At 33.1% G+C, this 72089-nt stretch overlaps 1 protein-coding gene, 1 long non-coding RNA gene and 2 other non-coding genes across 9 annotated transcripts; all 4 read left to right on the forward strand.

The window, feature by feature from the left end:
• Window positions 1-10235: 10235 nt before the first annotated feature.
• LOC112728194 (protein ACTIVITY OF BC1 COMPLEX KINASE 3, chloroplastic) lies at window positions 10236-15070 on the forward strand. Its single transcript, XM_025778239.3, has 8 exons — window positions 10236-10852; window positions 10953-11180; window positions 11677-12012; window positions 12305-12860; window positions 13079-13265; window positions 13482-13848; window positions 14204-14347; window positions 14819-15070. The coding sequence occupies exons 1-7, from the start codon at window positions 10451-10453 to the stop codon at window positions 14321-14323; spliced, it is 2196 nt and encodes a 731-aa protein (XP_025634024.1). The 5' UTR covers window positions 10236-10450; the 3' UTR covers window positions 14324-14347; window positions 14819-15070.
• Window positions 15071-28132: 13062 nt separating this feature from the next.
• TRNAI-AAU (transfer RNA isoleucine (anticodon AAU)) lies at window positions 28133-28206 on the forward strand. Its single transcript has one exon. It is a non-coding gene; the product is annotated as a tRNA-Ile (tRNA).
• A 1338-nt stretch (window positions 28207-29544) lies between these two features.
• LOC112728195 (uncharacterized) lies at window positions 29545-31266 on the forward strand. The gene is made up of 2 exons (XR_011868896.1): window positions 29545-29869; window positions 30462-31266. It is a non-coding gene; the product is annotated as an uncharacterized protein (transcript).
• A 9320-nt stretch (window positions 31267-40586) lies between these two features.
• On the forward strand, window positions 40587-45999 carry LOC112728196 (uncharacterized). Of its 6 annotated transcripts, XR_011868897.1 has the most exons (9): window positions 40587-41186; window positions 41337-41483; window positions 41559-41647; window positions 43181-43289; window positions 43770-43874; window positions 44882-44960; window positions 45046-45118; window positions 45213-45336; window positions 45695-45999. It is a non-coding gene; the product is annotated as an uncharacterized lncRNA (long non-coding RNA). The 6 variants fall into 6 exon arrangements; XR_003166191.3 differs by lacking the exon at window positions 41559-41647 and having other exon boundaries at window positions 40588-41186; window positions 43139-43289; window positions 44820-44960; XR_003166190.2 differs by lacking the exon at window positions 41559-41647 and having other exon boundaries at window positions 40590-41186; window positions 43139-43289.
• The last annotated feature ends 26090 nt before the right edge of the window (window positions 46000-72089 follow it).

The following is a 72089-nucleotide window of genomic DNA, read 5'->3' on the forward strand; positions in this document are numbered from 1 at the left end:
CGGCGCTCTCACCGCCGTCACCATGTACCTTGTCGGTTGTCGATGACCTTCTCCGACGACAGTAGTGGCGGAGCAGGTTGGTGATCTTACTGTCTCTACTTCGTTCTGTATTTTGTTTGTCTTTCTCTATAATTGATAAAGTTTTTCATTTTTTTTAAAAATATATGAATATTTTATTGTTGTTGTTGTTAAGTCTATGATGACAAACATGCTAGCCTTTTTTCTCCTCTTCCCTATTCTTTACTTGTTTTGCACATGAGACAAAATGAAATAATCTCCTACAACTTTAGCTTCTACTGAAACAGAGTTTGAAACTCTAAATTTTAAGCCAACTTGATTTAACTCCCTTCTCAAGTTCAAGTAGAACCATCAGTTGTTGTTGTTGTTGTTGTTGTTGTTGTTGTTGTTGTTCCTTCTCAAGTTCAAGTAGAACCATCAGTTGTTGTTGTTGTTGTTGTTGTTGTTGTTGTTGTTGGTGGTGGTGGTGGTGGATATTGAGGCCGAGCTTCTCTATTTCTCTCTTTTTCTTTGTTCTTTTTTAATTTCAAAATTTTTTGTTAGAGGTAATTTGGTCTAAAAATTTAAGATTTAGATAAAAAGAATGATTTTAAAATAAGATGAAATCTTAGGTAGTGTTTGGTGGAGAGACAGAGACGGAAAGACTGAGACTGAGAGACAGAGACTAAGAGACAGAGACTAAGAGACAGGGATTGAAATAAATCTCAGTATTTTGTTTGGTGCAAAATGGGAAACAGGAATTGAAACAAGAATGAAACTCTAATTTAATTTGCACAAAGGGTAAAATTGAAATTAATTAATTGAAATGAAAGTATTTTAGGTATAAAATATTATTAAAGTTTCAATCTCCATCTCTAAAAATTTCAGTCCCCTATATCCCTACTTTTTGGAGGTACTGAAATACTGAAATTTTAGAGACAGAGACAGAAATTTTAGTACCAATCTCTGAACTAACAAACACGATACTGAGTCTCAGTCTCTGTCTCAGTACCTCAAAACAAACGCTACCTTAAAGACAAATTTGAATTAAAAAAAAGATTGAGAACGAATTTCAATTTAAACTTTAAAAACCAAAATCGTACTTAATCTTTCTTAAACAAAAATTTATTAATTTAATGTTTTAATATCTTTGTTACATTTTATTAATTACAATTAAATTAAATATAATATAGAACACATGCATATTTTTAACCAAGCCCTCAATACTATATCACTTTCAGTATCTTAATTACTAATTTAATCTATACAGCGCTAAAATTTAGAAATTAACAATGTTTTTTCAAATATAATTTAGACGGAAGAATAAACATTAATTCTAATAAACTTTTTTTTTAATATTTTTTTTTATTTTTTTTCTCACGGTATTTTTAGTCTTACAAATTAATAATTAATTTGTCACAGATCTAAACTCCATTAAAAATAGTTGGTTAATAGATTAATACATACAAAAAACAAAAATTTAAATTCTCAATACTTATTAAGTGAATAAATGAGTTAACTACTTAACCAACTCAAATTAGTTAAATATTTCTTCTATTTATTTTTTGTATTTTGCCTTCATCTTCGCTTTTCTAAGTTAGTCCATTTCTATATGTTCTTGAGTTGGAGACCTAAAACAATGTATTGGAAGAAGCAGCCGATTTCTTGAAATGAAACTAGTCAAATCAAAGATACTAAATAGTATGTTTATCGAAAAAAAAAATACTAAATAGTAAAATGATTTTTTTTATTTTACAGTATTTTTTAGTCTGACATACTAAGATTTAATTTGCCGTAGATTATTTAATTAAACGAGTGAGTTAACTATTCAACCAATTTAAATTAGTTTAAAATGATTTAATATATATATATATATATATATATATATAACACCTTCAATGTTCCTTATTTTTGGTGCAGCCACTTAGTAATGCCACTGAGCCAAGGCTCTTCGGCGGAGCATTGGGTTTTATTTATTGGTTTATGAACGATTGGGTTTCTTCATTGAAGTAACCATCTAGCTTTGGATATTTGGGCTTATGAACATTAACCCAATATAAATTCCAAGAATAGGAAGCCTATAAAAAATATAATACCTATAAATTAGGATCCTTCTACCTCCACAAGTCCACATGTATGTGTAACTGTGTAGTGTGTATGACCAAAAAAAAAAAAGAAAGAAAGAAATAAGAGAGAGAAATAGGATATAAGTATATAACCTTGTGTGAAATGAAACGTAAATTAAATCTATTTATGATTTCAATGGTAGAAGGGATTGTACAAAGAGAAATTCTTTTGGGCTAACAATTTTTAGTATTTTTAGTAATTATTTGACTAATATAAATATTAAATTATTTTTAATAAATAAATTTTATTAATTTATGTGTATAAATTTTTAAATAATTTGAATATAAATTGTATTAATTTATATGTCCTAAATTTTAATAAATATAAGTATAAACTATATATTTTTTATGTATAAAATTTTTGTAAATATAGATATAAATTATTACTAATCAAATACTAATAAAAAAATAATAATATTTACTGATCATATAATATTATTTTTGTACAAAACTAAATAAATACCAATCTCATATCAAGCTCAGACTATACACAGACAATTCATAAACTAAAAAAAGTACATGACTTTTGTCTATTTCTTAAAATATATATCTTTTTTATATTAATGTATTGCACATGAAAGAGCCTAGCAGCGGAAACGACAACAATGTCCAACACAAGAACAATATGGAAGCACTCACAACACAATATGGCAGCAACTATAACAAGCAAATATAGCAAGTAAAGCAATAACAAGAACACACCGAGATTTTAACGTGGAAAACCCCCTCAAGGTAAGAGGTAAAAACCACGAGTCGTCCAGACCAATGAAATAGCTCCACTATAATCAAATGAGGTACAAGAGAGTCTCAAACAAAGCACAAAAATGTGCATATAACCAGCCAAAACATCAAAGCACCAAAGCTCACAAATGAAAAGCAAGAAGATGAAATATACCCAAAAAACAGAGCTGCTGTCGAAGCCAATTTCTCCCTCTGTAGACCTCCAATTAAAATCTCCACCGTCCAGAATGAAGAACAAGATGTGAAGAATCTACAGTTCAAATTTCACGTCGATCCAACGGTGAAAGAATGAGAAACTGCCGTTCCAAAATTGCTGCTCTGTGTAAAAACGGGAAACCTAATTTCTCTCTTGCGAAGCCAATTTCTCTCACTGCAAATCTCCAATCAACATCTCCACCGACCAGAATGAAGAACAAGATGATAAGAACATGCAGTTTAAATTTCAAGCCGATCCAACGGTGAACAACTGAGAAACTGATATTTGAAATTTACTGCTTTGGGCAAAAACGGGAATTTTGTTTTTCCCCTTCTCTCTCACTTGGTGGCTACTCTCACTCACTCTCAATGACCCCAAAAATCTGAACTAGGGTTGTGGCACAATGGGTGCAAGAGACACCCTCAAAATGTTGGGCTTGGGCCTCACAAAGGAGAGAAAAACCCAACAAATCTCCCCCTTCTCGACTAGGTGGAGGCTCTCGCCATTCCGGCGATCAAACAACATGTTTCAAACTTTTCTCTTGACAATGCTTTTGTCATCATATCAGCACCATTGTCATCAGTGTGAACTTTCTCAAGTTCCAACAACTTTGAATCTAACACATCCCGTATCCAGTGATACCTAACATCAATGTGTTTAGATCTTGGATGAAAAGTAGAATTCTTGGCAAGATGAATAGCACTTTGGCTATCACACAACAACACATAACGGTCTTGCTTGAAACCAAGTGCTGCAAGAAACTTCTTCATCCACAACAACTCTTTACATGCTTCAGTTGCTGCAATAAACTCTGCCTCTGTGGTAGAAAGTGCAACACACTTTTGTAGCCTTGACTGCCATGAAATAGCTCCCCCTGCAAACTTGACCAAATAACCTGAAGTAGACTTTCGAGAATCAATATCTCCTGCCATGTCTGCATCAGTAAAGCCAACTAGCAAAGGTTTCTCACCACCAAAACTCAAACTCAAGTTAGTTGTACCTTTGAGATATCTCATAATCCATTTAACAGCATTCCAATGTTCTTTACCTGGATTAGAGAGAAAACGACTCACAGTACCAACTGCATGAGCAATGTCTGGTCTAGTACACACCATAGCATACATCAAGCTTCCAACAGCTGAGGCATAAGGAATTTCATCCATTGCTTGTTTCTCCTCATCAGTGGTTGGACACTGCTTGGTACTTAACTTAAAATGAGGAGCAAAAGAACTAGCAACACATTTGGCATCATTCATGCCAAACCTTTGAAGCACCTTCTTTATGTACTTCTCCTGTGACAAATAAAGCTTCTTGGAATCTCTATAACGAGTAATAGTCATGCCCAAAATTTGTTTGGCAGGACCCAAGTCCTTCATAGCAAAGAACTTACTCAACTGTTTCTTCAACTCATTAATCCTCAAAGCATTCTTGCCCACAATCAAAATATCATCCACATAAAGCAAAAGAATGATAAAATCATCATCAGAAAATTTTTGCACAAATACACAATGATCTGAAGTTGTCTTACGGTAACCATGCTTCCCCATAACAGATTCAAACTTCTTGTACCACTGTCTTGGAGCTTGCTTCAACCCATAAAGACTCTTCTTAAGCTTGCACACAAAATCTTCCTTTCCTTTAACAACAAAGCCCTCCGGTTGCTCCATGTAGATCTCCTTGTCTAAATCACCATGAAGAAAAGCTGTCTTCACATCCATTTGCTCAATCTCCAAATCAAGAGACGCTGCTAATCCAAGCACAGCACGAATGGATGACATCCTCACAACAGGAGAAAAGATCTCCTCATAATCAACACCTTTTCTCTGGCTAAAGCCTCTAACAACCAATCTAGCCTTATACCGAGGCTTAGAATTGTGTTCTTCATTCTTGATTCTGAATACCCATTTGTTCTTCAAAACTCGCATACCCTTCGATAGCTTCACCAACTCATAGGTATCATTCTCAAGCAAGGACTTCATTTCTTCTTGCATAGCTTCAAGCCATTGAGCTTTGCTTTCATCTTCAACAGCCTCTCCAAAGCATTCAGGTTCTCCCCCATCAGTCAACAAAACAAACTCATGTGGAGAATACCTTGACGAAGGCTTTCTCTCTCTTGTAGACCTTCTAAGTGCATTTGCAGGAATTTCTAAAGCTGGTTCTTCATCTTGATCATCATCACCAACTTCATCAAGTATTGGATCAACTGTTCCATCTTCACCTGCACTTGTATCATGCTCATTATTTTGAGCTTCAACTCTACCATCTTCTACCATAGGCATAGAGGGAGTAATATCCAAGTCAGAAAAATCATCACTAGGCTGAACCATTGGCTTTTCCGCATTATCAACATCCTTCAATGTTTGGTCTTCAACAAAGACAACATCTCTACTCCGAATCACCTTCTTGTTAACAGGATCATAAAACCTGTAACCAAACTCATCCATGCCATAGCCAATAAAAATACATTGCCAAGTCTTTACATCAAGCTTAGATCTCTCATCTTTAGGAATATGAACAAAAGCTTTACATCCAAAGACTCTTAAATGATCATAAAAAACATCTTTACCTGACCATACCTTCTCTGGCACTTCAAATTGCAAGGGAACACATGGTGTTCGGTTCAAGACATGAACAACAGTGCTCAAAGCTTCACCCCAAAAGGATTTTGCCAATCCAGACTGTGACAATAAGCACCTAACTCTTTCAACCAATGTTCTGTTCATCCTTTCAGCCAAGCCATTCAACTGAGGAGTCTTCGGAGGAGTCTTCTGATGTCTTATACCATGCTCTTTACAATAAGCATCAAATGGACCTGAGTACTCACCACCATTGTCAGTACGAATGCATTTCAACTTCTTCCCAGTTTCTCTTTCAACAGAAGCTTGAAATTGCTTGAACACATTCAAAACTTGATCTTTGGTCTTCAAAGTGTAAACCCATAATTTCCTAGAATGATCATCAATAAAGGTTACAAAATAGATAGACCCTCCAAGTGTTCTTGTCTTCATCGGCCCACATACATCAGAATGCACCAAGTCAAGTATCTCTGACTTCCTTGAAGGTGGGTGGCTCTTGAAAGAAACCCTGTTCTGTTTCCCAGCAAAGCAATGGTTGCACTTTTGCAAAGCAACCTTACAACCAGATAAAAGATTCCTCTTGGATAACATATTCATGCCCTTCTCACTCATATGACATAATCTCTTATGCCATAAATCAGTTTCATCAACAAACTCAGCAGCATTAACAACATCTTTCACAATCTTTGCTTGAGTTAAATAAAGAGTAGAGTGTCGAGTACCTCTAGCAACAACCATGGAACCCTTGGTGAGCTTCCAACTATCACGAGAGAATGAGCTATCCAAGTCTTCATCACACAACTTACCAACAGAAAGTAAGTTCAACCGAATATCTGGAACATGCTTCACACGCTTCAAAGTCAACTTGGTACCGTTGGAGGTTTCCAAGCAAACCTGTCCAACACCGACACATTTTGCAACACCTTGATGAGCCATTTTTACATCACCAAAATCACCAGGAGTATAGGACGTAAACAAATCCCTCCTAGATGTAACATGAATAGAAGCACCGCTATCAATCACCCAACTAGTGCTATTATCAACAAGGTTAACAGATTCAAACTCTTCAACAACAAGAAAATCATCATGAGTTACATTAACCTTGTCTTCCTTGCTACCATCATCTTTATTTGTGCTCTTATCTTTACTTGCCTTGGCTTTCTCCTTCTTTAGCTGCCAACAAAATTTCTTCACATGTCCCTTTTGACCACAATGATGACACTCAATATTCTTATACTTTCCTCGAGACTTGCTTCTACTTTGATCTCTACCTTTAGGACCTCGACTTTTGCTTCTCCCCCTAGACTCAGAAAGAAGAACATCTGAATGTGTAGTCGATGTACCTTGTGACTTTCTTCTCATCTCTTCATTCAAAACACTGCTCTTGGCAAGATCCATAGAGATTACACCATCAGGAGCAGAATTGGACAATGACATTCTGAGAATTTCCCACGAGTCTGGTAAGGAGCCAAGAAGTAACAATCCTTGAACCTCTTCATCAAACTTGATACCCATGGAAGATAACTGATTCATAATTCCTTGGAAATTATTCAAGTGATCTGTCATTGATGTCCCATCTGTATACTTCAAAGCCAACAACTGCTTAATCAAAAACATCTTGTTATTCCCAGTTTTTCGAGCATACAACTGTTCAAGCTTAATCCAAAGAGTCCGAGCATGTGTCTCTCCAATAATATGGTTCAACACATTATCGTCAACCCACTGCCTAATATATCCACAGACTTGTCTATGCAACAAAGTCCAATCATCATCAGATTTATCATTAGGCTTCTCTGTACCAAAAACTGGTTGATAAAAATTCTTGACATAAAACAAATCTTCCATTTTTGACTTCCACAAATCATAATTAGGACCATTAAGAGTGATCATCCTACTAGTATTAGTATTAGCTTCCATTGTTCACAGAATCACAAGCCCAGAAAAATACCAACAAGCTCTGATGCCAGTATGAAAGAGCCTAGCAGCGGAAACGACAACAATGTCCAACACAAGAACAATATGGAAGCACTCACAACACAATATGGCAGCAACTATAACAAGCAAATATAGCAAGTAAAGCAATAACAAGAACACACCGAGATTTTAACGTGGAAAACCCCCTCAAGGTAAGAGGTAAAAACCACGAGTCGTCCAGACCAATGAAATAGCTCCACTATAATCAAATGAGGTACAAGAGAGTCTCAAACAAAGCACAAAAATGTGCATATAACCAGCCAAAACATCAAAGCACCAAAGCTCACAAATGAAAAGCAAGAAGATGAAATATACCCAAAAAACAGAGCTGCTGTCGAAGCCAATTTCTCCCTCTGTAGACCTCCAATTAAAATCTCCACCGTCCAGAATGAAGAACAAGATGTGAAGAATCTACAGTTCAAATTTCACGTCGATCCAACGGTGAAAGAATGAGAAACTGCCGTTCCAAAATTGCTGCTCTGTGTAAAAACGGGAAACCTAATTTCTCTCTTGCGAAGCCAATTTCTCTCACTGCAAATCTCCAATCAACATCTCCACCGACCAGAATGAAGAACAAGATGATAAGAACATGCAGTTTAAATTTCAAGCCGATCCAACGGTGAACAACTGAGAAACTGATATTTGAAATTTACTGCTTTGGGCAAAAACGGGAATTTTGTTTTTCCCCTTCTCTCTCACTTGGTGGCTACTCTCACTCACTCTCAATGACCCCAAAAATCTGAACTAGGGTTGTGGCACAATGGGTGCAAGAGACACCCTCAAAATGTTGGGCTTGGGCCTCACAAAGGAGAGAAAAACCCAACAGCACATGGTGCTAATGTTTTTGGGCAAACAAAGTCCATTAGTATGTGATGAAATAAGTACTGTGCTAACCGGAAATAGGCTTCAATTGATTGGGCACCAAACTTGGACTCAAAAGTCTCAAATTAGTGGTCACTTTCCCCTTTCCAATTTTAGTTCACTTTCATTTTTCTTTCAATATAATGCTTCCTTGTTGGAACATGAAAACCATTAGAATGCTTTTAGTTTATGTTTTTATGTCTAAAATTTTCTAATGAAAAATATAATTTTAAAAAAATTAGTTGATATTAACTAAAAAAAATTCCCTAGTCAACCTCGTATATTTAAGATAGTAAAATCAATATCACATCAATAAATTAAATAATTTAACAAGTTTAATTTTATATTTAGTTTTTAGTATTAATGTTGTAAAAAAAGTAATTAAAATAAAAAATAAATGAGTCCTAAATAAGCTGTGAAACACATGATGAGAATTGAGATGAAAATAGGGGAGTGAAACGCATGACAATTCTCTACTAATTAACATGCATTACAACATAGGTTTAGTTATTTCATTAGGCATGTGTGTTCCTAGTGTAATTGAAGTTTGACGCCTTAAAAAACTACAAAATACAGAATCTAAAACATTTTGTTTTTCTTATAATATCCAAATGAGAGGTAGTTGATGTTGATCCTTGGCAACATTACAACCCACAAGTGTACACGACTCTAACTATTTGTCGGCCACGGAACAAGAACGTTAGTTGCATGCCATAAATTTTCTGAAAACCAAAAAAAAAAAAAAGACAAAAATCCAGAGCTTCCTTGAAATATCTTTGAAACTCAAACTGCCGTAGTGCTGGCAAATATGTAAAAAAAAAAAAGGTTTTTTTTTTTTCTATACATTTTTTAATGTTAATTTAAGCAATTAAACTAAAAGTTCTACTATTTGAAAAGCAAAGAATGAGATAGAAAAGATAATAAATATTATTTATGTATTTTTAGTGAATTAAATTATTAATTTAATGATACTAAATACTTGTACAAAAGATAATAAATAGGATTTAAATGTTCCTTACTCATCGTATGTACATAAGGAGTAGCTAGCTTAAGCTGAAAGTAATTAAAATTAGTGCTACAAAGCAGATATTATGTAAATAAATGGTGATTTTATTGAAAAATGAAAATATATGAGGTTCACATAGACTATAGCACTTAATCATTATTATTGGGATTCAAATATGGACTTACTTTACTGGAAATAATGTTTGTCATTTTTCTTTCCTTTAAGGCATATTTACCCCACAACTACAATATATATATAAATTTGTTATTTGTAAAAGAAAAATTAAGCTTTTATTTGTCTTGAATAATTTAAATAGGTGTCATTGGTAAGACTCATTCTAAATATATGAATATCCGATATTTTATATATTGAACTAATGAATTTAGAGCTTTTAAATTAACAAAATAATAAAATAAAAAATTAATCACTATTGAATTATAAATATTTTTTTCTGTTTATTAAGTACCAATAATTTTATTTTTGTCTTCTCATAAAATAATAACTCATATTTAAATATTTTTTATTAGATAAAAAGTACTGCACTCCTTTTAAATTTAAAATTTATCATGTTTTATTTTTTATTTTTAATAGTAAATTAATTAAAAAAATACAGCACTTCTCATTTTTTCTTAAATATATCAGCATTTCGTTTAAAATAATTTTAGACTTCTTTTTATTATCCAAGGCGTTGTGGAAAAAATAATTGTTGGTAACTGGTAAGAGCTCTTCTAAAAGTCATTACATAGTAATTTTTTTTTATTTTGTTTTCAATTAATGTATTACAAAAATATCTTAGAAAAACTCTTAACATGTAAATCTGACTTGCTATTTTACACGTTGGAGTTCTTATTAGTATTATTTAATATTAATAACAATAATTTGTCAGTTGGTAATTCCCATTTGCTCAAACATTCAATTTGGGTCAATTTGGCTTTTTTTCCTGTGTAGGAAAGAACCCACTATCCAACTATCCATGGCTACAGTTTCAGCACCTTTGGTTTCTTCTCCCAAACCCTCTTCTTCTTCTTCTTCTTCTTCTTCTTCTTACCATGCTTCCATTTCCTTCTCAAAATTCACCACAAAAACAAACTCTTTCAGACCCAAAAGAACCATAACCAGAACCAGAAGCTTAACATGGCTGAATCCACAACAACCACGTGCTGCACTCGTGGAAGCAACACCACCACCACCACCACCACCAACCTCAGCTGCGCCACCACCACGGCCACCACAACCATCAGTGAAGGTTCTTGCACTCCCTGCTGACCGTGCTGATGACCTTCAAGCCGAAGCAAGAGCCATGGCACGTGCTTCCAATGCCACTCTATACACCCCTGAACTCATTGCCTCCAGATACAAATCACGACCCTTCAAGGTTCCAAAGTTTGAATCTTTTTGGCAATATAAATTCTGGGTATGGCTTGATTTTGTGAATTGATTGGCAATTTAACCCCTTTTCTTGGTTGTTGGTGTAGGTGGTGGGAAGGACCTTTCAGATTCTGAGTGCTTTGGGTACTTTTGCGTTGAAGCTTTTCATTGACCAAAGGAATGGGACGCTTGATCAGAATAAGAGGATTCGTGCAATTGAGCTTAGGACCATATTCACTAGATTGGGACCTACTTTTGTGAAATTGGGTCAGGGATTGTCTACTAGACCTGATTTGTGTCCACCTGAGTATTTGGAAGAGCTCTCTGAACTTCAAGTATTGTATTTCTATTCTCCTCTTTCGAAATTTCATTCTTTTTTTAAACATATGTTTCAATTGCAAATCTCTTTGAGACTATTCTGTTATGTAAAGAATGTTTCCTGCTATGCTGCAATAATATGAATATGAGTACAAAAAGTTAGTCACAAATTTAAGTAGTTTAAGGTAGTTGCATTTGATGCAGATATGCATACAATATGCATACATTATAGGTTTCTAGGGATTTATGGAGTTAGCAATGTAATTGATGAGAATTTTGATTTGGTTGAGTGTCTGATGTCAAATATGCTGCATATGTATTATGAAGCTCTTTAGCACATAATTTGGATGAATGTGCTCTTATAAGACATTAAAAATATGCAATGAAATTTCTTCACTAATTTTGATTAGTCTATTATGTTTCTATTATGAAAGGAGGAGTGTGTGAAGTGTGAACTGTGAGTTATGAAATAGTGGTACTTAGGTTGTATCGGTCATTTTTGTTATTGATCAGGATGGTTTGCCGACATTTCCTGATGTGGATGCCTTTGCATGCATTGAGGAAGAATTAGGACTATCCCTCGAATCTATCTACTCGACTATATCTCCATCACCCATAGCAGCAGCCAGTTTAGGCCAAGTTTACAAGGCTCGGCTGAAGTACTCTGGGAAACTTGTTGCCGTAAAGGTGCAACGCCCTGGTATAGAGGAAGCTATTGGATTGGATTTCTACCTTATAAGAGGCCTAGGGTTTCTTATAAATAAATATGTGGATGTAATAACCACCAATGTTGTTGCACTTATTGACGAATTTGCACGGAGGGTATTTCAAGAGCTTAACTATGTGCAGGTTAGTTTTTCTGTCAAATATCTAAATTTGTATTCTAGTTGTAGCTAAGCACACATCTATTATCAATTTAAGCATCTTGGTTTTCCTTTTTCGAAGAAAGGCTAAACAAAAGTAAGTGGTGGACTATTTGCCTAATGCACAAGCAGAAGGTAAGAATGTATGACTGAGCCTTCTTTCTTTGTAAGATCTTAATCTGGTGTGTGCCTCAATCATCGATGGATTAAGAAGACATATTTGTAATCCAAGTCTTTTTTGTTTAGGATTGAGTGTTAATTTTGACAGGTTCCTGCAGGAGGGACAAAATGCAAGGAGGTTCAAAAAATTGTATGCCGACAAGCAGGATATTTTCGTCCCCGATGTTTTCTGGGACTACACAAGTGCTAAAGTACTAACAATGGAATGGGTTGATGGAGTCAAACTCAACGAGCAAGAAGCAATTGAGAAACAAGGATTAAAGGTCTTGGATTTGGTGAACGCCGGCATTCAGTGCAGCCTTAGACAACTACTTGAGTATGGATATTTCCATGCAGATCCTCATCCTGGGAATCTCTTGGCAACACCCGAGGGAAAGCTTGCTTTTCTAGATTTCGGGATGATGAGCGAGACACCAGAAGAAGCAAGATTTGCCATAATTGGTCATGTTGTTCACTTGGTTAACCGGGACTATGAGGCTATGGCTCGTGATTATTATGCTCTTGATTTCTTGTCAAGTGATGTCGATGTGTCTCCAATTGTACCGGCACTTCGCGACTTTTTCGATGATGCACTTAATTATACCGTGAGCGAGCTTAACTTCAAAACACTAGTGGATGGTCTGGGAAATGTTTTGTATCAATATCCATTTAATGGTAAGATCATTTATGCCTTTCAAGTTTCAATGTCTTATCATTTAACTACAAATGTTAAACATGAAAGGTTTAATCATTTATTTGGCAACTTCCATTTTCAATCTTGGAGGAGTGATATAGTTGTGGACTTATATGAAAACCAGCTGTTTGTTCCTGTCTTCTTGCAAGTCTAATCAGTTGCTTTTGTTTAATGTTTTCTTGGTCCCTTCCATTGACAGTGCCGGCATACTATGCATTAATATTGAGGTCTCTCACTGTCTTAGAAGGTTTAGCCCTTTATGCTGATCCGAATTTTAAGGTGCTTGCTGCTTCATACCCATATTTTGCTAAGAGGCTCCTAACGGACCCAAATCCCTATCTAAGAGATGCTCTTATTGAGTTGCTGTTCAAGGATGCAAAATTCAGGTTTGTAGTCTCCACTATTTTGATCTATCACTAGTTGAATATGGTCTTATATCCAATCATATATTGCCACAATCAACAAAAGTAACTGTTATTAAATAATAAACGGTTAGAATAATATAGCCATGTATTTTTCTGTCTTTAATTTCTGTCTCCTATATTAGTATAATATTGTTTTATTATGTATGCTGGAATATTCATTGATCTAGTCTAGTGCAGATGGAATAGACTTGAAAACCTGCTAGCTCAAGGGAAGAAGGACCGAGATTTCTCAGCGAAAGAGGCTCTACAACCTGTTCTGAAGGTATTATTAAGTCCAGATGGTGAAGAGCTAAGGACTCTAGTAATCAAAGAGGCTGTTCGCGTATCCGAAGCTTTTACTATTGGCACTATTTCCTCAACATACCAGGCTCTTCCTGACTTTATGAGGAACCTTGTTTTCAATGCTAATGCCAATGGACCCCTTGCAATGTCAGAAACTGAATTGCAAAGTATGATAGAGCTAAGGGATCAAGTGATTAGGGTATGGGGACTTCTGAGAACCTCTAATGATTTCGAACCAACACTTTTGCTACCAATACTACAGGTAAGATCTCAAGCTTGCCTCATCATCGTATTTCGGATACTATTTTTCTTTTCTTTTTTTCTGTTTTTTGGACTTGTGTCTTTTGGTATCTATACCAGCTTTTATGTCATTATGATCGTTTACAATAAGTTTGGAGGAGCAATCCTTTTTTTCTTTTGGTAGAGTATTCTTATTTCATCGTTCTGTGAGACTCGAAGTAAGTTAGAGGAACATTACTAATATATTCAATGAAATGGATATATAGAAATAGAAAAATTTTGAAATTTACTTAGTACTTGTTCGAGTGATTTGTTCAATTGGATTTTCAATCAGTTTTTGGCTTTCATAGTAACTTTCTACATTAATATATGAACAGGTCCTTCAGCAACCTGAGGCTCGCAGACTTGGGGGGCGTGTCGTGGGTGGTATCACTCAACGCCTTGCAGCACGCTTTCTCCAGCAAGTACTCCGAGTGCAAACATCATCGTCGTCGTAGATTTCGCATCACCGGAAAGTCTAGGTGAATGACTTTTCATCCTGCTCTAGGCTATTCAAGAGTTTGTACTGATATGATCTTATTAATTAGTATTGATTTGGCTCTTGTCGAATGCAAGTTGCACTTTAGAGAGTAAAGTTTAGTGTTCGAATCGTTGATGAGAAAATCAATGGTTTTAGATTTGATTAGAAACTACATTAATAACGTGGAAATTTACATATTGTTGTCTTTATATGAAGTTGATAGTTGGAAACCGTTAAATGACAGGTTAGTCAAACATATCAAATCTTTTAATAGTTCTCAACTATCAACTTTCTACAAAGACAACTGCATGCATGTGAGTCTCCACCCATTAATAATTGTCCGTATAATCTGCGACTGTTGATTATCTCGTGAACGATTCATATCATGCATTTAGGAGCCAGATTGCGAACCGGTCTATGATATTTTGTTGTAGCTTTTGCTAATATTTTTGTTGTCTCTTTATTTGGTCAGGTTATTGTGGACAGGGAACATAGAAGTTCATTCCTAACACTAAGGGGGAAAAAACAAAGAAAAGAAAGGAAAAAAAGAAAGAAGAAAGTAAGAAGTTGATTCTTGTCAAAATTGTTTGATTTTGTTGTTTGTTAATTATATCCTGGTCCAAAAAGGTGTATATATTACTCATCATTATTGATGTTGCATCATCTTGATCGGCATCAACAAATAATTATAATAATAATATGATAATAGAAATTCGCAAGAAAATTGCTCTTTGGTCCCTTCTTTTTTTAAAGAAAAAATATGTTGTTTTTAAGTTTTATTTTCACTTGGACCCCTTTGCTGTTATAAGAATAACTATGATTTAATGCTGCCATTATGTATTCAAATTTCAAAGTATGGAGGCTTTAGCAGTACTGGCACGGTGGCATTTGACTTGGATTCAAATAATTTATGTAATTGTGACCATTTGAAATATCTATTAAATCTAAGATTAGAGATGGAAAGATCAAAATTGTGTGAACACAATTTAATGTCAAAAAAATTATACAACAATTTGCACAGGTAACATATTTTTAGTCAAGTAGCAAATCATTTTCACCTTTTTTTTATGTTAGTTATTTGTTGGTTAAAATTGCTAGTCATATAGCATGACTCAATTATGCAATAGAACAAGTATTTAAATCAATATGTATTTTTAACACTAAAAATGTAAGTACTAATACTGTGTTTGGAAGGGAGACTAAAAACTGAAAGATTGAGACTAAATTAAGTCTTTGTATTGAGTTTAGTGTAAAATAAATTAAACTGAGTTGTCTCAGTATTATGTTTAATTTAAGATAAATATGAAAATTGAAGGGTAAATTTAGAATTTGAAAAGTTAAATAAAGGTATTTTTGAAAAGAAATGTTATTAAAATTTCAATTTCTGTTCTAAAAAATTTTAATTCCTTGCGTCTCCAAAAAATTTTAAAGAAATGTTATTAAACACAATACTGAGTCTTAGTTTCTGTTTCAGTGGAGTCTTTAAAAACAAACACTACTTAAGTGTGCAATGTCTTATGTCTAAGTGTGCAAACTTGAAGCAATGAAGTATGGCCATGTCATTTTCACTAAAGATTATGATGATCACACTCCAATCTTCTATTTCCACTATCCAAATCAATAGATGCATGACAGTAATATCTAATTGGAGAAAACTTAGCTTGTACATAGTTTAATCTTAAAAACTTAAAAAGCATAGTAAAAGTATGTGGGAGAGTTGAGAAGTATCTTTCAATATGATTGTACAAGAACTTCAACAACTACACTCCAAGGAAGAAGGAGACAATGGATGAATCTCTCTCATATATTAACACATATAAAGAAGAGAAGGTTCTTCCATGGGAAATTGCCAAAACATGTGTCTTCACCCTTCAGCATTCTGCATTTCAGCAAGGCAGCAACACATGTATAAGTAGTGCCTTATGACGTATATTTGCGTAGTCCTTGTTGTACAACATTGTGACAACTCAAAATGCTGTGTGCTTTATGACTAGGCAATGAGTGAGTTGAAAAAAAATAATAATAAGAGGCACCAAATCGGCTATAAAAAAAAAAAAAAAAAAAACTATATATGCTGCATGCACACAAAAAATTAGTTATAAAAATTATTCATTATGTATTTATGTAATACATGTGTTGTTTAATTTATTTTTAATGTGTATTTTATTTTTTAACTATTGCGGATGATTGTTCACGAGCAGTTTGGATATATTTGTTGAAAAAAAAGGCCGAGGTATAAATCACATTGAAAATTTTTTTCACTTTGGTTGAATGCCAATATAACAAGTATGTTAAAATAGTGCAATCTGATAATGGAACGGAATTCATGTATTTAAAACAATACTTCCTACAACAAGGCATTGTTCACCAATCGTCATGTGTTAATACACCGCAACAAAATGGACGAGTGGAGCACAAACATCGACATATTCTCAATGTTGCTAGATCATTATGTTTTTAAGGCAATCTTCCTATTCAGTTTTGGGGAGAATGTGTCTTAACTGCTGGCTATTTAATTAATCGTATGTCATCCTCAATACTGAAGGACAAGACTCCGTATGAGGTTTTTCATGGAACAATTTCAAGTGATGAGCACTTGCGGATTTTTGGCTCTTTGTGTTATGCTCAAAATCGGAATAGACGAGGGGACAAATTTGTCAACCGTAGTCGAAAATGTGTGTTTGTCAAGTATCCTTTTGGGCAAAAACTATTTGACTTGGAAAAAGAAGTTTTCTTTGTCTCTCGTGACGTCTATTTTGTTGAAGATATGTTTCTTTTTAAAGCGAGTAAATTACCAATTCTGCCCTCGAATTACCAGAACGCTGACAAAAATAACCTCCACTTTTATTAACGACAAAAATATACTTAAAATATTGAAAAACGCTACAAAAATACCCGACCGTAAATAAAAATCTATTCCGTTAACAGAATTGGTTGAACTGTCAAATGGATTCCATTACAACTCTTCCTCTACTTTTTCTTCATTCTCCCTCACTCCCTCCCTCCTCAATGCAACTACAACACAAATAAACATCATCTGCTGTCACTCTTTTTCTCCCTCAAACCTCCCAGAAGCTGCTGCAAGCTGCAACCACAACAACAACATATCTCAGTCACTCCGAAATTGCAACAACGACAACAACATCATCTTCCTAGCTGAAGTTCCTGCAACAACAACATTTTCCTCATTATTTCTCTCCTAAAATACGATGTCGTCTCTTCTTCCACGGTTTCTCTCCCTCAAGTACGACAATGGTCTTGCTCTGTCATCTTGCTCATCCACTTCTCCTTCTTCGATTCTTCTCTCTCGCCGCCTCTCTCTTTCTCTCTCCTTGTTGTTATTATGCTTCTCTCTCTCCTCAACGACGGCACCTGTGGTGATATTGTCCTCTCCTCCCGTCCTCCCTCACTCCCTAAAGCAATTACAACAACAATAAGCAACATCTCAGTGACTCCCTCCCTCTTCCAAAACTCTCAGAATAGACCTTACGCCTCACCCTCTTCATCTCAGCCACAGTCATAATCAGCCATAATTAGTAATAATCCTCCATAATCAGTAATTCTACAATTTTTCATTATATATTTTTTAATAATCTAATAAAAATAGAATCCAAAGAGAAAGAATAAAAAAGAGAGAAGCGGAAGAGATAGCTCCTCACTGTCCTAGAGAGAGAGGGACTATCCACTGCTGGCTTACTGCGAGAGAGGAGAGTAAGGCGCTGCAAGACAAGTTTCTGACAGCAATGGAGGGGCGGGAGCAATGCAAGCAGTGACAGCGATGGCGAATCTGAGAGGAAAGATCGAGAGATCTGCTGAGAGAGTGAAGAGGGCAAGGAACTGTGAGATCCTCTTCTGACGACAACGGAGGGGCAGCGAGTAAGCAACAGTGGCAACAACGAGGTTCTGTCGTTGAAGACAAAGAGACAACGGCGTGAGTTGATGAGAAATTGTTCTGTGTATTGGAGAAGTGAAAGTGAGAAGAAGGGAGAAGAAAAAAATGAGCGGGGAGTGGGGTGTGAGAGTGTGAGATAGAGAAGATAGGAAGGTAGCAGCCATAGATTCAGAGTGAGAGTGAAGAGGGTGAGGTGTAAGGTCTTTCTGGGAGGTTTGGGGAGGGAGAGAGTGAGGGAGAATAAAGGAGAAGCAGAAGAAGGAGTGTAACGGAATCCGTTTGACAACTCAGCTAACTCTATTAACGGAATAGATTTTTATTTACGGTCGGATATTTTTGTAGCATTTTTCAATATTTTAGGTGTATTTTTGTCGTTAACAAAAGTGGAGGTTATTTTTGTCAGCGTTTTGATAATTTGAAGACGGACTTGGTAATTTACTCTTTTAAAGCGGATCAGGCTTTGGAACCAAGGATTGAAGATATTGGATCTCCTGTGACAGAAACAATTGTTGAAGAAGACACACACAATGGGCCAAGTTCAGCACCCACATTTGAGCCTAGTACTCCACACTTAAATGACTATGCCGGAGATTCCCTCATTGAAGCACCTATTAACAAACAAAGGGAACATGAACTCAATGAAGAGATTGAAGAGTACATCGCTGACGATGCATTGGAACCAAGTGCAGCAGAAACAACGCCGACTTCCAATCTACCACTAGTCACGATGGACATTCCACTTGATCGGGGTCACCGCATGAAGACACCCTCAGTCAGGTTGCGCGATTTTGTCTCTGCTGCCACGATACCAATAAGTCTTACCGACCAACCTCCCTCTCCATCAAAATCCTCAGCTGTGTCCTATCCTATACAAAATTTTGTGAATTATAATTTTTTTTCAAACAACACCGCAGTTTTCTTGCTTCTCTCCAAATAGAACAAGAGCCTCTATTTTTCTCTCAAACAGTTAGAGATAAGCGTTGGCGCAAAGCGATGTCCCAAGAAATTCGTGCGCTTCAACTCAAATACACTTGAAAACTCACAACTCTTTCCCCAGGAAAAAAGCACATGGGTGTAAGTGGGTTTACAAAATTAAATACAATTCTAACGGGACAATAGAGAGGTTCAAAGTAAGATTGGTAATTTTGGGAAATAATCAAGTGAAAGGCTTGGATTACAATGAAACGTTTTTTCCAGTGGTAAAAATAACAACAATTCGCACAACACTCGCACTGGCAGCAGCCCAGGATTGGGAACTCCACCAGATGGATGTCCACAATGCATTTCTTCATGGAGAATTTGATAAGGACGTTTACATGAAGCTTCCCCCTGATTTTCAAGTGCCTCAACAAGGACTGGTCTGTAAACTTCAAAAATCTCTCTATGGACTGCGAGAAACTTTTTATATTATTTTTGACAGTCTAGAAAAAATCTTTTATAAAAGGCAGGCCAACTTAGACACATAATAGCATTGGAGTTTCTCACAGCATGCAAGAAGCAGGATCCTGTATCAGCATAAATGACTCCCTAATCTCATATTAATACACTACACTTAAATCAGTACCATTTTAAAATTAATTTCTGCATTCAATCACCGAGTCTAGTACTCTAGTTCTCCAACTTCTGTTTTTTTTTTAATTGAACACCTCTAATGGGCTGTACTATTCCCATTAAAAACATAGATTGGGCTTTTCATCACTGATATATTGTTTCAAAAAACCTTACCCAAAAAAATAGTTTCAAAAAAAATACGGAATGATGAAAAGAAGGTCCATAAGGTTGTAGTTTGATTACGGCTTTTTTGGGTTGTAGTTTGATTACGGCTTTAAAATAATAAAGACCAAAATAAAAAACAAATAATAATGATATATGACCCAAAAATAAAGAATAATAAAGACATAAAATATAAAAATAACAAAAAAAAAACCCATAAATATAAAGACATACATATACATAGATGCAGTCACATAGATACACAATAATGTAGTCTGTTTGCTTTGGTTGTTAAAATTATTTAAAGGGAGATAAACACATTTGTTATTATCCTTAATAAAGCGAGAGTTGTTGGTATTGAAGGCAATGAGTGTTTTAATCATTTTGAAGGGACAAAATTATAATAAAAAATTACGCCTCAGGTCTAATATTTGTATCTCAACTTTTGGATAAGATTATATATATATATATATATATACAAGTAACTTGGATGAACTATTTACAATACCATATTACAATTTTGATAGAAATTTAGGGTACGTTGGTAAGCAAGATATTTTTTTATGAGAAAATATAAGAAATCAATTCTTTATTAGTCAACTTCAATCAATTTTCTCCTTCTTTCCTAAATTTCTTTAAATCGTTGTTTTAGAAAAAAGATTCCAAAAGCATTGCTCATTCCATAAAGGAAATATTTCTTTAATTTGGACCATAACCATTGACGAAAATCGATAGATAATATTCTTACATTATATAATTGGTATTATAAATTCTAAAACATTGACGACGGTCGGTGGATCATTTAGTCATTTTTATTTTAGTAACGTACTCACTTTGACAATGCCATATTCATAAATCATAATCGAACTACTAATATGAAATTCATCTTAGTATCAATATCTAACTTCTTTTTGTTAGGAAATTTTATGTCGTCTACTCTATTTTGGGGACTATATACATATTTATAAATTAAGTATATCTCACTGTTAGTTCAGGTAATAAAAAGAACAAACTAAAATTATTTGTTGATTTGAGTCTAATAAAAATATTTTATTTTATTTATATTTTTAGAATTTGATGAGAACTAATAGTTAAGTATAAATAATTGAGTTTTAGAATTTTAGTATTCAGCATACCAAAATTACACCTAAAGTAAGAATTAAGTAGATTTTAGTTGAAAAAGAATAAAGAACCACAATGATAAAATTTTTTTAATTATATTTATAAATTTAAATACACTTCTATTTTTATATATCTTTTTTATCGATTTAATATAGATGGTTATAGAATTGGGGAATCCAAAAATTTCAATACTTTTTATTTGACTAATATTATTTTTCTCTTTTTCTTTTCTTTATCATTTAAAACATTTTCCTTAAAATTTAAGATTTATAATTTAACTATTTAGATCTAATAAATAAAAAAATAGATAAAAATACACATAAAAGTGTTTAAAATGGACAAAAATACACAAAAAAAATTATAAATATTAAAATACACTTGAAAGATTATTTTTAATATAAAAAATATCGTACCATTAATTGATTTGTAAGACTTAGAGTATATTTTTTCCATCAAAATTAATTTGATATTTGTAAATTTTAATATGTATTTTTGTCTAACTTCAAAATTATTCACGTATATTTTTATCCATTTATTCTAAATCGAATAATTATTCAAACATGAAAATTCTCAATCCAAATATATGCAATCCAAAGATTCAGAAAGAGCACCCCCCAGATTTTGACCAACAACTAATTAGAAGAAGGAATGATGAAGTGAATGTAGCAACGTATAAGCACCTTCAAATCTTCACATTCATCTTCAGCATAGGATAGTAGAAGATTTGGCGGCTACACATGTTCCAATGGGGAATGTGCCACGTGTCCTCTGTGGCCGGTAATGACGGTTGGGTCACTCGGTTATGCTCCTTAATTAAGGAACACGGAGGCCATGCTCCCATGTATCTTTGTCTCCTGTCCCTAACTTAAATTCTTCGTGGGTCCCATTGCCTCCCTTCAATATCATGCATGTGCCTCTTCCTCCATTCTCATTTAATTTTTCCTCTTCTCTTAATACATATCATTATCATTTATTCACACACCACTCCACTTATTATTCTTTCCAAATTCTTCACTGGAAATTTGTAAACAGGATATATGTGTTGGTAGTTTTGCACCAAAAATAAACAAAAATCATACTAAAAATTAGTTATTAAATTAACTATTATATATTTTTATATAAATATATATTATTTAATTTATTTTATATATATATATATTTATTTTTAATATATATTTTATATAAATAATTAATTTAATAATTAAATTAATTTTTTATATATATTTAATATGATTGAAAATAAAATAAAAGTTGAGTTGCACATTTAGTAAAGTTAATTAATAGGTTAATTAATTAATTTATTGTCCTTGAATTCACCACTTATATAACTGATTTTCTACTCTCCCCTTCTATAAAGGCTTTGACCCACTTTAACTGCTCTGCAAGTTAAATTCCGATTTTAACCTTGCAATTAACATTTTATACCATACTCTTTATTTATTATCTAATGATGTAAAAATAAATTTATAATATTATAACCATATCATTTTTTTCTTAACCACTCATTTTTTCTTGTGTTAGTCATCCACTTCGACACTTCCACAATTTGTTTCTCATTTTTACGAAGTTATATATCTTTAATATATTTTTTTTGTTGAGTTATTATAAATTTTATATAATTTTTTTATTTGTTTTATATTAATAATTTTGAATAATAAAAATTAAATTTTAGAGTTTTTATTTTATCAGTAACAGAAATTCTAATATTATATTATGAAATTATTTAATTCAAAAATTTAAACAAATAAAAATATATATAAATAATTATATCTCTAAAAATTAATAAAATACAAGAAGACCGCACCTGGATTACCTAGGTTTCTTTGAAATAAAATAAAAAATACATTTTGGAAATTAAAAAAAAAAGATTATATCATCAAAAACATATTTAAATACATCAATATATATATATATATATAGGCCGGATATAGAAATCTACTTAAGCCTTAGCTTATTAGAGAAACACTTGTATGAAAAAATGGGAAGTATGTAATTGATTACTAATGTTTCTTTCTCTTGGCGGTAATTTGTTTTAGAATTATTCATCTTTGCCAAGATGATTTAAAATTGTTATAGTTGTTAGGCATTTAGTGTACGCGCATGTATCATCAAAGTCAAATAATAACTCTAATGAAGAAAAAGACAAATACTACTATACTAATAATGAACACTGATTTTGTTAGCTATAAAAGACATTGCTAGTTGTTCTCCTCGAAAATCCTTTCCTTAATTACTTGGAATATGTTTTGCTTGCCAAATTGCATGTGTGTCCCCTTTTCTACTTTTTCGGTAAAATAATGAAAGTTTGAGATATCAAAACATTGTCTCGTTTTAAATTAACTTATGTTGAACAAGTAGTACGTTTATTTTTATTTATTTATTTATTTTTGGGTGGACAAGTAGTACGTTAATTATTACTTCACTTGTCAAATTGTTATTATTCCCTACCGATTTTTTAGGACATAAGTATTTTTGTCAATCTGAAATATTTTTACGGGATGCTACACATCCATGTAATCATGTAACCAAGTTGGTCCAACACAAAAAAAACTCAATACCATTAAATGAAACGTGAAATACACGCACCCAATACACACGAAATCGCCCAACGCTTCTTCTCCCCCACGCTTCTTCTTCTTCTTCTCACGCTCGTTTACGCACGGAGCGTCTTCTTCTTCTTCGCATTCCTCCTTTTTCACGTTCCTTCTTCTTCACGTGTTTTCTTCTTATCGTCATTCTTTTATTATTGTTGTTGCTGTATTTTTTTGTCTTTTCCCCCTTCTCTCTGGTGAAGAAGCAGTAGAAGGTGAGGAAGAAGAGTTTTGAATAGTGCAGAATGAACTGAACACAGTACTCATGGTGAACCGAAAATAATACAATTGTATAGTATTGAGTGAACGAAACATAATCCATTATATAAAATCAAATTCAAACAGCTTTTCTGCAAAATGAACCGAACACAGTACTCATGGTGAACCGAAAACAATACAACTGTATAGTACTGAGTGAACGAAACATAATCTATTATATAAAATCAAATTCAAATAACTCTGCGTACAATTTACATATTATCAATTCAATTCAATTCAATTCAATTCAGTACACCTCCGTCCATTTAATTCAATTCAAATTAGCAATTGCATTCCATTTAATTCGATTCAAAATTGAATAATCCAAACTTTGTCAATTTGATTCGTTTCAGAAGAGTAATCCAAATCGCTCTCCTGTTTACCAAAAAATTATGAACCCCTAAACACTGAACCATAAACCCTAAACACTAAAATCAGAATCCTGAACACTAAACCCTAAACCCATAAACCCTAAATCCCTAAAACCCTAAAACCTAAACCCTAAATCCTACACCCTAAAACCTAAACCCTAAACCCTAAACCCTGAACCCGAATCCTGAACTCTGAACTCTGAACCCTGAACGCTAAACTCTAAACCCTAAATCCTGAACCCGAACCCTGAACACTGAACCCTAAATGCTAAACCCTAAACCCTACCGTAAACCCTAAACCCCTAAAACCCTGAACCATGAACCCTAAATTCTAGACCCCTAAACCTTAAACCCCTCGACCATGAACACAGTGAACCGAAATTAATACACGGGGCGAACCGAAAGTTTGAAACACACTAAACCCCTGTACACTGAACCCTGAACCTTGAACCCATAAATCATAAACCCTAAAATCCTAAACCCTGAAATCCTATCGTCAGTCTTTTGTTGTTGTTGTTGTTGTTGTATTTTTTTGTCTTTTTCTCCTTCTCTCTCTGGTGAAGAAGCAGTAGAAGGTGAGGAAGAAGAGTTTTGAATAGTGTAGAATGAACCAAACACAGTACTCATGGTGAACCGAAATTTTAGTTATGGTGAACCGAAATCTTAATTACAGTGAAACAATTATATAGTACTTAGGGAAGAAAATAGAACATATTGGTCTAATTTTTGTTAGACTCCTTTCTGCGGACCAAACCGAAAACATGAAAGTGATGAACCACCTCTTTAGTACTTACCGAACCGAAAAGTTACTCACATTTACTCAGAGTTACTCACAATTACTGGCACTCACAATTACTCACAGTTACATATTATCAATTCAATTGAATTCAATTCAGATGTAGATCACCTCAGTCCATTCAATTCACTTCAAATAAAATTAGAAATTTCATTCCATTAAATTCGATTCAGAATTCAATAATTCAAACCTCATCAAATTGATGCGTTTGAGAAGAATAATCAAAATTGCACTCATTCAACTAATTTAAAGTTGATTAATTCATTGTTTTAATTCAAAAGTGCATATCGAAGAAGAAAACGAAGAAGAAGATGAACGACGAAGATAATTGCATTGAATCAATCCAGATCCATAATGCAGAGAAGAAAAACGCGAAAGAGGAGAACAACGAATTTAATTAGGTTGAAGAAGAAGAGTATGAAAAGTTTACGTTGAGAAACGTTGATAACGCAAAATAAAAATTCGTTATCTAGGTTATAAGAGGCGCGTGTAAAACAAGTGAGGGTGTGGGGCGTAGAGTGAAAGTTACATGAATACCATCCATGTAATTTTTACATGGATGTAAAACTTTTCCTAATTTTTTTATGATAGCCGAAAAGGAATAACGACAAACAACTCAAATGTTCAAATTTTGTTTGATATATATACAACAATTTATTGATCAATAATAATAAATTCTTAAATAAAACTTAATCTAACAAATAAATAAATAAATAAAATGTCTCATTCTAAAATCAAATCTGAAATTGATGAACTTTTACTATATTTTTCTTTTTTCTTTGCCCCTAGATATATGCCACAAATGTTATTGACTGCCTAACTAGACGCAATTTATTACAACCAAACGTTCTGGATGATTTGTCTTTGTCAATCTATTTAATTAGTAATAGTTTTAACTTTTCATCCCAATTCCAAAAAACATATATTTAGTGTTGTTTACCATCTGAGGAATATATGGCATTTATGATATTTGAGAATAAAAATTCATATATTAAAATTAGTTATTAAAATCAGTCACTCATATATTTGTGTATATATATATATAGTTTAATTTATTTTTAATATATATTTATATTTTAATATATATTTATACTAATAATTAATTTTAGTGACCAATTTTAATATCCACATAACATTTTAAAAATAATTATTATATTATATGTAGATCACAGAGACTAGATCTCAATATTATGAGCATTTACATTTTATCGTACTCTTAGAAATTAGTCATCTATGTTAAATTTTCTTCTCATTTTCTCAAAACACTATAAATAAACTCCATGTATAACAAGATCATAAACAAATTTTGTGAAAAAATCTATTTTCATATGATATAAAAATCATTCCTCTTAAAAACTTAAGTTGATAGAAAATATTACATAAATAATTATATCTCTAATAACACTCTCTTTTAAATAAAAGTATTTTTTGAAATTATTTAATTTTTGCATAAATATTTTTTTTATTTATTTTATGCTATTTTTTTCTTATTTTAAATTCACTAAAATTAAACTTTAAATAAGAATTTTTCAAACATAAAACTTTAATACTATATCAAAAAATACTTCTTTTAAAAATTTAATAAACTAATAGAAGAAAAACAACATAAATTATTATATCTTTAATACCATACATCGTTATATTTACTATCTCTTCATCTTCTCCCCTTTTAGTGCGCAAGGTAATAAAAGATAAAAGTATGATACTAAGCATATTGAATAATTTAATTAGTGAACCTGACGTAAAATAAATATTATTGAACCTGACGTAAAATAATTAGGATTGGAAAAGAATTTGTTGCGGCAGTAAGGACGACAGCGATGTCAAGACTTTTGCGGCGACGACGATGACAGTTGCAAGAGAGAACGACGCTGTTGAGAAAGTGATAAAATGCAAAATATATAATATGTGTAACCGTACGTAATGATTTAGATGCTAATTCTAATAGTTTTAAATTTTAAAATTTGATAATAATTATTTAATTAATTAAGAATTTGATTTTTAATTTTAAATTTATCTTTTTTTTAAACTGTTGTTCAATGTATACTGTACTTTTTTTTTTCCTATTGATATCATATATAGGTAGATTCTATGGTACCTTTTATTATTGTGCCTAAATTGTTTAATTTACTTTTATAAATAAAAAATAAAATATATAAAATAAAAATAAAATATTTAAAATTTATTAAATATTATTTCTTTACCTTTTTTAATAAATTAGACACTATAACTTAGGCACGATAGCATTCACCTCATACATAATACGTTATAGCCTATCACTTTTGAATTTCCTAATTTGTGCATGTGAGGTATCAGAAATACAGGGTGAATTTGAAGAAAAGATAATTAATGTCAATTGTATATTGATACTTTGATTACTTATATTAATGATACAAAACATAGATGGGGAGTAGATAGAGTACATATAAGAACTATATAACATAAATAGCTAATAATGACAACAACTAATAGCTTTTTGACTAATTAAGTTATCTCTTCTTCTAATGGGGTGCTATTCCCCTAACCATGAATCTTAGAAGAGTCAAATATTAATATATAGTTTTAATTTTTATAAAACAATTTTACCCAAAAAATTAATATGTATTGGTGTCATAATCATTTAATATTTTAAAATCATATAACACAGATATAAAACTAAATGATGACATGAAATTAATTTTTTTAGATTGTTATTGGACATGGCAATTAAACTCTATAATATACACACAATATTTATATTTTATGGGCTTAAAAACATTTCTCAAATGAATTACACATTTAGAGAGGGCACGGTTTAATTTCATCTTAAAATGTCATCCATCAATTGTTACGGCCTTTAATTAAGAGGTCTATCTCTCTCATTCTTTTCACTTCTCTTTTTCATTTTCACACGCATTTCATGGGAAGAATCACTATTAAATATGGGTCTACTTAACAAATCCCATCCACATGCATCTTAGCAAATCAATTATTGCATGCACATTTACATGAGAGACCTTGGAAGTATTGTTACTATATACCAAATATATAACAAATATATCAAGGCCTATTAGCTCAGTTGGTTAGAGCGTCGTGCTAATAACGCGAAGGTTGCAGGTTCGAGACCTGCATGGGCCAAATATGGAATGTTTTAATATTGCTTTTCTATGTGTATACTCCTGGACAGTTTAAACCAGGATTTAACTTATTATTCCTACTAACTAAACCAACTTTTAAATTAATTATTACTCAATCAAGAGAAAAGTAAAATCCACAATCATAAGGGGGGAGTAAAAAATTATACATGGTCCAATCTTATGAAATGATTTCTTCCAAAATCAAAGGAAAAAAGGATGCTATTGCCTAGTTCAATTTATTATATTATATATGGATATTATACCATTAATTTAGAGATGGTTTAGCCGACTTTAGCTATCCTTCTCAAATAAATTAAAACTAAATTAAACCAAACATTAAATAATCTGTTTAATTTTCCAAATTCTTGTCCTTGCTCACAATTAATTGTGTATACAAATTATTTTGTACAATATTGACTTCCATTAATTAGAAACAAAATGTTTTACCGACTTTTAAGAAGTCAATGTGGATCCGTTTCAACTTCTTATTAAGATAGAGATGACTAATGATCCAAAAAGCTTTCCAACTTTTAAACTGTAAGAATAATATATAGTTATTTTTTTTATTTCCCAAGGAGGAAAAAACGGTAGGCAAAGGCAAGAAACAAGGGGGCACTAGCCATTCAGATATTGATCAAGAACCCTAAAGTGAAAGACAGTGAATGAGAAAATGTTCCTCGGTTGAACCAATTCAGGGGGCAATGTCATTCTTGATTTTTGGTTCATGTTTCACTTTATATATACCTCTCCAATGAATCTAATACCAATTTCCATTTTTTTTTAAATTTAAATAAATAAAAACAAAATCTCTATCAACCATGTTAGATCCGTATAAAAAATTAGCCACAGAAAAAAAAATAATTATTTATATAAAATATATATTAAAAATAATAATATATATTTAATTTTAAATATATGATAAATAATTTAATTATTGATTTTTTGTGTGCTGATAATAATATTTAGGAGAAGTGCTAGGAATCAGTAATTTTTGTGATTTACAGCCATCAAATAGCCATTAACAATGATTTTAATGGTATGAGATTGGTGTGAGATTTCATCAAACGGCTCACTTTTTTTTTGTGGTTACATCTTAGCCAGAATTTGAAAAAATTATTGGCCGCTAGACTTTTCCTTTTTAAATTTTTATTTTGGATATTTTCTATATATGTCTTTTTTTGCCCTTGATTTTGTATATATGTATGAAGAAGGAATTGTGTTGCTTCTCTTTCCCTTTCATGAATTGGGACCCAACAAATTGAAATGTCAAAAGGAAGGGACAAAAGAGAGGAGGCTACCATATCTTCATTTTCTGCCACCATTATTACTTCTTTCACTCCATAGCTACATACATCTCCATGTTCCTCATCAAGAGAACCTCTTATTCCGCCCTAAGATAGTGCATTTAATGCACATTTATTCCCCCTTGTTACTACAAATACTTGAGCAACCATCACTACTTTTTCATTATCCTACCTACAAATACATACACAACAATATACTACCATTTTGACCAAAATTTCTTCATAGCTAGCATGTCATCTATAATCACATATCTCCTTCTTCTTATCTTTCTTTTTATTTCCTTGCATGCATGTAATGCTCGCCATCTTAGCACTCTTGATAAGAAGAAGATGGAGAAGAAACCTCACTTCTCCTTCAAGGTAATGCCTAGCAAGCATCTTAAGCATTATTATCAAAATTTATTCATATGTATTTTACTATGTGTCATTAATTAATTGTCACTTTTAGTATACTTAATCTTCTAAATATAAATTATTTTTGGATAAATATTTTTTATGCAATTTATTTTCAAAAATGTTAAATAAAAATATAATGACAAATAAAACAGAATAAATAGAGTATCTCTCTAACACACATGTATATATTTTCTACGTTGTAAACACCTTTATTCTTTTTTACTAGCTATAATTTTTCTCAAAGAATAATAGTTCAAATTATAACTATATTAAATATACATAACATAAATCAGTCAACAGTATAAAATACATATCAGAATATTAAATATATATTAAAAACATGAAAAATAATATAACCTTAATAACTTATTTGGTGACTGATTTTTAATATAGGCAGTATAATTTTTGAAAGCAGAGTTTGAAGTTTTTCTTTTGAAATAGGTTCATAGTTTTTAATTTTATGAGATTATTCAAGTGTTTTTTGAATTGAACAAAAAAAAAATTAAGAGTGTTTTATATACATGCATGGCTCACAAAAGCTTAATTTATAATGCAGATTAGTAGTGGTGATGATGAGAAAAAAGTATTGGGTTCCAATCCAAAGCAAGTTAATGAAGAAGGTGGTAATGACAACAAGAAGGTGAAGACAAATCGGTTGGTTTCTTCTGATCACCGAAGAAGAAGCACTAAAAACCAAAGGGTGCTCAAAACAAAGGGAAAAGGTGCCATTAAAACTACTAATTCTCTTGTATCATCATCATCAATTTCATGGCGTGTTCCTCACAAGAAACCTAGTGAGAAAAATCCAGGGTTTAACTTGGACTATTCACCACCCAAGACACATCCTCCTTCTCACAACTAATTATTATATATATTAAGCAACAATAATATATATAATTAATGTTATATATATATGAAGTAATTATGTATCATCATCTATCATGCATCCCTTATGTGAAGCCCTAATGAATATTATTGTAAAGAAAAGAAAATCAAAGAAGATCATCATAGGGATCATTCTCATTCTGGGGTGCATGATATATATTTGTGTTTAGTTTTTATATATATATATATATATGACTACACAAACTTTAGCTTATATGGCTAATTAATATATGACTTAATTGATGAGAATTTTTGTTTTTGTTTAAATTATTAGTGTACAACAGCCACGTTTTCTAGCAAGAGTTTGTTTCTTATGTATATTTTCCTTTGTCATTCTAGGTATGTAGTTCTTTAATTTCTATATTATTATTATTATTATTATCTTATTGTGAAATAAATTAAATATTCTATTGTGAAATAAAAGAACTTCTCTTGTCACAATAATGCTTGAATGAATGGATTCTCTTTCTCTTTCATATTTAATTTCTGTGTAAGATATATGCAAATATGGTATGTGGTATTTCTATATATATATCAATTTCCTTTTCCTTTGATGATTGGTTATTCATGTTGAATGATTTTTTTTTTTTTTTTTTTGGAGAAAAAGACTTTATGTGATGATATGGAAATGGAGATAAGGGATGCATGGTGCTATTTGTAGTACTCTGGATTTTTACGTTGTTTACTTTCTTTGTTAAGAATCTTTGTAATTTGGTATCTTTTCATATAGATCTTTAAAATTAAGTCAGGTATATATATTAATCAACCACAATAATAAGAAAATATGGTACTATATTTTGTGGTTTATGAGAAGTTCACCACCAATAAGGCATATTATATGACAAATCATATATTAAAATTGGAATTGAAATATAAATTCATCGATTTCAAATGGATACTTATCATTATAATTATACTCTGGCCATGCAGTCTGGCATATATTGCTTTTTTGTATAAAAAATGAAGATAACGTTGCGTTTGACATATTTTTGTCACTTATTATTTTTATAAAAATACTATTTGTACATTAAAATTAGTTATTAAAATTAACTATTATAATCAACTATAGTATATTTATATATAAATATATATATTATTTAATTTATTTTTAATATATATTTTATATTCCAACATATATTTTTATAATAATAACTGATTTTGATGTACACGTAATATATAATAATATTGCCTAAGTATATGTATATCATAAGATGATGAGACAGAAACGTGTTAATTTATTGATATGGGAATAAGAAATTGGAACCTCCAAGCTTTTGTTGACTAACGATAGAACATTCAGTCAGGAAAATGGATAAGATGAAAGATGGATAAGGGGCGAAAGACAGAGGAAGACCTAAAAAGACCATCAATAAAGTGGTCAAACGAGATTTACATGTAAACGGTCTCTCTGTAGACATGATACATGACAAAACAGAATGACATCGTTTGATTTATGTAGCTGACCCCACTTAGTGGGACAAGACTTTGTTGTTGTTGTAATGATAATGCGAAAAAATTGTATCCAACAATTTATATTGTTTAATTTATGTTTTTGAAAATTAAAAAAATTTTAACTTTAAAATTGAACTTTTCTATTTAAATTTTCAAAAATTGAAAAAAAAATATTTTCACTAATCGGATGGCCTATTTTCTAGTTTTACAAATTTTAAAAATCCAACTATAAAATCGGTTGGTCCAAATTGTGAAGAGTCATATTTGGGTATAATACAAAATGCAGGAAACATTGGCAGTACACTAAATGATCTGCAATATAAAAAAAATTAGTTTATTTTTGTAGAGTAAAAGAAAGAAACAAGAAAAAAAAGAGAACAGAGAAGAAAACAAAGAGGCAAAATTGAAATGGCTTAATCTATTTTTAAGAATTTAATTTATATATCATTATTATTTTTCACCGTAGAAAAATCAACTTTATAATTACCAACCTAGCTAGTAACTAGTAATTAAGTGTGTGTATATATATGCCTAAGTCTAGGTTTAGGTTATTTATGATGGATGAAGTGGTTCTTGAACTGTATAACTTCACGTCAACGCTTTTCTTTGAATGACTTTATAGAAATTGCAGTTGTGGACACAATAGTGGTTGTTGTAATTATAGGTATTATATGTTTGTTGTGATGAGCGTCGTGTTCATTATAATGTGACTCTCAGTTTTTTCTTTTTAATTTTTTTAAGAAGCATAGAAAAAAAGTTAATATTAATTAATTTTTTATTTTTAAGAATTGGTGTCTGCAATTATAATTAAAAATTTAAAAAGTTTGACTGATGTTACTGAAAATAATTAACTCCCTAATTAATTTTTTATTGAAAAATATTAGATAAATAAATTATTTTATAATTAAATTTAGGATAAAATATTAAATTGGTCTCCTGTATTTATGTCTAATCCTGTTTTGATCCTTAAGATTTAAAGTGTCCTATTTAAATCCAAAAAAATTTTATTTATCTTCAATGTAATCTTGCCGTAAAGTCAATATTAAATAATAACATCACTGTTCCACCAAACCTTAATATCCTTCTTTAAAGAAACTCGAGAGGCATAGGATCAATAGCGGATACATCACCGCAAGCCACTGGCCTTAATTCAAGCACATGAAAAATATCTTCGAGAACTCGCTTTTCACAGGAAAGTTTGCCGATGGCGACAAGGATAAGGCCATCGTCACCTCTACCGCGGGGAACCCTCCTCAGCAATCGAAGAGTTTGGTATATAAGTTTCAGAAAAGCTCTACATCCATGTAATTTTTTCATCCAAGCTATCCAAGTAACTTCAATAGACGTGCCTCCTCGACCCCCTTACGTGTTTGTTATACACGCGCCTCATGTAACGTAAACCTTGTTCTCTTCTCGCGTTTTCGTTCTTCTTCTTCTTCAACCTAATAAAATTCGTCGTTCTCCTCTGTTCGCGTTTTCCTTCTCTGCTCGTATTATTCATTATTGATCTGCATTGAATTCAACGTAATAAGCTCTGTCGTTCTTCTTCTTCATTTTCTTCTTCGATCTACACTTCTTAATGGAAACAATGAATGATTCAACTTCAAATCAGTTGAATGAGTATTATGTTGAGACAGCTAGAAAATGATTGCTGCATGCTATCACAATAATCTTAAACACTGGATAAAGTAAAAGGAGGCCACCGAACCGAACAACATTCATTTGGTGAATCAAAATCACAAAGGCCACCGAACCGAACAATGTTCATGTGGTGAATAAATGGTGATCAACTTTCAATCAACAAGAATAGTATTTATCCTCCTCTTCCTCCTCATCCTTCTTTTTTCAAATTCGCACACGTAAGTTCTTCTTCTTCTTCTTCTTTCATTATAATCATCACTAACAACACCAATTTGATTCACTTGATTGTTAATGTATTCAGTTGAGTCCTTGTGCATGCAGAAATATTTTTCTTACTGATTGAATGTTTATCACGTTTTATTCAGCACATGATTGGTGTTCCGTTCAGTTGTGTTGGTCATTTCGATTCACCTGATTGTACGTGTTCATTTGATTTCTTTTGCATGGAAAAATGCTATTCTTGATGATTGAATATTTATGACATTTTATTCAGCACATGAATGTTGCTCGGTTCAGTGGAGTTGCTCATTTTGATTTACTTGATTGTTAGTGTGTTCAATTGAATCCTTGTGCATGTAGAAATATTTTTCTTGATGATTAAATGTTTATGACGTTTTATTCAGCACATGAATGATGTTCGGTTCAGTGGAGTTGGCCATTTCAGTTCATTTCTGTTCTACACAATTTAAAACTCTTCTTCCTCACCTTCTACTGCTTCTTCACCAGGGAGAGAAAGAGGAAAAGACAAAAAAAAAATACAGCAGCAATAACAACAAAAAAATGAAGATAAGGAGAAAACACGTGAAGAAGAAGGAATGCGAAAAAGAAGGAGGAGAATGAGGAGGAGGAGGAAGGCGAATCTCTGTTGCTGTTTTCGTTCGTTTATGGTTGTTCCTTGCCAAATCTTCTCGCGATTCTTCTCCAGTAGTGGCTTTCACAGAGAACGTGACTGAAGTTTGAGTGATTTTGAGAGAGATTCGAAGAGAATGAGCAGTTTCGTGTTGAGAAAGAAGTAACGTTTTTTCATAATGAGCGCGAAGTAACGAAGGGTTTTCGAGCACGTGTTTTCACTCGTCATTAATGCGCGTGACTCTATTTGGATTTGGGCCGACTTGGTTACATGGTTACATTGATGTGTAGCGCGCCCGCATAAGTTTTCCATATCTGAAACTGAATTTCATTAATTATTTAACATTGACTTCACAGGAGAACTATATTGAAAATAAATTAAACTTTTTTGGATTCAAATATGATACTTTAAATCTTAGAGACCAAAACAGAATTAAACCCAAATATAAATGATCAATTTAATATTTTATCCTTAAATTTAACTAAGAATTTTTTTTTTCTTCTTCTACTTATATGTCTTTTTTTTTATTAATTTTATTTTACCAATAAGTTATTAGACTAATATAATTGAATTTTATCCCTAAAATAACCTGATCATATAGCATATTTTTTCCCCCCGATCTACAATTTAATTGGAACTTATCTATCGCAATCTATTACAGCCTTAATATCACTGACAATTTTGATGTGGTTTAGATATTGGTCAAGTTGTGTGATTTAATTATAAATCACAGTAATTTCTTTTATGAAATTGAGTAAAATTGCTTTAATAAAACATTATAATTGAGAAATGAAAATATGATTTATAGAGATATTTTAATGTATATGATTAAATTTGTTATTTTATCATATCGAAAATGAGTGAGTCTAATTTCACCGATCAATAAAACTGCTTCACGGAGCACATTCTCATTCTTCAATCATATTACTTTATAAAAGACACATGTTTGCTCTACTTCATTAAAGCATCTAATCATCATTAAAATTGTAATTTAATACAATAATAATCCGCTCTACTTTATTAGAAGGTAGATACTACAATAAAAATTTTATAATTATCTTTATGTGAAAATATTTTTTTTTTACCCTTAAATGATGAATTGTATGATTAGATTTGGATATTTATAAAAGTGTTATCTTTATTTAAAATATGACTAAATAAATAAGTCACACTTTTAAATAAAGTATCTTCGTAAAAAGATGTTTTTGTCATCTTCATTTGAGTAATTACCTTATTAGAATGTCTATATAGATTAGAATTTTGATTTAACTCTTAAAATATTTTGATATTATAATTTTAAATTAATTAACTAATTCTAAATCATTTTTATTAAAATCAAACAATTTTATAATATAAATCTTGTTACAATTTCGTACTTTACGTACTTAATTTATTCTTTTAATTTTTGGTAAAATCTCAATTTTGTATATCTTTATGTTAACATTGCTATTTTGCAATGCAACAATACCATAATGTTGTAATAATCACATCAACAATTAACATTGCAATTATACCTTGGTGAAATGCAACAATAAATATTGTATTTAGATCACATTATATGATCCGCAACTTATTGAAGCTTTTTTTTTAACAGTATTTTTTAATATAACAGGTTAAGTATTAATTTGTGTGAATTTAAGCTCAATTTAAAGGATTAATGTTGATCAATAAAATAAATTACTGTATATGTAAATTTTTTTTTTAATTGGTTACATTGGTATCGGTTTAATGACAAAGAAATACATATGTATTATTTGTTCATCATGATGTATATGATTATAAATGCTTTCTGTATACATTTCCAACAAGTTCTTGAATGTTGTAGGAGTAAACTTTTTTCTTTGCTCATAGTTGTAGGAAGAAGCAAAAGTTGTGGTACATACATAATTGCATGATTTCATGCATGCATGTGCGGGGTAGCAAAGAAAATGACACAGTAAATACATTGCAAGTTGATTTTTTTGTGACGGTGGTAGTTGGTTCTTAATAAATGAGAGAAAATGATAGCAATCTATTTAGGTCCCAACATTGATTTTCCATGCTTCATGATCATAATAAAATCTCTCGTTTCGCACATGGGTTTGGTATTATTATTTTTTCTGCTTATTCATGTAAATACTACTCATGATTCACCATCCATTGATCCAATGCTATCATAACTAATAACTCATCAGCCATTCTTTTTTTGGTACCTTAGCTTGGAAAATTAAACGCTACTACTTCCCTGAGGAGGATTCATTTGATTGGTCCTCCACAATTTTCATGTAGACTTTAGAAATAATATAATTTCATGCATGTGAAGTAGATTCGCAATCCATATTTTGTTCATCAATGTCCTAGCCAAATTAAAATTCATAGGGAACAGGGCCAGTAGATTTATTAAAATCTGGCCAGTACTTAACCAGCAAAAGGAAAATGAGTGATTCTCCACCATTAGATGAAATCTCACACCATTAAATACACTATTGATGGTTAAGTGATGGCTATAACTCACAAAATCTGCTGACCCCTAACACTCCTCAAATTCATATGCAACAAAAAAAAGCATAGTTCTAAAAAGTGAATTGAATCTATCAGTCGGACTGATCGAACTACGAATCAAATTATTTTATGGTTTGATTGAACATTAAAATCATTAAGGTGAAAACTCAGATGAAGTCGACTTTAGGTGAAGTTGATATTTGAGAGTCTTTGATAAAAATTTAGTCAAATCAGTTAAATCATCTAACGACTCTCGGATATCAACTTTAGGTGAAGTCGACTTCACCTGAGTTTCTACCAATCATTAATCATAAAATCGCTACAAATCGCTGAATCGACTGGTCGAATCGAACTAAAGTTCTCATGAAACGACGTAGTTTTGTAGCTTTCTTACAAAAAAGCAGTTTTTCCTTCTCCTCGAGCACAGGTTCCCATTCTTCTCATTCGTATCCCCGCCCCCAAAACACGACCTTATTCCCTAGGTTACTCCCCACGGTTGCAAAGTTCTCATTCATCGCCGCCGTAAGTTGCGTTCAGGCACTTCTGCTCAGCCGCTCTTCTACCACTGTCAGTGGCGCTCAGGCATAATTGAGTTAACGGTCATCTCTGTTCGTCGTTGTGCCTTTTTTGCGTAGTGTTGTGTTGCTATAATGTTTTTGAATTTTTTGTTCTTTGTTCTTCACTTTAGGATTCTGTTAGTGCTAGTACTAGTACTACTTAAATTGAATTGTTGAATGATTATTCTTTGGAAAAGTTTGTTAATCTTTGTTAAAAGTATGATCAATCTGTTATCTATGGAAAATATTACTAATTTTTGTTAAAATTATGCTGAAGCATGAGTTTTTATTTGTTCAATATAATCAGCCTTTTATTAGAGATATAGAGTAGGGTAGAATTTGGCTCTACCTAATTCTACTCACGAGTTGAAAATTTTTTAAAATTTTACCTTACTATATCTGTGAGTTAAGAATCTCTTAATTCTATCGGCACCCTAAGATTCTAAACCTTATCCTACCCACAGAAAACCAAATTTTTTCAATCTAGTATAAAATTTAATCATTTCAAATTTCATACATATTAATAAAAAATTGAGTGAACCTAATTTAAGAAACGGCGTTAGGATTTTTGAATTTATTTAGTGTAATATGTGATATCTCAATATGAATTTTATTTTTATTTTTTTTATTTTAGGCTAACTTTATAAAAAAATATAAATGTATTAAGTTAGTAAATTAAAAAGCTAACTTAATGGTTATTACAAGTTTTTATAAGCGGCAATTTGTGGGTTCAATACCTACTTTTTTGATATACCCTAAACCCGTATCCTACCATACCCACAGGCAAATTCGCACTGCTATTTAATTTACCCTACGATGACCCGCAAGTAGGGTATGTTTTGCCAGCCCTAATCAGAGAAGAAATAAATTGGTTAATTCAATAATTACTATTTTGATAAGTTCAATAGTGATATAATGAAAAACTAAGCGTTAAATTGTTAAATTAATGTTTTTATTTATTATTTTAATATAAAATAATTTTTCGATTGAACCGGTTGGATTAGTGCGATTTTTCAACTGAAACGGTTGAATTAGTGAATCAATAACTAAAACAGTTCCATGACTAGTCTAGTTTTTAGAATCTTGAAAAAAAGCCTAAATTTTTTATTGTTGTCCACAGTATTCCTCAAATTCGACAGGCCAAAAATTAATTTATTGCAGATGGATTGTATGCATCAGGTGAAATTCAAACCCCACGCTTGCTTAAAAGAACTAATGAACTAACCATTCACTACAAGAAAAAGTAATATTTGTAACAAAAAAAATTGTTACAAAAAATCGAAATTTTGAAACAAAAGGATTTTGTAACAAAAAAAGGGGCCATTGCAGTATGTCCCGTTATAAAAAGTTTTTGCAACAAAAAATGGAACTGTTACAATTCAAAGTGATATTTTGTAACAAATTTTTCTTATACAAAAAATCAGAAGTCATTACAAAAGTGGTAACAAATTTTGATCTTCAAGTTATTTTTTGTGACAATCTATTTTTTCCTATCATAAAATTTTGTTACAAAATGTAACTTGATTTTGTAACGTTTTTTTTTCTTTAGTTACAAAAGCAAAATAATTATTTTGTAACAATTTTTTTAATACAAATTGCATGCATAATTTACTAAATTATTTTTTAAATTAACTAATATATTAACTATTTTAATAAGCAAGTTTACATTTATATAATATGCAAAAACATAAATAATTCAAACATGCCTCATTTAGCTAAAATTGTTTTAAAACAAAATAATCTTAGTGAGTACATTGATTAGTTCTACGAGTTATATGTCTTGCATAAATTCAACCAAAATTTAAAAGTTCTAACATAGATTAGTGACTCTATGAATCAAAATATTCTTGAGCCCTCAAGGTAGCATGTGGTCATCATTTCAGCACTCCTGTAAATAAGAAAAACCGAAACAATTAAAAAATTAGAAACAAGATATAACACTAATTATAATTTTTTCCATTAATGTTTAGAAAAATTTTGGCAGAACCTCCCCTAAAACTTGGATATTTCCACCGTCTACGGTTCCAACAAAAACAACCAATTCACAACTTATTTCTCATCCAGTACACAACCAAATTTATCAAACCAAATAATAGGACATTTGTCATTTCTCAACCATGACACAAGTAAAATGTCATAAATAGATCCATATACAAATTAAACTATACTAATAATATAAGAATCATATAGGAAAATGTATTAAAACCATAAACAATTTTAGGAGTACCTTTAGGGTCTAGTTTCTTTCATTATCAAAGCGCGCTATAAACACTACAAGAAAAAAGGCCTGTCGGTACACTTTTTTCTTGCCACGCTTTAAAGCGTGCCCAAAAGTGGTCTATGGCCACGCTTTTGCCAGGGTGGCCACTGATTTGTGATTTGGCCACGCTTTTTTTTGCCATGCTTGAAAAGCGTGGCTATAGAGGAAAATCGGCATGCTTTTACGATGGTGCCCACTTACTTAAAATTTGGCCACGCTTTTTTACTGCCACGCTTGAAAAGCGTGATGATAGAGGGAAATCGGCACGCTTTTACGAGGGTGCCCACTGATTAAAAATTTGGCCACCCTTTTTTTTGTCACGCTTAAAAGCGTGGCTATAGAGGGAAACTGGCACGCTTGTAAAGCGTGGCTAATTTGTGTTTCAATGGTCACCTTTTTAAAGCGTGCCCATATTCTGTTTATTTTGGCACCCCACAAAAAAACGTACTGATAGAGTTCTTTCCGCCAAAATTTAGTTTTCCACCCAATTTTTTTCCACACTTAACATTTTTTTCCTTAGTTTTCAATTTTAACCCAAACAACATCACATGCTAGTTTTAACCCAAAAGTGACCCAGTCACAAAAAAAACCCTAAAAGTTACCCGCGCCGTCATCATCCTCAAACAACATCTCCATCTTCATCGTTCATCGTTCATCACCCATGCCTTTCCTCTAACCCAATGACCTTCGTCCTCATGCCTTCATCGTCCGAGACCGTTCATCGCCTTCATCCTCATCTGTCTAAGCCAATGACCTTCACACCCATGCCTTTCCTCTAACCCTCTCTCTGTCGAACCCTCGTATATCTGTCGAACCCTAAATCTAAAATCACCCTCCCCTCACTGGAACCTTAACTCCCTAAGTCTCTTCTCTTGCTCTCTTATCTGCCTTTTAGTTTTCTCTTCCGTCACTCTCTTCTCTCCCTCGCACACGCCAGAACCGCCGTCGCATAGAATCCACTTCGCACACGCCATCGCAGACTCGCACGTCTCGCGGTCTCGGTCCAAGGCGTGTTCTCCTCGTCGTGTCGTCTCCGTCCCGTGAACATCTACGTCTTACTCTCCCGTTCTGTGAGCGTCGCTGTCCTCCCCGTCCCGTGAACGTTGCTGTCCTCCCCGTCCCGTGAACGCCGCTGTCGTTCTTCTTGATTCCTGGGTTTGTGAAATTCTCCTTTTAACTACTCTGTTTTTTAAATCTTCTAGACCTCTCTTCTCTCTGTTAATCTTCTATTTGTTCTGGTTCTGTTATTAAATTGGTTTTGCTGTGTTTAATTTGCTATTAATCTTCTATTTGTTCCCCAACTAGTCGCTCATCCCTCGCGCCGTTGGCTTCGGTGGTGCCATTTTGCTGTGCGTAGCTTTGGCCTACTTCATCTCCGACCGCCGTTGGACGAAGAAGAAACCGATTATAAAGAAAAGTAGAGGAGTGGTTGCTCTTCAAATTATCCAAGAGGTACAAATCCTACTATTTTTTAGGGTTTTAATTTATCATATTCATATTTGAAGTCTGAATGAATAAAATTTTTAGATAAATTCATAGTTTGTGACAAATCACACTACAAGAAAAAAGCCCTGTCTTCAGTGGGATCTGCATGGAAAACTATCAAGTCACTACTGGTATATGAATTGTACTGATTTCTTATATTGGAGTATATAAAATTTATTTCAACTTGGATAATGAGATTCATTCACTGGTATTCTTTTAATCTTAGTATATGAATTATACTTTATTATGACACACATGCATTTGTTCGAATAGTACAGATACTTGATACAAGGTTTGAGTGATATGATCGTTTGTTATTTTGTTTGGTTATGATGTAAATTACTTATTGGAATGGTTTCTGATTTTTGTCTTTAATTTTTTTGGTAAAGAAATACTAAATGGGGGTTTCTTGAGGGTGTGAGTGTGTCTGGTGCACCGCCACCTAGAACGGTCTTGGTGCAGCAGTGTATCCGTGATAAAGGTGTATTGGAAGTTCTATGCAACTATGATGCTATCAGTCTACTAAAATTAAGGTCTCTTCTATAGTGCGAGTCTTACTTGACTCTATCTCTACTTTAGATAACAATGTGTTTTTCGAATTTTATGCGTCCTCAAAAATCAAATTGGTAACGTATAAAAATGAATTAAAATGCACTGTTCTTTTAATATGCATTCTTGCTATATGCTAATACGAAACACCCGTTTTCAAGGTTTTTTCCTTTATTTTTTTTGAAAAATCTATTTTGTCCATATTGTTAAAGTTCCGGAGTTACTGTGTTTATGACTTAATATTATAAAAATGTACTAAGTAAACACACTAAAGTTTATTTAATATATTGGTTACTATGAACCTTTCATTTCTATGCATATACAAATTAGACAAATTAAACCAAAGTTTTCTAAACTATAATTGGAAGTTTCTAACCAAGTAATTTGGGTGATCATTGAAAGTACAAAACAGAGAAAGAATAGGACTCAAGAACTTGAGTGTTCAGTCTTACAGCAACATTGGAAAACTCTAACTGCAAAATACTAAAGTTGAGATAGCTGAGTTGTTCCTTTCATAATTTTAGTTGTAGGTCATGGATTGAGGCCAGGCATTTTTTACAATTGAAAATGTGTTATCTCAGGTGTCTAAGGAGGTGCTCCTTCAAGGAATACTTAAACAAGATCTATATGTTTTTGAGAACATGTATATACCTAGACAGATTAATGAATCCAAAGTATTTCAATATTTTCTTGCTATGTATAAATCTAATTTAGAACTTGGCATAGAAGATTAGGACATCCATCACTTATTATTTTTGAGATTATTCTTAGACACTGTAATATATTCAAATAAAACTGAGTTTGATTCTGTTGTTTGTGAAGCTTGTACAAAAGGCAAAAATGCATACTTTACCTTTCTCTTTGTCTAATATTATTTTTATTTCTCCTCTTGAATTAATTTACATTGATGTATGGATTCCTGTCCCAATTATTTCCAGATCAGAATTACTATATGAGCATTGTAGATGTTTAGACAAGATACACTTTTTTATACTTACTTAATTCAAAAGCTCAAGTTCTGCAAATTTTACAACAAGTTACTTATGAAAAACCAACTAGAAATTCTGTTAAAGTTGTGCAGATAGATAATGCTAAAGAATTCTTGTGTTAGCCAGCTCGCCATTCCTCGCCAGTTCGCCGTTCTGGTCGTCGTGCTGCTCACCCCTCTCTCTCGCGGTTCTGCTCGCTTCTCTGTCGCGGTTCTGCTTGCGGTGCTGCTCGAAGGTTAGTTCTCTCTCCCTCGCTCACACAAACCATAAGCTGCCATCTATTACCAACTTCTCAAGTATTTTCCTTTTTATCTTCCATGAAATATTTTCATAAAAGGGTCCATTTTGATTAGGTATATAGTTTGAATTTTTTTTCTGCACTTTTTTTTAATAATTTGAGTTTTCTTCCATTTCAGTTCTTAGTATCTGTGTTGATTCCTGAACTGCTTTTTTTTTTTAAGAAAAAAAATATCTGGTGTGAATCTGATATTTTTTTAAAGATATTTGAGCATTAGTTTTCTCTGAATTTGATTTTCATTTTTTTTTACCAAATTATGGAAATTAGATGAATAGTTTGATACAAAGGAAACTGAATGATAAACCTTAAAAGTTTCGGTCTCATTAATGCTCTATTTTGTTTGGCATTACTCTGTTTTAGAATTTTCTCTAGTCTTTCATTATTTTAATTTCTCATTCAATTTGTTACTCCACCTAGGTAGCAGGCATAATCTAACTTCTGAAAAATGAGGTGTTTGAAGGATGCTGCTGAACCACCTTTGAACAAGATGCATCCCCATGAAAACTCATCATGTCACTAATGGTAAAATTTTTATCCTCACCTGCTAGGGGCACATAACCTCCCTCTTTGTACACCTTATATTGATCATTCAGCATATAGCTAAAGCTTCTCCAATATTCCTGATGGTTTTCCTGTTTATCCCTGCTTTTATTAAGAACCTATTCTGTTGCTGTTTTTGTTTCATGAGAGTTAGGCTTAGCTAGAGTTGCTTGTTGTTTTCCGTTTTGATTAATTGGAGCATTCCTCTTGGTTTGATTAGTGGAGATAGCGCCTTTTTTATTTGAGACATAGCTTTACAATTTGGTTTTTTGCATGTTAGGTTTGGGATTCTGAGTAGTAACTATTTTTTGACCCTGACTTTTAGGGATTTCCTTGCCTTTGTTGGTTTGATTATTTCCTTTCTGGGAGTGGCCAGCATGATGAATGATTTATTAATATTATTTTTTGGAGGGATTCAATTTTTTGTAGGAATCTTAAGTTTTAAGATGCAAAGTATATATAATTTCTTAATGAGTGGAAGGTCAAATTTTGGATATTGCATTGCAAAGTTGTTTAATCAACTTTTTTGTTGGCGAGCGAAGACGCTATGTTTTGTGAACATGTTCTATTTGATGCATTTTTGCAGTGTTTGTAATTTGTTTGGTTGTTTGTGGAATTATCCTTTCTGTTAGAGAAACTAGATACTTTTGGTTTTGGACAGTAGCTACTTTGTTAGAAATGCTTCACTTTCTAAATTGTTGCAGATTATTTTATCATCAATGTTGTATATAGTGTCTACCGTACTAGTTTGCCAACTTTAATAAGTGAGTTGCAGAACTCACACTAGGGTGGATTAAGAACTATATAGTTGATAGTTCATGATCTGATTTAAGTCTCCTTAAATCACTTCAATTTTTATCCATCTGAGGATGGTGTGGTGTTTGGATAAGTTATATTACTAAGCAAATTATTTTACCCTTTTATCAGGAACTATCTGGCTCCGTTTCTAGATTAATAATGGATCAAAGCTCCATTGATTATGGTTATAGGTATGGAGAAGGTGATGCTGAATGAACTCTAAAGATGGTAGACACGGGAGTAATTGGTAGCGAGATTGCCATGGCCGAAGTAAGTCTTAAATCCCCTCTGTAGTATATGTTGTGTTTGGAGATGTCTATTCTTTTTCATTTATAAAGTTTGCATTTTCATTCAGGAGTCAGGCATCTGGTCTAAACCCAACAATGACAATTTCACACAATGCATAGAACTGCCAAGAAATCATAAGAGTATGACTCAAGTACCCTCCTATCTCGTATTATGCAGTGGGTTATTCTGTGATTTCTCTCTTCTCACTCTTCCTTTTTCTTTCTTTTTCATCAGGGCTAGATGCAAAGACCAACGGCTATATCCTCATAAACGCTAATGGTGACTTGAACCAGATGAGATTTGGGGTCTGGTAGTATTGATTTCTGATGGTATATTATGAAAAGTTAGGTAGCAAAAGGTACCATCTTAATAATTATTACTCCACCCACTATTTGGTTGTTGGAGAAATATTAGGTGTTAATTCTAGACGTTTCACATTAGATTATTTTGGGAGTGAAGTGTTTATGGGTTGATTTTAGCTCTATAGAGTGCATGGCTGTAAAAGCATAGCTAGAGAATAAATTGAGATATGGATTATGAACATCAATTTCCATAACTGATGCATGAGTTACAGTGTCACAAAATGGTTACATTTTTGCAAAATGTCAGAAAATTCAATGACGCACATACATATTTTCTTGGAAAATTGTAATGGAAACCTGTGTGTTATTTTGTCACATGATGACTTATTAGGATTGTGTGTTTTGCTGACACAGATTTATGGTGAAGATGAATGGTCATTTGGATTCTGGGAGCAAGGTACTGGAGTTTTTAGTTGCCCTTCTAGAAAAAATATGATAAGGAAGAAGTTGCGGCCAGTGAAGACAATGAGTTTTAAAGCAAATGGTAGCAGGAGTTCTTCCCACATCAACTTTTTGTTAATCATAGTTCTGCTGTATATCACTTTTTGGTTTTCCATCCTTCATATCTTTGGGAGCATTATAGTTTTAATTTAAATTATTATTATCGCATGTAAATAATTCATATAAATCAATAAAAAATCAATTCTTATGCCTTCTAATTTTCTCTTTTTAATTATTATTATAAAATTGTAAATTTTTAATTATTATTATGCATTTTAATTTTTTCCTTTTTTTAATTTGACAAAGGAATAGGTCATGCTTTGAAAGCGTGGCAAAAGGCTTTAGTGGGAAAGCCACGCTTTTAAAATCGTGGCTGTATGTGCTCTATCGGCACGCTTTCAAAGCGTAGCCAAAACCAACTTTCTTGGCACGCTTCGAAAGCGTGGCGATATGTGAATTTTTTGGTATGTTTTTAAAGCGTACCGATAGATTAACACCTATAGCCACACTTTTAAGCGTGGCAAGAGTTGAAAGCGTGGCCAAAAAGAAAGCGTGCCGATAGATCCACAAAAGCGTGGCGATAGAGCAACCGGCACGCTAGCGAATGTGACTCTTTCAAAAGCGTGCCGATAGCTCAAAAAGCGTGGCGAAAAGTTATCGGCACGCTTTTTAGCACTTTTTGGCACGCTTTAAAAGCGTGGCAGAAAGCTTATTTTCTTGTAGTGGAAAGAGTTCACAACGGCTTGTTGAGTTTCCAATTGAGCTTTCATTTGAGCTAATTCTTCCTCTTTGCCATGTTCGTTGCTCTTCAAGTTTTTCTTTGAGCACATCTATTTCCTTTGTTAGCTCCTCACGGTCTTGCATTGTCTCTTGAAGTTGTGTTTGAATCCTTAACTTAGATTTTGAAGCCTTTATGCCATAACTTGCACCACTTTTCTGTTTTCTCACCTCTCACAAGTAAAAAAGTTTCATTTGGAGTGAGAGGATTTTTCGAATCATAGGATTCATTGATCATACAGCTAATATCATCCTGCACAATTTAATTTGTGATTTGAAAATGAAGATAAAATTTAACTTCCATGCAACAGTAAAAGGAAAATGTTAGTAATGTTACATCAATTTGTTTAAAAACCAACGACTTTAATATCTTTGAACTTGTACAACTTTTACTACATGACCTCAATTAGGCTAAAATTTAGTTTGGAGATTCCTAACTTATCTGGCAACAAGTGTACCTTGGTTGCAACTCAATCGTTGTTCAATTTTAAGAGTTGCAAGCATTGAAAGTTGATGCATATTTTGCTGAAAACTGATTCTTTCTAGCTTTGATCACCAATTTTCAAAAATTCACAGCTCCTAATCCTTATCTCCTAAAATTCTGAAATTTTAGAGTAATAAACCAAGTTAATCAAATCTTAAAACAAAATTAGTTTTGCTCCAAAACTCAGCTCGGAGGAGCCGCAACAAGACAAACAAATTGCTGTCCTGTTTGAACTCTTCTGCTGCAAGACAGATTTGATGACTCAACTTTAAAAATTTGCCATAAATTATGTATTTAACGAAAAGACTTCAAATTTTTCAGTCCAGCTCCACATATTCCCAAGTTTAATCCAGACTTGGTCTCAAGTAATTCCGATCAACACAGAATTAGTTATAGCTTTTCAAAGTTTCTGAATTTATTTAAAAGTAAAGCAGAAAATCAGATTTTATAATTCAACTTTAAAAAATCATAACTAAGTCTCCAATTAATACGAAACCTTCAAAATTGAATATTAATAACTATACTTGTTGTAGTTTGCTTAGCTCTTAATCTCATATCATTCCAATCTCCATTAAGTTGCTGGTTCACTTTCAAAATTGCCGTTTCCTTTCAAAACTCAGATTTTCAATAAGTAGTTTAGTGTTTCAAAATTCAACCCCTTTAGTACCTCTTGACAAACCCCATTTGTAGGGTTTATCTTGTATTGATTTTTGGTAGCTGTTTGGAGGTTTGGAATGCTTGGATTGGTGCAAAAACATAGAAAATTTTTTTGAAAAACAGAGCACCATCCACGCGTACGCGTACATGGCGCGTACGCGCACTTCCAGCATTTTCGACCATCCACGCGTGCGCGCCATGCGTGCGTACGCGTGGATTGAGAAGTTTCAACCTCCATACATTTTCCAGAGAGTTGTGCCTGCGCCGCGCCAACGTTGTGCCTCTGGCACAAACCCCACTTGCGCACACGCGCACATGACGCGTACGCGCCACTCTCGAAATAAGCCAACGACGCGCGCGCGCCATGTGTGCGTACGCGCGGATTTCTTTCTCCCATCCACTTTTCTTTTCTTCTCCTCTTTCCAATTCTTTCCTTCTCCTTTCTTCTTCCCTTCTCCTACCCCTCATCCAACACTTCCAAACACCATGAATAACCATTTATTTTAGTTAGTTAATTAGTTAGTTGGTTAGTTAATTAGTTAGTTTTCGTTTAGCTTTCATTTTATTTTCTCTCTTTTCATTATAAGTGTTGGAGTATTGACTTTATTTACTATACATTGCTATATCCCTTATTGCCTAAATGCTATTTTAGCATGAATGTTTTTAGATAATCTTTGTTGGATTCTATGATTGAGGTTATATTTTGTTACTTGGTTTTGAGTTCTTCATGCTTACCTTTTGAAAAAATACCAAGTGATGAGAATTGTCTTCGAGCTTATAACTCTTTTGAATTGCATGTTGTAGCTAGCCATCATGTGATTTGAATCTTTTTCCTCGATTAGGCTACCTCTTGATGGATGATGTTGTGCATTTACCTTAATGCATTGTATTTCATGATTATATCCATCCATATGTTTGACTTGAATGCTTTCATGCTTCTCTAATGCTTGTCTTACCTTACAAGCTTACTTAAAGCATCTCAAGCACACTAGGATAAGTGAAGTGCATGCTTCTTTTGTGACATAGCTTTTATGCTAATGTGTATTCTAAACCGCGCAATTTAGAATTCACACACCTAATATTTCTTAATGTCACACTAATTCACTCACCTCATTCTAGTGATTTACCTCATTCCAACAATGTATGCCTCCTTGCTTTTATATCTTCTCATCTTATGGTGTTATATTTTTATTTTTCATAACGAATGCACCACAAGCAACCATGGAAGCGGAAGAAAGAACACATAGCAATCCGGAGAGTCGCCGTACCCCCTTGCTCATCTTTGAGTACACCGAGGACGGTGCAAACTTTTAAGTGTGGGGAGGTCGTCCGACCGATCGGCAATCTTGGGTGACAAATTTCTAACTCCAATACTTTTACATTTCATTCTAGGATTTTAGGATTTTTACTTGCATTTTCTTATTTTTGCATATGTATACACAATAAGCTTAGTCAAAATAATGAGAATTTTTCAAGATTTCTATCTATAGGGCATGTCAATTGATTTGAGTGAAAACTTTTCATAGAACTTGCTTGAATTATATATATTGTGGATCATGTTTTGAGCTAAGAACACAAGCTTGTGAGATTTGAGCCTAACGGTGTGGTTACATCTTATAACCATTTATTTTTCCTTCTTGTGTGCATTATTCTCTTCCTATGATTGTAATATTTGATTTGTTTGATTCTTTATTTCCATTATTTTGTGTATTCATGCATTTATATGATTGAGGCCATCATTTCATTTAGCTCACTTACCCAAATAGCCTTACCTTTTATCTTCCTTTGTTAGCAAATTTGAGCCTACGCTTAACCCACTTATTCTTATTTTGGCACATTACAAGCCTTAAAGCGAAAAACAATAATTGTACCTTAATTTGGATCTTTGATTAGCTTAGGCTAGTGTGTGTGAGTATCATTCAAGTGTGGGAACCTTGGGACATTGGGTGAATAAAAGGGTAGTTTTGTATTATTATTGTAAATATTGGGAATTGGGTACATGCTCATGTATTGATTAAATGTATAGACCTTATGCATTGGTACTCTTGTATATAGTTTGAAAGAAAGAAAAAAATGAGAAAAAAAAAATATATATATATATATGAAAAGTATAGAAAAAATGGAAAAAGAAAGAAAACGAAAAGGAAAGAAATAAAAAGGGGACAAAATGCCCCAAGGTGAAGCTCAATAAGATCAATGCATATGAGTTGTGAAATGAAAAGAAAATGCATGAGTATGTGAAAAAGTGAAAAATGGGTAGCTAGATTAGAACTTAATTGTATAGGATGTCATAGGTTAGGTGGGAAGTTTAAGCTTATCAAAGATTCAAATTTCAAGTCAACTTGACCAAATATGCATCCTACCTTGACCCTAGCCCCACTACAACCAAAGAAAAGACCTCATGATATATGTATGCATGCATGAAGTATTTGTTGATTGTTAGAAGAAAAACAAATCTTGGAAAGCATGAAATAGAGGAGAATTGAGTGAATCAACCCTAAACACTTGAGCGAATAGAGTGCAAACACATCCGGTGAGGGTTTGGTGCTCAATTACATGTTTTCACCTATGATCATAATTTTCATGCAAGTTTGTAAAAATATTTAATAACTCAATTCAATTGTGGATTAGACTTGCTAGTCCTTAGCCCTTGTGCATATATGTTTCTTGGGAATTGATTTATTTTGACCAAGCACTTGCATTCATTTAGATAGTTGCATATAGGTAGATTGCATTTAGTTAGTTTCCATTGAATAAATGTTGATACCCTTTGTTTCTCTCTTGGCTTAAGCATGAGGACATGCTTGGTTTAAGTGTGGGGAGGTTGACAAACCCCATTTGTAGGTTTTATCTTGTATTGATTTTTGGGGATTTTATCACCTTTTACCCACATTTATTCAATGAAATAGCATGGTTTTATAACTTCTCCTTTAATTGTGCTTAAGAGTGAAAACATGCTTTTTAGGTCTTAAAATAGCTAAATCTAATTCTCCTTGATTCCATTAGATGCCTTGATATGTTTGTTAAGTGATTTAAGGTTTAGGAGGCAAAGATTGGATCAAGGGAATGAAGAAAGAAAGCATGAAAAGTTGGAGAACTCATGAAGAAATGAAAGAACCGGAAAGCTGTCAAGCCGACCTCTTTGCACTTAAACGACCATAACTTGAGCTACAGAGGTCCAAATGATGCGGTTCCAGTTGGGTTAAAAAGCTAACATCCGGGGCTTCGAAACGATATAAGATTTGCCATAGCTGCTACACGTATGGTGGCGCGCACGCGCATAGTACGCGCACACGCCGTTGCTGCCACCTGGTTCACTTAAAGCAAAACGTGGCCAGCGATTTTAGAAGCCTTGTGGGCCCAATCCAACTCATTTCTGATGTTATTTAAGCCAAGGATTGAAGAGGAATCAACATACTTTTAATCATTAGCTTAGTTTAGTAGTGAGAGTTAGTTTCTAGAGAGAGAAGCTCTCACTTCTCTCTAGAATTAGGATTAGGTTTAGTTCTTAGATCTAGGTTTTAATCTTTGCTTTCTTCCACTTCTATCTCTCAATTCTTTGTTGTTACATTCATTCTTCTTCCATTCTTTTGTTGTAATTTTCTTTATGTTGTTCTTATGTTTTGTTGTAGATCTACTATTGTTCATTACATTTTCTTTCAATTCAATAAGAGGTAATTCATGTAGATCTTGTTTCCTTTAATTGTTGTTGTTAATTCTTTACATTTGATTGTAGTTAGAATTAATTCTTGTTGTTGATTTACTATGTTTTCCTTTCATGCCTTCCAAGTGTTTGATGAAATGCTTGGTTGGATTCTAGAGTAGAATTTTATGTTCTTGGCTTGGAAAGGTAACTTAGGAACTCTTGAGTTACTAATGTCCAAGTAATTGATGATTGGGATTCATTGACTCTAGTTCTCACTAATTGAATTAGTGGAGAGTTAAGACTTATGGACTAGGATTGATATAGCTCATTTGACTTTTCTTTACTACTAGTTAGAGGATGATTTAATGAGATTAATCCTTGCCAATTCTCATATTGTGGTTAGTGATTAGGATAGAGATCTTTGACCACCAACCCTTGCCAAGACCTTTTTAGCCATTAGTTTACTTTCTTACCATTTATCTTTCATGCTTCATATCAAAACCCCAAATATAACTCACAACCGATAACAAGACACTTCATTACAATTCCTAGGGAGAACGACCCGAGGTTTGAATACTTCGGTTTATAAATTTTAGGGGTTTGTTTTAGTGACAAACAACTTTTTGTATGAAAGGATTAGAGATTGGTTTAGAAACTATGCTTGCAACGAGATTTCATTTGTGAAATTCTAAACCATCAAAAATCCGTTCATCAAAATGGCGCCGTTGCCGGGGAATTACAATGGTGTTATGTTATTGGTTATTGTATATATGTGAATATTGTGAATAGCTTGATTTTTGGATTGCTTGTTAGTTTTTGCTAGTTCTAGGACTTTGTTTCATTATTTCTTGTTAGCTTTTGCTTCCTATTTTTACTTTTCACTATGAATTCTCACTTTGGCTATGAGTGTGATTACAACTATGTTGTAGGTGATGGGAGCTACAATGAAGATGTGTATCAAGAATGGGATGACCAAAGGTGGGAGGAGCCATATGCATATGATCAATCCTCTTGGCAACAACCTCCACCAATGCACTATGAAGAAGAGCCATTCTATGATGCATACCAATCAAATAGCTATGGTGAATCTCCTTGTGATTTTCAAGAACCACCACCATATGCCTATGAGTCATATCCTCAACATGACCCTCAACCACACTCACAAGCCTATTTTCAACAAACACCTCCATATGACCATGATCCTTACCCACCATACCAACCTCCTTTTGAACCATATGAGCCATACATGGAACCACAATTCCAAGATTACTACTCCCAAAAACCACTTCAATACACACCACCACCTTACCAAGAAGAACCACCTTCCTATAATGAACCCTTTCTCCAAGACAAGGAACCTTCTTATCCACTCCAACCTCTAATGGATGGAACCCTTGGTGTTCTTCTTCAAGGACATGAGGAGATGACAAGGGATGTGCAACAATTCATGACCACCTTGGATGCGGTGATAAACCGGTTAGCATCCCAACTTTTGGACACTCAAGGAACTCCCATGGCTCAAGAAGAGCATAGCATGAAGGAGAGATTGGAAACTCCGGTGGAAAAGGAAGAAGGCTACTTTGTGTTAGAACAATTGGAGGAACCTAGGACCATTGAAGAAGAGGAAGAAGTGGTTGAAGACTTAGGAGATGCGGAACTTCCATGGGAAGCTAAAATCAAAGAAAATCCCTCCAAGAAGAGTAAATTTGATGTTGAGGAGGAATGTGCACAACCTCCGAGGCATATTCTATATGAAGACTTGGAGAGAATGAAGCAAGAATTGAGTTCCCTTGGTGATGAAGATCATGCATCCAATCTTTTTGGTGAAGAATCCTTTGAATTTGAAGAACCTTCTCCCAATGAATTTGAAAGTGATGTGGAGGTAGATTTCTCTCAACCTCCCATTTATGACTTGAGTGATGTTGAAGAGTTAGAGGAAGTTGATGAACAAAGGATTGGAAATGAAGAAGTTTATGAAGAGGTGGAGATTGACAAGGAAGCAAACAAGGGAGTAGAGCTTGCAAGCACATTGGAGATACCTCTCCCCAAGCCACCACCATCCATTCTCTCATTCAAGTGGGTAAATTCCTTATACTTTAGCTTTGTTATTCCCCTTGAATATGGTTTGCTTGAGACGGATGGTCAACTTAGACATATTTGTGGCTTTAAAAGCAAAAAGGAAATGGCTAGTGGTTGGAAACATTATTCTAGGCTCATTATGGTTGCATGTTCAAAGCTTAATTGCACGGTTTGGTATAGAGCTAGATTGTTTGGGTCTAGGAGAATGTTTGGTCACTTTATTGAGAATTCTAAGGTCATGCCACCCAAATGGAATAATGATAATCAACTTGAAGATGGGTGTGGAAATAAGATATGGGATCCGGGAATATATGAGGATCAATTTTGGGAGCCCATGGTTTGTGAAGAACTCCATCAAGGCTTGAAGATATTAAAATTGAAGAATGGAGCTTATTGGAGATTCAAGCATTGGTGGATGTTCAAGGATAGCTTCAAGCACAAGCCACCTTGAGAGGAGCTCCCCATAAGTCCAACTTAAGGACAATAAACAAAAGTGCTAGGTGGGAGACAACCCACCATGGTAAAATCCTTTCATTTTCTCTTTTGTATATATTGGTAGAATTAGTTTAATTTCATGTTTTGTTTAGTTAGTTGAGTATGTTTGGTAGTTTAAGTATGTTAAATAAGGTTTTATGGTGTTTTGGTAGCTGTTTGGAGGTTTGGAATGCTTGGATTGGTGCAAAAACATAGAAAATTTTTTTGAAAAACAGAGCACCATCCACGCGTACGCGTACATGGCGCGTACGCGCACTTCCAGCATTTTCGACCATCCACGCGCGCGCGCCATGCGTGCGTACGCGTGGATTGAGAAGTTCCAACCTCCATACATTTTCCAGAGAGTTGTGCCTGCGCCGCGCCAACGTTGTGCCTCTGGCACAAACCCCACTTGCGCACACGCGCACATGACGCGTACGCGCCACTCTCGAAATAAGCCAACGACGCGCGCGCGCCATGTGTGCGTACGCGCGGATTTCTTTCTCCCATCCACTTTTCTTTTCTTCTCCTCTTTCCAATTCTTTCCTTCTCCTTTCTTCTTCCCTTCTCCTACCCCTCATCCAACACTTCCAAACACCATGAATAACCATTTATTTTAGTTAGTTAATTAGTTAGTTGGTTAGTTAATTAGTTAGTTTTCGTTTAGCTTTCATTTTATTTTCTCTCTTTTCATTATAAGTGTTGGAGTATTGACTTTGTTTACTATACATTGCTATATCCCTTATTGCCTAAATGCTATTTTAGCATGAATGTTTTTAGATAATCTTTGTTGGATTCTATGATTGAGGTTATATTTTGTTACTTGGTTTTGAGTTCTTCATGCTTACCTTTTGAAAAAATACCAAGTGATGAGAATTGTCTTCGAGCTTATAACTCTTTTGAATTGCATGTTGTAGCTAGCCATCATGTGATTTGAATCTTTTTCCTCGATTAGGCTACCTCTTGATGGATGATGTTGTGCATTTACCTTAATGCATTGTATTTCATGATTATATCCATCCATATGTTTGACTTGAATGCTTTCATGCTTCTCTAATGCTTGTCTTACCTTACAAGCTTACTTAAAGCATCTCAAGCACACTAGGATAAGTGAAGTGCATGCTTCTTTTGTGACATAGCTTTTATGCTAATGTGTATTCTAAACCGCGCAATTTAGAATTCACACACCTAATATTTCTTAATGTCACACTAATTCACTCACCTCATTCTAGTGATTTACCTCATTCCAACAATGTATGCTTCCTTGCTTTTATATCTTCTCATCTTATGGTGTTATATTTTTGTTTTTCATAACGAATGCACCACAAGCAACCATGGAAGCGGAAGAAAGAACACATAGCAATCCGGAGAGTCGCCGTACCCCCTTGCTCATCTTTGAGTACACCGAGGACGGTGCAAACTTTTAAGTGTGGGGAGGTCGTCCGACCGATCGGCAATCTTGGGTGACAAATTTCTAACTCCAATACTTTTGCATTTCATTCTAGGATTTTAGGATTTTTACTTGCATTTTCTTATTTTTGCATATGTATACACAATAAGCTTAGTCAAAATAATGAGAATTTTTCAAGATTTCTATCTATAGGGCATGTCAATTGATTTGAGTGAAAACTTTTCATAGAACTTGCTTGAATTATATATATTGTGGATCATGTTTTGAGCTAAGAACACAAGCTTGTGAGATTTGAGCCTAACGGTGTGGTTACATCTTATAACCATTTATTTTTCCTTCTTGTGTGCATTATTCTCTTCCTATGATTGTAATCTTTGATTTGTTTGATTCTTTATTTCCATTATTTTGTGTATTCATGCATTTATATGATTGAGGCCATCATTTCATTTAGCTCACTTACCCAAATAGCCTTACCTTTTATCTTCCTTTGTTAGCAAATTTGAGCCTACGCTTAACCCACTTATTCTTATTTTGGCACATTACAAGCCTTAAAGCGAAAAACAATAATTGTACCTTAATTTGGATCTTTGATTAGCTTAGGCTAGTGTGTGTGAGTATCATTCAAGTGTGGGAACCTTGGGACATTGGGTGAATAAAAGGGTAGTTTTGTATTATTATTGTAAATATTGGGAATTGGGTACATGCTCATGTATTGATTAAATGTATAGACCTTATGCATTGGTACTCTTGTATATAGTTTGAAAGAAAGAAAAAAATGAGAAAAAAAAAATATATATATATATATATGAAAAGTATAGAAAAAATGGAAAAAGAAAGAAAACGAAAAGGAAAGAAATAAAAAGGGGACAAAATGCCCCAAGGTGAAGCTCAATAAGATCAATGCATATGAGTTGTGAAATGAAAAGAAAATGCATGAGTATGTGAAAAAGTGAAAAATGGGTAGCTAGATTAGAACTTAATTGTATAGGATGTCATAGGTTAGGTGGGAAGTTTAAGCTTATCAAAGATTCAAATTTCAAGTCCACTTGACCAAATATGCATCCTACCTTGACCCTAGCCCCACTACAACCAAAGAAAAGACCTCATGATATATGTATGCATGCATGAAGTATTTGTTGATTGTTAGAAGAAAAACAAATCTTGGAAAGCATGAAATAGAGGAGAATTGAGTGAATCAACCCTAAACACTTGAGCGAATAGAGTGCAAACACATCCGGTGAGGGTTTGGTGCTCAATTACATGTTTTCACCTATGATCATAATTTTCATGCAAGTTTGTAAAAATATTTAATAACTCAATTCAATTGTGGATTAGACTTGCTAGTCCTTAGCCCTTGTGCATATATGTTTCTTGGGAATTGATTTATTTTGACCAAGCACTTGCATTCATTTAGATAGTTGCATATAGGTAGATTGCATTTAGTTAGTTTCCATTGAATAAATGTTGATACCCTTTGTTTCTCTCTTGGCTTAAGCATGAGGACATGCTTGGTTTAAGTGTGGGGAGGTTGACAAACCCCATTTGTAGGGTTTATCTTGTATTGATTTTTGGGGATTTTATCACCTTTTACCCACATTTATTCAATGAAATAGCATGGTTTTATAACTTCTCCTTTAATTGTGCTTAAGAGTGAAAACATGCTTTTTAGGTCTTAAAATAGCTAAATCTAATTCTCCTTGATTCCATTAGATGCCTTGATATGTTTGTTAAGTGATTTAAGGTTTAGGAGGCAAAGATTGAATCAAGGGAATGAAGAAAGAAAGCATGAAAAGTTGGAGAACTCATGAAGAAATGAAAGAACCGGAAAGCTGTCAAGCCGACCTCTTTGCACTTAAACGACCATAACTTGAGCTACAGAGGTCCAAATGATGCGGTTTCAGTTGGGTTAGAAAGCTAACATCCGGGGCTTCGAAACGATATAAGATTTGCCATAGCTGCTATACGTATGGTGGCGCGCATGCGCATAGTACGCGCACGTGCCGTTGCTGCCACCTGGTTCACTTAAAGCAAAACGTGGCCAGCGATTTTAGAAGCCTTGTGGGCCCAATCCAACTCATTTCTGATGTTATTTAAGCCAAGGATTGAAGAGGAATCAACAGACTTTTAATCATTAGCTTAGTTTAGTAGTGAGAGTTAGTTTCTAGAGAGAGAAACTCTCACTTCTCTCTAGAATTAGGATTAGGTTTAGTTCTTAGATCTAGGTTTTAATCTTTGCTTTCTTCCACTTCTATCTCTCAATTCTTTGTTGTTACATTCATTCTTCTTCCATTCTTTTGTTGTAATTTTCTTTATGTTGTTCTTATGTTTTGTTGTAGATCTACTATTGTTCATTACATTTTCTTTCAATTCAATAAGAGGTAATTCATGTAGATCTTGTTTCCTTTAATTGTTGTTGTTAATTCTTTACATTTGATTGTATTTAGAATTAATTCTTGTTGTTGATTTACTATGTTTTCCTTTCATGCCTTCCAAGTGTTTGATGAAATGCTTGGTTGGATTCTAGAGTAGAATTTTATGTTCTTGGCTTGGAAAGGTAACTTAGGAACTCTTGAGTTACTAATGTCCAAGTAATTGATGATTGGGATTCATTGACTCTAGTTCTCACTAATTGAATTAGTGGAGAGTTAAGACTTATGGACTAGGATTGATATAGCTCATTTGACTTTCCTTTACTACTAGTTAGAGGATGATTTAATGAGATTAATCCTTGCCAATTCTCATATTGTGGTTAGTGATTAGGATAGAGATCTTTGACCACCAACCCTTGCCAAGACCTTTTTAGCCATTAGTTTACTTTCTTACCATTTATCTTTCATGCTTCATATCAAAACCCCAAATATAACTCACAACCGATAACAAGACACTTCATTACAATTCCTAGGGAGAACGACCCGAGGTTTGAATACTTCGGTTTATAAATTTTAGGGGTTTGTTTTAGTGACAAACAACTTTTTGTATGAAAGGATTAGAGATTGGTTTAGAAACTATGCTTGCAACGAGATTTCATTTGTGAAATTCTAAACCATCAAAAATCCGTTCATCACCTCTCAAAATCAAATCTCAAAGCAATCACCAATCAATTCCACCACCATTACAATATATTTTCTAACCAGCTCAACAGTAATCAACCAATACAATCCATCAAATTCAGCATTCACAACAATTATTTGTCAAACAATTCACAATCTACATAATCAATCAAATACTAAATCAACAATTCCAAATTACAATCTCAACCATTTCAATAACAATTTCAGCCACAATTCAACATTCACATAATTAATCAATTACTCACAGCTATTAAAGGTATATGTCACCATGAGTAAAACAGGAACATAGCAGAGAAATAAAGTTTAAAACAGAACAAGGTGAAAGGGGTTACGGTTTTGAGAATGGGAATCGGAACGGCGATCGTGGTAGTGACGGAGGAGACAACCGTGGCAGAGCTTCCTTCGGCAGCGATGGCTAAGAAAACAGCCACCAGTGTTCTTATCCTCTTCCTGGTTGTTCGTATTTCCCCCTCTGCCGGCCCTAACCGACGACGCGACTTCAGAGATGATGGTGGCAGTCTCCATGGTGATGGTAGCTGCGAGCTTGACGGCAACACCCAGGCGCGATGGCGGCAGTAGCAGGACACGGTGCGGTGGTGACGACTGGGCGCAGTCTCCCCTTCTCTCCATGGCGGCGGCTGGCTTTGCGCTGCACGACGACTTCCGACGGTGACTGCGGTGGACATGAACGACGCTGGTGGCAGCTGGCTTGACGGCGTTGACTTCTCTCCTCTGTTCGTGCTTCCAGTGGCAGTGGCAACGACGGGTTCGGCGTCAGAGGAAAGCTCCCTGCGTTCGACCTCTCTCTCTCCTCTTCGTCGACAACGCAACAGCCTTGGCAGCGCGACGGCGGTGTGCGACGACGGCGGCGAGCTGCTCCCTCCCCTCTTCTCTCGCAACCCGCACTCTCTTTTCTTTTCCCTTTCTTCCTGTTCTTCTTTCTATTCTTTGTGTGTGTGGGGGTGAGTTGTGTGTGTGTGCGCGTGTGTGCCGTGGGTGAGGGTGAGGGTGAGTGTGAGAGAGATGAGTATAGTGTTATGGTTTAGGGTGGTGTGGGGTAGTTTAGGTATTTTTATTAAAAGTAGGGTTAGTAGTGTAATTTTATGAAATAATTAAAAAGATAAAATAATAATAAAAAATCAAATTAAATATAAAATTTTTATCTTAAAAATACCTTCCAAATTCAATTTGTAATTTATTTTCACTCAAATGCTAATTCAAAAAAAAAATATTAGATATAAGTAAATTAATTTTTTATTTATAAAATAAGGTTAAAAATCTGAATATTTAAAATTAAGCTATTTTTCAATTATAAGAACTCTAAATAATAAATAAGAATTTACTCAACTTTTATATAAAAATCTCTAAAAATATAATCTTAAATAAATATAATATATCATAAATAATTTATTAATAACTTTTAAAATTCAGAGTTTTACACAATTATAATACAAATTTCTTAAATTAAATTGTATAATACTTCTATTATTGAATTTTAATTTCAAATAACCAATTGTAAAATTTGCACAAGAATATTAATTAATTTAACTCCAAATATTAATAAAACTAATTTAATTACTCTTAATAGATTAGTTTATAAAATAAGAAGTTTAAATTAATAATAAGTTATACTTTTTCATGATAAAAGTTACTTATATTAAGCTATACAATTCTTTCTTATTTTTCAATTACTAAAATTATGCAAAATATTCAATTATAATAAAATTATTTAAGAATCTTAATTGATTTATAATAAAATTATCTCCGAATCTATTTAATTATTTCTAAAAAAATAATTTCTAAAATTATAAAGTTTAAACTTAATAAGATAAAATCACAATTTATTTATATTTAGATTTTTAAAAATGCAGGATGTTACAAAATAAAATTATTTTGAAAAAAAAATATACACAATTTTTTTTACTTTTAAAGTGTTTAACATTTTGAAAAAAAATATTATAAAATATTTTTATATTTTGGGACAAATAATTAACTTGTTACAAACAATATTAAATTTTGTGACAAATTAATTTTTTGTTATAAAACAATTGGAGTTTTTGAAACAAAAAATAAAATTTGTTACAAAATATTTTAAATTTTTGCAACTTATTTTTTTTTGTTACAAAATATTACAATATTTTGTAACAAAACACCATCTCGTTACAAAAATTAACATAATTTGTAACAAAATAAAACAGGTTGTTACAAAATATTATCATATTTTGCACAACTTGTAATGTTGTTACAAAACATTATTCTTTTGTAACAATCACATATTATTGTTACAAAATATTATTTTTTTGTAACAATTTTAAATTTATTACAAATTTTTTGTTACAAATATTCTATTTTCTAGTGATTAAACTAACCCAAATTGATTTTATTTTGCCTAAACTATTAATTCCCAAATTAAAGTTCATTAATTCAATGAAAACTAATTCGGTCGAAATCTTCTTTTAATTTTTTGGAAAACCATTTTTTTCAAAGAAAATATTAAGTATGGTTAAAAAAAATCTATCGTATTATAATTGAAAATTTGTATGTTTTTGTTTGACTAAACAGAAAAGAAAGAAAGAAAAAAACAGAGAAAAAACCAAATTAATTGACTAGATTCATATCTAAATCTATTAGATATTGAAGCTCGATCACTCCATGGTTGACTCCAATTCGAGTGAATGTCCGCGTCAGAAACAGTTGCTTTAGCCATACAATCTGCAACACTATTTGCATTTCTCTGAATTAAAAGAATAGAGACTCTCCAATTCCAATTCATAACCTCCTGTATATGCTTTGCCAAATCCCATTGCGGAATATCCTTACCAAGCATTCTTTGATTTACCAAGAAAAGAGCTTCTAAATAGTCTGTTTCACAAATAACCTCACAAAATCTACTATCCCAAACTAGAAGTAAACCTCTCCAAATCGCATACAATTCAGCAAAAATAACACTGCACACTTCGACTTTCCCAGTGCAACCTTTCAACTAACATCCATCAGAATTGCGAATGATACAACCAAAACCAGCATAGCCAAAAGGAGCAAAAAAACTAGCATCACAATTCAATTTAACAGAATGAACTGGAGGTGGAACCCAATGCAAACAAAACGAAGGAAGAGACAAAGATTGATGCATAGCAAAAATAGTGTGGAACTCGCTTACTGAACTACGAATCAAACTCACTACTTTACTAGCACTCCAAGAGTCATCTGTATTAAATAAGTCATGATTCCTGCTTCTACAAATCCATCAGAAGGTCGAAAAGAAAAGAAAAACATCTCCACTTCTTGCGCCTCTGTAGAGCCAATTACGTAAATCTAAGTTATCTAAATACAGACCTAAAAGGTTCTAGACCTCCTTGGCACTAGGGCACTCCCGAAGACAATGAAGAATGGATTCAGAACCATTTTGACACCGATGACAAGTGCTAGATAAAGCTAAGTCACGACCCAAATGAAACTCTGTCGTAGGAATAGCGTTATGAAGACTGAGCCAAATCAAGAACTTGTACTTCTCAGGAATATGCAGTCGCCATACCCACAACTAATTATCACGCTCATTCCAATCAAACTTTCTTTTGGCTAGCTAATTGTATCCACTCCTAGCTGAGTAGAGTCTAGAAGTGCCACACCTCACAACCAACCCGAACTCTCTCCAGCATTCAAATCCAGATTATAAGTATTCAAACGTTGTTTGACATCTTCTGGAATGTTAGAGAAAACATCATGGAGATTTCGTTGACCATCTTTCCAAACGTCTCTGATAGTAAAATCAGAGTCAGATATATGTACAAAAGGGACATTTTGAGCAATTGGGCCCTTAATACTTCAATTTTCAAACCAAAAAGATTGATCAAGTGATGACTCAATGCACCAAGAGAAGGCATCCTTAAGAGCACCAAAATCCTTTGAGATACTCTTTCAAACATGAGAAGTGTTGCAAGGGTCAGGGCCATCTAAAACTCCCTCATTCCTCAGATACTTTGCCCTCAATAGAACAACCCATGGCTTGTTCTGACAATGAAAAAGTTGCCAAACCAATTTACCAAGTAAAGATATGTTAACACATGAAGGATCTCTAACATCCAGGCCACCAAATTTCTTTGGAGTGACCACGATCTTCCAATTAACAAGAGAAAGACCTCTGCCATCGACTTGACCCTTCCAAAGAAACTGTCTCATCATAGAAGACAATTTATCATAAACCCAATTTGGAAAAAAGATACCTGCATATGGTAGACAGGAATGGATACTGCAACAGAATTGATCAGGCAAAGTCTCCTTACTTTATTTAAAAGCCTTCCTTTCCAATTAGCTAATCTCCCCTCACCTTTTCAATCACCAAATGAAAAACAGGAATCATTAAGGTTAACTCCAAGATATTTTCTTAAGTCCAAAGCAAAATGTATTGAAGAAACACTAGTAAAAATATCTCTTCTACGAGCAGTCATATTTTTAGAACAAAAAGCTTTAGACTTTTTAAGATTTACTTTCATGCCAGATGCCTTGCAAAAAATGTTAAGAGAATGCATGACCATTTGGACCGGATTCTTTGTAGCCTGACAGAAAAGTAAGAGATCATCTGTAAACATCAAATGAGAAAATTTTGGGCCACCCTGAGTGACAGAAACTAGTTTTCACACACCCTCGACCACCTTATGAGATATATAGCAAGCAAGTCTTTCCATACAAACCACAAATAAGTAAGGAGACATTGGATCACCCTGTCTAAGCCCTCTTCTAGGAGCAAAACTATCCAATCTATTCACATTCCACATAATAGAAAGAGATGATGCACGAACACAATTCATAATCAAATTAACAGTGATGATAGGAAAACCAAAAGCAATGAGAATACTCTCCAAAAACCTCCAATCCACCCTATCATAAGCTTATTCAAAATCAATTTTAAAAGCAAGAGTACCTTTCTTGGATTTTGTGTGCTTCATGAAATTCAGAATTTCTTGGGCCACAATAATATTATCAGGAGCACTACGACCAGGAATAAAACCTCCTTGTAAAGGACTAACAATATCTAAAAGAAAGGGTCGAAGTCGATTAGTCAATACTTTGGTGATAATTTTATAAACAATATTACACAAGCTAATAGGCCTGAAATCCTTCGTAAAGGCAGGGTTATTAATTTTAGGAATAAGCACAATCAGAGTTTCCATGATACTACAATTTAAGTACTCTCCCAAAAAAGTACTCCGGACAATATTCCAAATCTCAGTGCTTACTATCTCCCAATATTCTTTAAAAAAAATAAGCTTGAAAGCCATCTGGACTAGGAGCCTTAAAAGGGCTCATACTGAATACTGCTGACTTGATTTCCGCAAAAGAGACAGGGTCAATTAACTTAGCACAAGCCTCGGTGCTTAGAGTGGGCACTGAAACATTCCCTAAACAATCAACCCCAACCTCTTTCGTTTTACCAAAGAGATTCTTGTAAAAAGAGAGGGCTTCTTCCTAGAGAATATCTGGATCAATAGACCAAGTACCATCTCTAACATATAATCCATGTATTCTATTATAGTTTCTATGCACCAAAGTCTGAAGATGAAAGAATTTAGTGTTTCTATCCCCATACTTGACCCACTGCTCTCTAGATTTCTGGTACCAAAAAAGTTTCTCTTGCAATAAAATCCTATTGTAATCTTCCCTCAGTTCAGCTTCTTTAATTCTCAAAGACAATATATCGGTAACCTCCAAACGCTGTTGAATCTGATCAATCTGATATTTCAGCTTATTTTTTTGCACAAAAATATTTCCAAAAACCTTTGAGTTAAAGTCCAAAGAAATATGTTGAACCAACTTAAGCCTTTTAGTAACGCCTCCAAACCATTGATTCCAAGACTTACTAATAACATATTTATAAGAAGGGTGTGTTGCCCACGCAGCCTGGAACCTAAAAGGACGAGAACCTTTCACTCTAAGGCCACCATGACAACGAACTAAAATAGGGTAATAATCAGAATGAAACCTGCTAAGAATTTCAGAATAACCCTCAGGAAATATTGTCATCCACGCCTCACTAACCAGTGCTCTATCCAACTTTTTAGCCAAGTCCCTGCCAGCCTAAACTGTTCTATACCAAGTATATCTCCTACCAGTCACTTTAAAATCAAAGAGTTCACAGTCATCTAGAGTAGTAGCTAATAGACTAGCTTTATGAAAAGAAAAATAAGCACCCATACTCTTGTCTGGCATCACAATCTCATTAAAATCACCAACGGCTAGCCATGGTCCATTATGGCCTGAATTAATAGAACGCAAATGATCCAAAAATATACTTATTTTTTTGAATTGAGGACTTCCATACACTGCACTACAAAACCAAATTAGGTTACCCATACTCACTTTCACTGTGATATATTGGTCAGTTTGGTCAATAACCACACAAGAAGCATTAGCAATAGAAGAGAGAAACCAAATGCTACCAAACTGATGTGATTTCTAACTTAGTCAATTCAACTCGGTCTTTCTAACAAAGAGCATAATAATTAGGTTTCTATTTCAGAAGGTTCATACTTTGAATAGAGGAGCAAACTTGGAACACAGAAACACAAAAATGGCAGATATTCTTGCTTACTAAAAGTGGATTCTACTTAATTTAGTCAACCACACAGTCCCATAGGAAGTACATTAGTTTAATCCAAATTCAAAGTGTAAAACTGGATTCCAATACGAAATTGCACTAAGCACAAATATATCAAAACTCAGGGGTTCAAAAATTGGGAAAAGAAAATCAAATCTGCTCACTAAATTGGGAGAGGAAATTGGAACATACGAGGGAGAGGATCGTTTCTCACATGCTTTTGACACCAAAAGTTCACATGGTACAGGGATGAAATTGATGTTGAAATTAATTTATGAACAGCCACTCAAATTAAATTGGGGGAGGGGACAAGAACGAACCTGAGAGAGGGGAGTGGGGGCGATCGGCACACAGCAGGGCAAGGGCAAGGGGGAAGGCTGCCGACGACGTCACAACGGTGGTGGAAGGAGACCCGCGATTGGTGCTATGCTATGCTAGGGTTCGCGCCAAAAAGAGGGAAGGTTATTGGCGTCTTAATTTAGAAAGCATAAAGATTAAATTGATACAAGAATAGTTTTCTCAACAGCCCCGAAACTTAAATTGGGATGAGGGAGAGGAACATACCACTGAGAGAGGAGTCTATTGCAATCGGGAACACGAAGCACCGCCAAAGGGGAGAAGGCTGCCAAGGATGACACAGGGACGGATGGATTGGGATGACGCCGACGACGTCACACACATGCACGGCAGAAGGAGAAAACTCGGACGACCCCTTCTACTTCACCTTCGTGCACGGGAGCTACACGGCTGAGGGAGGAGCCTGTTGACCTACACAGAACGATGAAGCGGACTCAGTTGGATCTGACAGAGGGAAGGGTAAGGACGGCGGGGAAGGAGGCCAGTGATTGCTATACCTTGGCTCTGAGGAAGGGTTCTTGCGCCAAATACTTGAAGGTTATGGTGCAAAATTAATTTGGTCTGGGTATTTCATTAGTGAGGCAAAACCCCTTTCCCCCCATAGTTATTTGCTGCGGTAAGGGCCGATTACCGCCTCGGTTCAATTAATTTGGAGCGGCTCCAAATTTCGCAGCAGGATTCGCCACAAATCAGCCAATTTGGGGCGGTTGAGGACAACGGCCGGCCATTTGGGGCAACCATTTTGGATCTATTGGAGGCGGACCATCAAAACGCATGAAGAACTGCAGCAGCTCACTCGAACAGCAGCGCTCTGGAAAAAGGGCTGGTATTTTACCACAGGTAACACCCGGTTTCCTTGTAGTGACTCAATAATAAAATGATAAATATACACAATATTCTTTTGTCTTTTTAGCATTACCGAAGTATTAACAAATGTTTAATAATATATTTATTATTGAACTTTTTTTAGTGTATATTAACAAAAATTTAAATTCTATAATATCAGTATCTTCTGTATCAATAATGTTTATGAGATAATAAAAAATCAGCCTAAATAACCTAAAGTTATTTTATTTAGTATTTATTAATTATCATTAGAATAATTATACAATTTTAGATGTAATAGATATGTAATTATGAATATTATATATATAAAATTATGAATGTTATGTTATATAAAGAATAAAGAGTTACAACATTATAAATATATTATTCAACCTTTGTTCATATATCGGTAATATTAGAAAGATAAAAAATAAAAAAAATCAGAATTTATCTTATTTAACATTCATTAATTGTTGTAATAATTAATAAATACAATAACTAATGAATGTTAATTAAATAAGACAAGTTTTGGCTAATTTTTTTTTTTGTTACCAAATATTTCCAAAAAAAGTTTAACGTTGTTACTCCGAAAGTTAACCATATTGAGATAAAAATTTCATTAATTATTACCCAGGAAATATAATTATTATCAATACTTTTTCATTTGAATTTGTTATGTTATTGAAGTAAATTGTTATAAAGAGTGAGCTTTAATTCATGGGGCCTTATAGTGTACAGATGTGGGTGTACAGATTTTTGTCTTTTTGTGGCTGAAAAACGTGTCACTAAAAGTGTTGCTTAAAGAAAAAGTGTTACCCTTAATCGTTAACTTGGCTCTGATACCAATTTTTTACTCTTCATATTTTACTTCGAATAAGTTTATAATTTGAAAATGTTACTTTTATAATTCTGATTTTTATAGTTTTTCAATCTTGTTTTAGTTTATAATAGTCTTTTTTGCATGGATTATTGTTTATAAAATTTTTTATCTGTTTGTCTTTTTCTTGAATATATTTTCTCAAATCTTCAACAACTTCTTTTATTTCTACACTTTCTGTTGTTTCTAAATATCTTTTTAATTTTTCAACCTCATTCTCCATTTTTTCTTTCAACAGCTTTAATTCTTTTAAGTCATAATATGGTTTTCCAGGCATTTATAAATTTTTTAAGTTTAACTCCAACTTGTTTATATTTATTCTTATTTCTATCCTTTTTATTATGAGGTCATCAATTTCGATCTGAAGATTATTTAATTCCCTTTTATACTCCTTTATTTTACTTTTTAAATTTTTCGCTCTTTTTCTTTTTATTTTATTTTCTGGTCTTTCAATCTTTGCATGCTTCATTATTTATTTTAGAATTTCTGCAAATTCTATCATCGCTTCATCACTATTTTCTAGAGATTCTATTAATTTTTCTAACTCTTCAACTTCTCTTTTTAACTCCTCATAGATTGTTTTTAGAGCTTCAAATGCTCTTTGATTTATTTCAGAAAATTGCAAATAATTCAAACGATTTTCTCTTTCAAAGAGCTCTTGTTTCTTATCTTGATAAGTTACATATATTTCTTCTTTATTTATTGTCATAATTTAGTATTTAGGGTTTCATTTAATTTTTCGACCTTTTTTGTTAGTTCTTTTATTTCAGAATTTTCTTCTTTAATCTTTAACTTAGATAAACTTAAAGGGCTATTAATTTTAGATTCTCTTATTTGAAAATTTGATGAAACCAACTTTTCTGATGGTTCTTTTAATAATAGAACTGAGTTTTCAATAGCTTTATATTTTGGTATTTCTGTTTTTACAATTTTCTGAAATAATTCATCGACATAAATTCTTTCTCTGTTTTTAAATATTATACTATGATGGCTATTTGTTAAAGCATAATTTATTGCATATGTAATTGAAAATGGTTCATCATCTTGTTCCATTAGATTCTTTCTATGAAATTTATAAGCCAAACTTATAGATCTCCCAAGATTTTCAGTTGATAAAGGTATAGCATATCCAAGATGGGCATTAAATTTAACATTTACGTTTGCCAAATTTCCGTGAACAATTCCGATTATTTGATCTATTGGGTCATCAGTAATTCTTTTGTCACAGATTGCTAAACTTATTGGTGAATTAATTCCTTTCATATATGTAGATTTGATTAAGACTTGTATAGTACTAATATGAATCCATCCAATTTTAGATCTTTTTGTTGATCCTTAATTTTCTCAATCTGTTTACTCAATTCTTCATTATTTATCAAAGCTATTTCAAGTTCTCCATTGGCAGATTTTATTTTTATAGGAGCTTCAAGTTGAATTTTTCCATAGTATATTATATTTTTTCTATTAAAAACTTCTTTTAAAAGATTTTGTTTATTGAAATTTTCATTTGATTTGAGGTTTAATTCTGTTTTTAGAACAGCCTGTTTTTCATTATCTAATAAAGCAGTTAATCTATAATAATGAGATTCTTCTGTTAATTCTAAACTTTCTAAATAATTCATAATTGAAAGACTAGAATGAAGATGTACCTTTCTGGAGAAAAACTTCCTTTATTTAGTATATTTTACATAAGGGTTTTTTATCTCCAGAGGGGAGATTGTAGATACTAACTCCAGAGGGGAGTTTAGAACTATTTTTCCCTTAAGGGAATTCTTCTTCAGACTATAGAATCGCCTCGGCTGCTTCCCCCTTGCTCTCCTAGCATATGAGTACTCTTAGCCTCCTGCTTTCTATTTTCTGATGCCTTCTACAATTGCCTAAGCAACCTATTTATAATGGTTGGGTCTGATGAACAATTCCCATCCTTACCCTTCTTATGACGTCATTGCTTACGTCATTGTTTATTATCTTGCACCAGCTACATTGTTGGTGCTCTATGACCTAAGCGCTTACGTCACTATGCAATAATGTTGAGAGATGCTTCAGATGTGCTGTCTTCCTCTTTCATTATGTGACCTTCAGATGCGTTGTCTTCTTCCTTTATCATGTGGGTTGATTCCGTTTTATTATTGCTTTCTTCAGATAACTCTGAGACGCATAGCTGGCACTTGTGGTCTTCTCTGTCTTTTATCAAATAGCAGAGATTCCTCTTTATCCCTTCAGGGAGCTTTTCTAAGAGTCCAGATAAGTTGTAGAATGCTGATTCAAATTCCACTAAGAGTCTCATCTCTCTTTCTTCAATTTCATTCCTTTTACTAGACACAAGCAAAGTATTTCTGCTTTTATAATTAATTCTTGTGTGAGATTCCCTTGTTATCTTTTGAGTTCTTTCGAAGACCCTTGCTAGTGTGCTGGCTAGCCTTCCTTCATGACTGTAGATTGTTAAATCTTGAACTTGATCAATTGGTTGAAAATTTCCTGGGAAGACGGACATGAATATTACTTGGTGTGCTGGAACCAAGCATTCTTCTTCTTCATTAAAAATAGGTTGACTGTTCGTAAATTTTAGGGATATATCCCTTGGATTTACGTTGTCAATCATATTTTTAAATCTCTTCACTGCATCAACGAATCCTGCAGGAAACTCACTAATAATTTTTAGATCATTAAAAATTAAAATTGTATCAATTAATCCATACTGAAAAAACTGATAGGTGTCCGATGGGGATGCATCTGGAAATATAACCAGCTTTGTTAGCTGTTCTTTGGCAATAGGATAATATCCCAAAATTGCTCTTTTTTCTTCAGTCCAGTTCAGGATTATATTAAGGGTTTCTCTGAGATTTGATCTACAGACCCTTTTCTTTTCTTTGATTTCAGCCCTTGTAGGAATGTTTCTTATTATCCCTGTTCTCTGGGTTTGAATTGGAGCTTTATCTGCTCTTTTTAGGGTTTGCTCTGGATGAAGAGCTTCATATTCCCTGAAAGATTCCTTTGCTTCTTCCAGTGTTAAAAACCCTCCTTTATGAATTATCCTTGATTGATGTGTAAATGGTGCTGCTTTTTCCCAGGCATCATATACTCCTTTCATGGGGCCATTATAAATTACATAATCTTTTTTATCTTGGGTGGATTTTTTGATAATTTCAGCAATTATTTTATTTTCTAGAATTTTTTCTTCACCTGATTTGTCCACCACGCTTAGCTGGCTGAGCTCTGATGGTTTTGGTTGTTGTGTTGATTTCATTGCTTCGATGGCCTTCTTGAGGGATTGGATCTGTGTCCTTATTTGCTGACAATGCTTGCATTTTTCGAGTTCTTGTTCGTATTTCTGAATTTCTTGATCTAATGCGTTGTAGACGAACTCCATTCTCTTGTTAATGTATCTGCAATAACATTTTTGTCACCCTTAATATAGTCAATTTTTATTGGATATTGTAACAAAAATAATTGCCATCTTACCAATCGTCCATGATTATAATCAACTTTTAAATTATATCGTATGAAACCTGTTAGGTAGCTTGAATCTGTCCTTAATGTAAATTCTCTGGGTAGTAAATCAATTTTCCATTTCTTAAGAGATTTAATTGCTGCTAGAGTTTCCTTTTCATGAGTGGTATATCTCTGTTCTGTTGGAGTAAAAGTCCCTGAAATATACCTGCAAAGTAGTTCCTTTGGGGAATTTTTAGAATCTAGTGATTCTTTTCCTTGCTCCAAACTTTTTATAGCTTTCTTAGCTTTTAGACATCCTGACCAGGTTATGTCTGAAGCATCTGTTTCTACTATTAAGTAGTCATTTTCTTCTGGAATATAAAGTTCTGGAAGTTTTTCACATAATTCTTTAATCTTTTGAATTTGCATACTATCTTTTTCATCCCATTTCCATTCTTTTTTAGTACTTATTTTTGGAAATAAGCTTTTAGTGTATTCTGTTATATTCTTTAAGAATCCTTGATCAGAAATATAATTTATACACCCTAAAAATCTTTGTAATTGTTTTCTATCTTCTATTTTATTAGGAAATAAATTTACCTTTTCTAGGACATTTGGCTGAAGTTTTAGCTTTCCTTGAGTGGATAGAATTAATCCAAGAAACTCTATTTCTTGTTTTGCTATTCTTACTTTCTTTTTGCTAAGAACTAATCCTTTTTCTTTACATCTTTCTAAAACTATTAATAATTTTTGAAGATGATCTTCTCTATCATGTTTTGTAAAAATTAGTATATCATCAATGTACACTAAAACAAATTCATTTAACTCTTTTAGATTTTCTTCCATAAATCTTTGATAAATACCTGGAGCTTGTTTTAATCCGAATGGCAATACATTCCATTCATAGAGCAACACACTTGTTGATTCTTTTGTTGGACAAGTAAAAGCAGTTAATTTCTTTGTTTCTTCGTCTAAACGAAGTTGCCAATATCCTGATTTTGCATCAAGAGATGAAAACCAAGTTGCTCCTTTGATTTTTTCTAAAATAGAATCTTTTCTTGGAAGTTTATGAGCATCACCAATAGTTGCTTCATTCATCTTCTTATAGTTAATAACCATTCTTCGTTTTCCCCTTTTAATTTCATTATTGTTTTCGACATAAAAGGCTGGAGCCGCATGAGGACTTTTACTTAATCTTATAATTCCTTTTTCCAAAAGATCTCTACATTCTAATGAAAACTCTTCTCTATCTCTTGCGGAATAAGGGATTTTATTTGGAACATTTATCTCTTTTGTCGGATCTTTTAATTTAATGCTTACTAATTCGTTATTTGTATTTTTAATATCTAAAGGATTTTCAGCACAAATTTCATCCAAAAGTTCTTCTATCTTTATTTCAAGATTATTTTTTGGGATATTTATTTGAAAGTATAAATTTAAATAACATGTCTCTAATATAGAAAATATTTTAAATTTTAAGATCTTATCTATAGTAGTAGTCGGTATTTTTATACGTTTTGATTTTTGATTTATTGAAGAATCGTGTGGAACTTTTTAAAACTATATATGTTAGTTCTTGAATGAATGGATGATATAGTTTTAAAAAGTTATTTCCTATGATAA

Source organism: Arachis hypogaea, chromosome 12 (genome assembly GCF_003086295.3).
Source record: "Arachis hypogaea cultivar Tifrunner chromosome 12, arahy.Tifrunner.gnm2.J5K5, whole genome shotgun sequence".
Lineage (NCBI taxonomy): Eukaryota > Viridiplantae > Streptophyta > Magnoliopsida > Fabales > Fabaceae > Arachis > Arachis hypogaea.

Coding starts and splice junctions, on each gene's coding strand:
- LOC112728194 (XM_025778239.3), top strand. CDS start 10,451: ATGGCTACAGTTTCAGCACCTTTGGTTTCTTCTCCCAAACCCTCTTCT. Junction 12,013..12,304: donor AAGAGCTTAACTATGTGCAG/GTTAGTTTTTCT, acceptor AGGTTCCTGCAG/GAGGGACAAAATGCAAGGAG. Junction 12,861..13,078: donor GTATCAATATCCATTTAATG/GTAAGATCATTT, acceptor TTCCATTGACAG/TGCCGGCATACTATGCATTA.